Genomic DNA, 72,089 nt, shown 5'->3' on the forward strand with positions numbered 1-72,089 from the left:
TATGTTATATATTTTGCTTCATAATATTATTTGAACGACTTTTGCATGAGCATATTTTACTTTTTAGTCCACCCATACACATCGTACGTTACCTTGACTAATTGATTATTGAAATAAAATATTGATTATACTGTGTCTGCGGTTTTTAAATTAGTTTTGCATCCATCCATAAATAGTTAGATAACATGAATTTTACTATATATACTCTTCAAAAAAAGTAGGGGGTATTGAAATGCAAATACCTATGCAGGATGTGATATGATAAATAGTCATGGACACTTGACATGCTTTGAGAGTATGTTCACAGATGAAGAACTTATCGCCCTAACAGAACCACTGAGCTGCACATGCGACACGCAATAGCGCCAAACACGTGGGAGGGGTTCATTGTCAAATTTGACACATCAAGGAAGGGTTGATGACAACTGCCGCGTGCTGGTTTATCCTATCCGTGTTTGTTTTCCTATCGGTTCTTGCATAAGATTTACTGTTTAGCATATCTTTGCTTTAGTGTGTTACGTTTAATTTGCAATGAGGCGTCTTCAACATGATGAACGTCTACGTGCTATTGGCATGCTTCAAATGGGTTCTACACAGCGAGCAGTAGCCAACATGCTTAATGTATCACAGTCTGTGATCAGCAGACTGTGGAACCGGTACCAACAAACACACAATGTTGATGATAGCCTCGTTCAGGTCGTCCACAAGCCCAGGATCGATATATTCGTACACAGGTCCTGCGAAATCGAGGACAAACGGCCAAGCAGCTTTCTGTAAACTTGTATATACCAAGTTACAGGAATTCGAGTTACACCCCAAACGATTAGAAATCGGTTACATGCAGCCCATTTGCATGCGCGACGACCGCGTGTTGTGCCTCCATTAACTTGCCAGCACATGGCAAACAGGCGTCAATGGTGTAGGCAGCGTAGAAATTGGGGTAATCATCGATAGACGCGTGTAATGTTTTCAGAAGAGTCCAGATTTACTCTGGATTTCACCGATAGGCGTGCTCGCGTTTGGAGGTGTGTAAATGAACGTCATACGAACGTTAACGTCAGACAGCATGCCAGATTCGGGCGTGTGTCTGTTATGGTGTGGGGAGGAATCACCATGGCTGGCAGAACAGACTTGCATATTGTTCAAGGAAGGGTCACCGGGGTGTACTACCGTGACCACATTCTGGCACCGATAGTTCTGCCCTTTGCTCAACGTGCAGGTCGACGTTTCATCTTTCAAGATGATAATGCCCGTGCCCACCGCGCTCGTGTCGTGAATGACTACCCCCAACGTCACGATATTGTCCATATGCATTGACCAGCCAGGAGTCCTGATCTTTCCCCTATAGAGGATGTCTTGGATATGATCGGGAGACGTGTTCGTCGACGTCAACGTCAACCGACAACACTGCAAGAATTGGCCGTGACACTGCAAGAGGAGTGGGTCAGATTGCCCCAAACCGTGATTGGACGGTTGATTAGGAACATGCCACGACGAATTGCTGAATGGCTGAGGATTGTTTGAGCAATTACTCATTATTAAGACAAAGATCAAAAACGTCCATTTTCACTTTTGACAGTGTATCTCTTTTGCGAGTGAAATGGGGCCGTCAGATAAGCCGTCCATATGAACTGTTCATGTGTAGGCAATTGACCTGTTATTAACATACACTGGTTACCTCTAATAAAAACAGTAGTGCATTTCCGCAGTTTTGTATTGTTTCTGAATATCCCCTACCTTTTTTGAAGAGTATATAATGCAGCCCAATTCTTAAAGCTGCATTAAGATTTATATAAAAGAGCTAACCGTTCTTACTATAATAGTGTAAAAGAGTTAAAATTTTGAAAATTTCAGTCAAATTACTTTACACTGAGCGAAGTTATGTATGTTTGAAGTTTTGACAAGAAATAACCTAAATAAGCCCGATTGTCAAGTACCATTGCCACGATATTAAACGAAGTCTCGAATTTCAGTTCTTCAACAGGCAGTGTCCGTAAGTGGCATCCATATAAACCTTTGTTAAAGTCTAATCCACTCAATATCTTAGCCATCCGATGGTCTAGGACATTGTTTAAATGTCTAATTAATAACTTACATAACATTTGAAGCCAGAAAATGACCTGCAATAGACATTTTTATAGGTATAACTGAACACTAGTCCAATACCCCCCCCCCCCCCCGCGGGCACAGCTACATCAAATTATTTTAAAACAACCTTTTTTATGAGAAAAATGTCACGTTTGTGTGCTTTGTCCTATATTATTGATGGTGGGATGGGATGGGCATTCTATGCGCGAGATAATGATGTGATAGCACAATTAATGCTTTGCCTCAATGAAGTTGAATCACATGATCCTATTAATTCATAATAAAAATTGACGTGAAACGGGGTGTTGGATTATTATCTTTAAAAAGCTCGATGTGTATGTATGCCTACGTAATTTGGAGATGATGGTGGCATCACGCATTGTCAACTGTCCAATTCCCTTAACAGGAACCTGGCAAACCACCTCCTGCGAAAATTCCTGGATCCGCCCCTGAATATGTTCACTCGCCAAATATGCCCAGCGGTTTGGGCATAATATGAATTTAATTTTCAATTTTCTCGGGACTCACGGAAACGAAATTAATCCGCCTACTAACATAACGTAACGTCATCTTCGGAAGCACCAAAATAATGACGGGCCTATCATGGAGGGAAGGGTAGTGAATAACGATTCTTCGGGCGTTCATAGCTCTCCAACCGATCAAAGTCGCTCTCTTGTACTTTATTCGGATGATCATGAGGTGTGCGACGGTCTTTTGGACTCGGCGACGGGGCCCGATTCAACTATATATGTTCGAACCAGTACCCGAAAACTTACCAGGGGCAGCCGTCGTTAATAATGGCGAAGAGGTGCAGAGACCCATGAAACACAATAATGTGGACTGGTAAGAGTCATTGTGTTATCTACTACCCTAGCCCTTGTGTGGACACGTCGCACTAAAAACATGGTCGGCAACATAAATTGGTTTTTGGATGCATAATTTTATTCAAATGCGATCAAACTACATCGTCATATAAAGACTGAATAATAATTACTCAGAGTAAAAAAATATTTGAGGTATTAACAGTGACGAAATGAATTATAATGTAATTTTGAAACCATACAAATCTACAAATAGCTTAATTGTCATTTCCATGTAGAATCGTCTAAATCTAGATTACTAGAATGACCAACACGATATCATCAGTATTCCAAATACAAAGCTAGCACCTAGCGCAGAGCAAATTAGACACCTGTATCCAGCAAAATGTTCATAGGAAAGGGGAGGGGGGTCCACAAGAACCCTTGTGTCCGATAATGTAATACTTGTCAAATGATGAATGTTGGCACTGCCTCACTTTCGTTCTATTTGCAGCATTATACTCGACATTAAGTAGCTAACAGTGTATAAAATTCTCGCTAGACAATTATGAACCAGTTCCTCACAAACGTTAAGGAATATGGTCGTGGGGTCCCGAAATACCCCTTGTACACGCACACGGGCTAGTATAATCTTGAGCAAATAATTCATGCGCATATTATACCAGTAATACAACGCAAATCGACGGATTTAGTCTTGGGACTCGCTGTAATGTGTAAGTTTATATCAAATGGTATCATTTTAAAGCCATAATTTATCACTGAAATGATAACACCAAGTACGAAGTAAAATCACTATAAATGGACTGTTGAACTCAAGCTAATTTTTATTACTAGCACATATTTGGGAACGAGTTTATATTGAACCATTCAAAACCATTGAATTGCGATGTTATCATGAAGGTCCACCCACGAATATATTTCATCCGAAAGGAACAAACTGTATAGTGCAACAGGTTATCGGCTACAAAGCTTTTTAAAATCATCCGATTTAACTTCTGAAAATTCGACAAAAGTGTAAAAAATACATTGATATGGATAGACGCCTTACAAAGTGCTGAACGGTGCAAACAAGAATTGGAAAATGTACGGGATGCTAAGCGCCACGCGGTCTACAGCTAATACTATGGGAAGATATTTTAATACGGAACACATGGCCTTTAAGTTGATAGATTAATGCTGATTACAAACTCTACTAAAACTTATGTCTATAAATATAACCAGAAATGGCGCACAGAACTGCCCGTTTATTTGTTACACAACAAAACCAAGCAAGTTTTTATTGATCGTCGATATCAACATCATCGCTAACTCTGGTTTTCTTTGCAACTTGTTTTGATTGACATTCTTCAGTTTTAAGAGAGAGAAATGGGTTTAACGTCCACTCGACACAAACTAGGTCATTTCGGGACTAACATGGTTTAATTTTATTTCAATAATTCGCTTGCGCGTAGGGGTCTTTAGCAGTGGGAGGAAACCGGAAGACCCGGGGAAAACCCACGAGGTTGGACAGGCGACCTTGTCACGTACAACCGGGGATTCGAAACCACGCCAGTCGACTCAATGACAGACTTTATGATACAGCGCGCGCACGCTAACCATTCAGCCATCCAACCCCCCACAGTTTTAAGAAAGAACATATTTTGTCAACTTTTAACGACCATAGTGATCCTTTGGTTTGTTCCTTTTGTAGATCTACCACCAATTTCGATTTCACAAGTTATCGACAGGTCGGGGCATTGAGACTTTTTATTTTATCGTTTTTTAGGCCGAGAAAAGTGCTTGTGGTTTGGGTTGCATGCGCAAAACCAACCTGTTTATTTATTTTCGAGAATATTTGTCTCCGATTGTTTGGTGGAGCTGAATTCTTCAAGGTTTCACGCGGTTGGTGATACTTACCAATGGTAACATCAAAACTTTAGATCTAAGTAATTTATTTTGTACAACTGTGATATGGTATAATGGGTAGTATTTGGTAACCCATGGGATTACGCTTTGTTTCCTAATAAATGTTTCTAAACTTTATATTTTTATGTTGCATGCTTAGAAGGCCATTCTTAACTTTATGCTGCATGTTCAGTGTTTATTCTAAATTTTATACTATAGTGTTTAGGGTTTATTCTTAACTTTATGCTGCATGTTTAGGGATTATTCTAAACTTTATACTACTTGTTACGGGTTTAGGGTTTATTCTAAACTGTATGCTCCATGTTTAGGGATTAGTCTAAACTTTATACTGTGTGTTTAAGGTTTATTCTAAACTTTATAATGCGTGTTTAGGGTTTATTCCAAACTTTGTAATGCGTGTTTAGGGTTTATTCAAAACTTTATGCTGCATGTTTTGGGTTTATTCTAAATGTTTAGGGTTAGTCTATTTAGGGTTTATTCTAAACTTTATACTCACGTGTTTAGGTTTTATTCTAAATTTTATAATGCATAGCTGGGAAGATATTATAATAGAGAAAGATTAGCTTGAGGGAAGGAAGATGAGATCCCTAAAAATACACTTGGGGCCAGTTGTTCAAAACTCAGTTATTTTAATGATCCGTTAAATTTTAACGGATCGTTATCTATCGTTTGTTAACTGTCCGTTAAATTTCTGTTGCTGGAAAGTCATTTTCATTATCCGTTCGCTAACGGACTGATTAAAGTTAATCCAAGAGAAGACTGTTTGGTCATTGGCCGAAGTTTAAATTTCTAAATTCAATATATACATGTATAACAACTTAATATAAGTTAGTATTAACAAGAACTGAAGAAGTAAATGAAGTGAAATGGGGTTTAACGTCCTACTGTTCTGCTCCTAACCTGGGCTAATGAAGACGGGCATACGCCATACAGTGTGCTATGAGGGAAATTTTGCCTACTCTATATCGAATTCCAACTGCCAAGGGATCTTTTTCGTGCACGCCAATGTGTACACGGGACCTCGGTTTTTCGTCCCATCCGTACTACTAGACAGCTGTCCTTGCCAGGCCCTCCATCCTGCATCACTGAAAAGTGGAAACCACGCCGGAAAATCTGAATGATCTTTCTCGGCCAATGCAGGGATTGAACACCCGACCTCCAGGCTAGCGAGCCAACGTCTAACCCACTTAGCCACGTGATCCCCCAGAACTGAAGAAAGTGGGACAACTGTGCAGTCGGTTCACAAAAAGACAAAATGAAAACTGTAGAATTTCCTACAGAAATTAGTATTTTCCTATAGAAATTTTAGCAAACCCCCCAAATTCTGTAGAATACTATCGAGTTTCATCCTATAGAAAATGGGATAGCCTCCCACCGCCAACTCCCAGGAATGTTCTTTTGAATTCTATAGGACTTTTTGCTATAAGGGTATACTTCGACTGACAGCCGACTAATGCCATCGTTAAACCCATAACACCTTCGTTAATAATAACGGCAAGTTAGTGACCTATTAAAGTTATCAGGGCTTCCAGCAACAGACTTTCTCTCCGTTAAAGTTAACTCCAACCGGCCCCTGGTCTTTAGATCGAGCTTATACATGTATGTCTCCACAGCATAACCCAGTACTTGAGCTTTTTCCAATGCACAGCACTGAGTTCACTGTTGCAGATACTGGCGATGCAACGTGGGCTGTCGAGAATGTTTTTTGAAAGACGCCCGGAATATGACAATATTATGCCAATTATTATCAACAATCGACATTTGGTGCAGTGAATGGCGGGAATCAAGTAGAAAATGGATATGGTAAAACCGTGTAGAAGGCACATGGTTCGCGAAGCATAGCAGGAATAGAGAATTAACCCTAGATAATTCATTTAAACTTGTGCCATACAGTGCTTATTTGATTGCACAAGAATTAGTTCATAGAACAATATAAAAATATTTTCAAATCAGGTAGATCCCGTACAAAACCATAGCCCGAAAACTAAATGATATAAATGAAATGAACCAACATTTGGATCAGTTATCCCAGCTATAGAATATAGCTATTTTCAAGATTCGCATAAATTAATAAATAAATATCTTAAAACGCATTCAAGTAAAATAATGGAGGAATTTCATGTTTAAAAATGTATGAACTTCTGTATACCATTTGTGACACATTATAGGTTGACCGAAGCACAAAATAGTTTCCGGGCCGTGTAAATTTAAGATTATTACACAGCCAGCACGGAAACAATTCCGGTTTTCTGGGCTCGATGCCATTTAACTTTGCTTTATTTGTTTGCAAACTGAGTTTCCGGTAGAAAAGGTAGTACGTTGACCTCATTACCTATGGTGTTTTGATCCACGTGGGATCTTCTTTACGGCTACTGACTGTGTTAGAGTCAAGTCTCTGCAGGTAGAGTGGTTATGCTGTTCAGATTGGGGTGGATCCTTGATTTGATATAATGCAACCGACCCCAAGCATGACTATACAATGGACGTAATATAGAAATGGTAAGGAAGTAACCCAGAAAGGAAAAGCAGCACATATTGCCTCCCGTGACACACTTGCCCCTGTCTTTTTGTTAACATTAAGCCGGGTATCGTAAAACTAAACCTCTAATTTTGGCTATAAATAAATAAATTTATAGCCGCCACAGGCATGTTATTGTCATGTCGATCAATAGTATCAAGATGAACTTTAGAAATACAGACACCGGTCTTGTTGGTAAGGTGATAAGCTCGATACCTTGAAATACAGACCTCGCTCTTGGTGGTAAGGTGATAAGCCCGTTACCTTGATATAGTGAAGACATATTGTTTAAGTTTATTTAGTAAATTGGTCCCAGTTTATCATGTTCATGGGTGAAATAGATCGTTTGTTCAGATTCTTGTCTATTGGTTTTATAAATAGTTTATCCCGTGTTGGCTACAGTTTCATCTTCCGGTATCGTGCAACTTTGTCTACATTTCCATTATCCATGATTTTATTAAATACATTATTAAATCATTTATATTTTGGACATGAATTGTCATATCTATAACATAATATCTTTCTTTGCCGATCACTTTTCCCAATACTTTGGGCGATATTGACAAAACCCACTCTTGTCGGTTCTTATCGATGATTAGTATAGGCCCGGCGAGGAGGGATGAGAAAAAACAATACCGTATCAGAGAATTAAATTCCGTTTATGAATGAAAGTGTATAGGTGGATGTTTATGACGGTTATGAGATTAAATATAGACCCACCTTCGTTAATGTAATTGAATTCACCCTTAACAATCAAATGTAACTTTCTTTTTTTAGCCGCCTCATGACAGTTTTTGATCAACAATAACGAAAACCTGTCATATACTATTAAGACGAAGGTCGACTAAATGATCAGCGGAATCAGCTTCTATAAAATATGAAGGCTGGAACTAAATACAAGAGCAACTGGTCACGTTTCGCGTACGTTTATAGTTGAATACACAAATATCAATTTAATGACATCTTCCAAATACCATTATTACGAATAATATTTTATTAGACGGTTTTGAGCCAATCGCCTTTGTCCTCTGGAAGCTGCGATTATTGATCTCAGGCATTTTGAAATTTATTTTGGCGGCGTCATAGGTGAATTAGTCATTGTCAAATAATTTCAAGTCGTAGACTGGCACAATGTCACTAATTGTTGTTTTACGTTCTTCGACACAACAAAATGGAAGGTGTATTTTGATTTGTGAAGACGCGTGGCCCCATGGCGGATGCAAGTGATTTCCTTACGTCACACATCCGAATGTCCGAATATTTAATCAAAACCATTCAATTACATTACTATTATTCCTATTTGTTTACCTTTTTATACTTTTTTAAAATGCAATTTATTTATTTGTTTACTACTTTATTTCTTTGGTTGCTTATTTTATATCCCCTCGAGCATAATTAGGTTCTTTTTTAATAAATTTTTTGCATGTAGTAATTATGCTCTTTATTTTTGGTAAGTGCTGAAGGGATGGTGCCTATTTGGGTGTCCGTGGGACGACAGTGCTGTAAAATATTTACACCACTATGGTTATATTCTTAAAGACAAGCGTTAATAAATATGTGTGGTCAATAATTGCACGCTGTACATTTAGAAAACATCTTCGACAAATTTTAAATTAGAAATATTGATGGGGTCTTTCATCATCAGTCTACCACAGAATCAATTTCAATCATACCCAAAGTTTTTTTTTTCTTCTAGATAAAAAAAGGTCGTTCTTCATTGTATTGTAAAATTAGTTAGTATCGAACCGGTATAATGGCAAAGGGTTACAAATATAATTTTAGAAATCATAGACCTTATGAAGATATAAATATGGTTCCGTTAATATATGTCAATATTAGTTAAACAGGCAAAAGCTAAATCTGTCTATTGCGGGTCTTTCTTTAGGCCTGTAATGTTATTATAAATTATTAATTAATTTACCAAGACCATAACCAACTCTCAATGCCATCCGACGGCTGCGATATAAGTAGATTTAAATACGTTTTGTGGTCGATGCGGTTACCGTAAAAATGGATAATCGAGACTTTGTTTATTATCGTAACAACGGTAGTAATGGAGGCTAGGCTATAAAGTATCGCCGTTATCTAGGCTCAGAGTGAAGTAATTTGACTAAAATTTTCAGCGTATTCTCTTTTCATTAAACTATTGAAGCGAGAAATGTCAGCTCGTTATCTAATCTTACCTAATGCAACTTGTTTACAACCTCTATGGATTTATTGTTATTGTTTCAAATTCTATTTCAAGGGTGTAAGCAATGAAAATCCAAAAGTACTTTACACTCGGATGTGGTCTTTCGGGTTACCCATGATGCGATGGAGTTCCGTTGAAAGTTGTTCCAATAAACAAAGCTACAATTGTTAAGTTAAAGGGTTTACTGTAAGTAGTTAGAATTTAAGTTTGATTATTCCTAGAAGCAACTCCTGTTTTGGAAATCTTTTATAGTTGCCTTTGGGTGGCAAGATATTAATTCATATGTTTCAAAATCAATTTTACGTCCAAAATATCAGATAAAATATATTATACAGTATATAACATGACCCCTTTCGATTGCAAGACCGCATTGTAGGGACATTGACGGCCCCTATTGATTGTAAGACCGCATTACAAAAAGTGAAAACATAGATATGGCATAAGGAGGCCAAATTGGTTTGGTATCATTTTGTCTTTCTTTGTGGTTCTAGCATGCACATTTTTGAAAAGATATGGTTTCTTCAGTCATGCATAGGATCTTACAACCGGCATATCTTTCTTAAGTTTTGATATGAATTGTATGACATCACCTTGTATTTTATAAATCGTTTACCCAGTGTAGTAATAGCAGGAGTCTAAGGATCCATTACAGCAACTCGGCTGTTACCAAATTCGGCCCAACACCCACATCGCACACAGTGAACAATATAAAATAAATTGACCTGATTTTATAAATGGATGCCGGCATTTAAATTAGTTATCGGATATCATCTTGTTTATTATATCAATAAGCACTAGATTGTGTATGATCCTTTAAGATGACAGTTTGATAATTACCAGAGTGTTTACCCTCCACGTTATGATATAAAGGACAGACCAGCAAAATACCTCTTGCAGGCGGTAGATCGACAGAACGTTTTGCAACGTTGGTTCTTCTGTCACTAAAAACTCCCAACAAATCACGAAATGTCGGTATCATATGGTAAATTGGCTGCCGTCTGCTGGAGAAAGATTGCGAAACTGGGGCAGTTAAGAAGGGAATTACATATCTGCATCTCTAGTATCTTCAATTATACATCACACACATTATGTGCGTCATTTTGGGTTCACAGAATAATCGTCACTCCCCATGAGTAAAAACACTACAATAGGGACTTCTGCAAGATAACGAGAAACAGTTACAAATATGGAAGCAATTTTGGGGGACTATTTGCGTTCACGGATGTGAATTTTCTAATGATTACCTTATTAAGCGAAGTAAACAATGATTTGGATAAATTGTTATGAGTCTAACACATAAATAAAAACGGAAAAATTAACAAAAGGAGTGACGCCTATAAAGTATGGCGTGGTGATCTGGTAGCGCCAAAGGAGTATACGAGTATAATCATTGTTTATGACTAGTCAACAAATCAAACAAAATTTTCATTTACAAGTCGTTAATCTATGAATCGATTTTAATGATTTCAAACAGCCGCATCGTAAATAAAAGATCGCTATGGAAATGCACATCATTTCATACATCACTATCATTTGTATTTTGACAAATTAATATATATACATATATACACACTACTATTTTCAGGAATAAAAGGATAAAAATAGATCCGCATAGCAGTAATCTGTTACATTTAATTACTATATATTATTCTTTTGTGTGGAAACAAAGAGCTGAACCCAGACGTAAATGGGTGTGCATATGATATTTTTCTCGTCTATTTGCCATAACAAGGGAAGTAAAATAGTTATAATATTTAAACGATCATTAGGCTGGAATATTTTATGAAATGGTTATAATATTGACAAGATCATTAGTCGACCATTCAAATAAACAAAATAAATCTTTTATATTAGGATCTATGAATTTACACAACTGTGTATACAACTGTGTCCGCAGCTCTGTATGTTTAGATATAATTCTATATGTTTTACGATCCCACGTTGAAAGAAATGATCAGTATTCATTGCGTTGATATTTAGTTTAATGACACTCGTTTCTGAAACTTGTAACAATTGTTCAAACATGTACAACTTTTGTTAGTGTACTTTACAAATGTGTGTCCAAACGACGCCATTTTGGCGTTAATATTACACAAACATCATAAACACGTACCTTATACTCGCTATTTCATACACGGTCTAACTATTATGTGCCCTATATACAACATATTTGCTCAAAAGTCTATAGGATTTATTCAAACATGTACAGCAGACACATGTATCTTCTATACTCGCTATTACATACACGATCTAAGTAGTATATACCCAATGTACAACAAATCTGGTGAAAAATGTGTAGCTAGGAAGTGACCATCCTCGGTATCCCCAGTGTTTTCATTCCGTTCTACTCTACTATACCCTGGGTTAATCCATAGGGTTTCCACGATTTCAAATTATCTGCCCTGGCCTTGATTGTAGTTAAGCTCTACGAACCAATAAAGAAACAGTTTACAAACCAGTCGTTTCGCCTTCGATTTTATAAAGGTAATTAACTAAATTCATGTACATTTACTGAATGATTTGTGTAAATAATGTGTATATTTCTAATTCATTTATAATTAATTGTATTATCAACATATGTTTCGCTGATTTCAAATATGTATAACATCTATATGTTTGACTTTTGTTATTATTATTACTATTCGTTCTTTATCTGAAATATTTCATTCTGTTATGTTTATTATTATTGAACTTATACTTGGCAATTTTGTCCGGTCTTCATTAATTTCATATTATGTAAGTGTTCATTTAGAATAATTTGAACTTCTCTCATTTAGGCCAACTCCTAAACTTGTCCGATAAGAGTTACTTCCCTTTGCCAACTTCCTTTTCAATTAGCGATGCATGGGATTAGTCGATAAAAATAGCACAATCATCAAGGGCGAATAATTTGAAAACGTGTTTCCCCCATAGATTAACCCAGGGGTTAGTGAAGTAGATCGAAATGAAACCACTGGGGATATCGAGGATGGGAAGTGACAGGAACTTTAGATGTAGTGGGCGTTATAATTTCCTTCAACACTTTCTATATCTCTATTTCGAAATAATGTGACCAACGAATAAAAACTTAGTCACTGAAACCTTATAATTCAAAATAATAAGTATTAATACCCATGCGTTCTATAAACCCTGAAAAAAAACTACCGGTGTGGGATGTATTATATTTTGGCTTAAAAGTTACCTCCTATTATTTAATAATCGAATCAGAAATGGTGACAAGAACAATCCACAGGCACTTGAAGAGATTAAAATAAAACTTCTTACTACTGCTTGATTATATACTACAATAACATTAACAACAAAGTATCACCCGCCATATTGTTTTGACTCGTAAACACATTTCGTCTGCTACAATCTCACCATACTCATTTTATTTAATCATTATACAGCTTCCAATGTAATTAAATTGGTCATTTTACAGCGTTATTAAATACAAACCTGAAGCGCTATCACTTGGCAATCCTTAACGTCATCGGACCGGAAGTAACAGAAAATGAGGTCAATGGCGTCGCTTTGGGGAGGCCCTTATTTTTGATTGGTCAACGCGTGTTACTAAATTAAAATTGACTTTAATTGTAGATGAACGCGAATTAAGAATCTCAGAATGAAATCTGAATACTCTCATTGGTAAATGATCTGTCGGGCAGACAGGTTAAGTGATAAAAAATTAATATAATATCTTTTGGGGAAAATATATTTTGCCTTATAGTCGGCAAAATGAGGTGCCCGAAATACCCCCCCCCCCCCCCACACACACACACACCCCTCCTGCCCTTATCAGATTGCAACTCATTTTGTTTCTTAAAACACGAAGAACGCCCTTTTCATTTCTGAATATTGACATGACAGACTGCCAGTCCATTCTTTTCTGGTTTCGGCCGATATCTGCTATAAAAAAATTTTCGGGCATCGATCATTATTTGTTTCATCAATTTTTGAGAAACCGTTATTTTTTTGAATTGACTAATGAATTTAAAATATTTAAAAGCAGTGCAAAAACGGTGTCTAGTGCCACTGTGGCACTGCTTTATGCCCGCATTTTTTTGTTTGTATGCACAAATAGGCAGACAACACCACGATGGCGTCCCGTTACAACAATATTGTGGCCCGTTTCTGTAACTTCTAAAGGCTGACTTTGCTCTGGAGTTAATTCTGGGGACATTTTTCATTTTCACCTGACAAAGACGCGCGGTTGTGTTTTGGTAGAGCCAGGTATCACCCAGTCCCTAGGCAAATTGCGTATAAGGGATAGGTTAATGAAGGGACTGGTACAAACTGTTACTAACAAAAACAAAAGGGGATTCCTTTGCCCTCATTTTTTTTCCCTTCCTGTTCGACGAAGTTAAAAATTGCCAAGTTATAGCGCTTCAAGTTTGATTTGTAATTGGAGGGCTTAAAAGCCAAGTGATCTAGGTCCCGATTTCAAGTAAATTGAGTTAGTCCACCAGTTGTGTACCTACCGATATAGATTTTATCGTGGCAAAAGATCTAAGTCTTGTGTTAATATTTAAAGTAACATTTACTAATCAAAATATTTTCAAAACAGAAATACTATTATGACTTTTTGTAGATTAATCCATGTCTAATTGGATCATTCACAATGTTTGGCCCTCCGTCTTGCACCCACCAAAAATTAATCCAAACATATTTAAAGATGATATAATGACAATTTATTTCGACAAATTGATTCACTTCAAACTATACTATTTTGTACAGATCTTGGTTTGGTTAACACTTATATACACTTCAAAAAAAGTAGGGGATATTGAAATGCAAATACATTACCTATGCAGTAAATAGTCATGGACACTTGACATGCTTTGAGAGTATGTTCACGGATAAAGAACTTATCGCCCCAACAGAACCACTGAGCTGCACATGCGACACGCAATAGCGTCATACACGTGGGAGGGGTTCATTGTCAAATTTGACACTTCAAGGAAGGGTTGATGAAAACTACCGCGTGCTGGTTTATCCTATCCATGTTTGCTTTCCTATCGGTTCTTGCATAAGATTTACTGTTTAGCGTTGCTTTGCGTTCGTGTGTTACGTTTAATTTGCAATGAGACGTCTTCAACATGATGAACGTACGAAAGCCCAGCCGGCTCATTCCAAATTCATGCCATACCAATAAAATAGCAAATTGGCTGCCCCCTCAATTAAACAAATTAGAATTTAAATAAATTGTAATTTTACACAACTAATTAGTGCTAGTTTACCTATCTGATGCTTGGGCCGGATAAACACCCGTTCCAAATTACTAGATTCCAAATTCCAAATTCGACATGATCACGTGACATGTCAATCATCATGGCTGCTGCAGAGAAGATAAGTGTCGCCGATGCGGCGGATTTGACCTATACATTCAATATCCGTGGAACTTTTACACCGGAGGAACTGAGTAAGTGATCAAGTACTACTACTGATATGCAGCCGATCACCAAACTGTTCACATCTGCCGAAGCAAACATCGGATCAGATTTGGAATTTCGCATTAGGAATTTGGAATGAGCCTTCTGGGCTTTCGTATGAACGTCTACGTGCTATTGGCATGCTTCAAATGAGTTCTACACAGCGAGCAGTAGCCACCATGCTTAATGTCTCACAGTCTGTGATCAGCAGACTGTGGAACCGGTACCAACAAACACACAATGCTGATGATAGACCTCGTTCAGGTCGTCCTAGAGCCACTACACAAGCTCAGGATCGATACATTCGTACACAGGTTATGCGAAATCGAGGACAAACGGACAATCAGCTTTCTGTAAACTTGTACCAAGTTACAGGAACTCGAGTTACACTCCAGCACATGGCAAACAGGCGTCAATGGTGTAGGCAGCGTAGAAATTGGGGCAATCGTGTAATGTTCTCAGATGAGTCCAGATTTACTCTGAATTTCACCGATAGGCGTGCTCGCGTTTGGAGGCGTATAAATGAGCATCATGCTAACGTTAACGTCAGACAACATGACAGATTCGGGCGTGGGTCTGTTATGGTGTGGGGAGGAATCACCATGACTGGCAGAACGGACTTGCATATTGTTCAAAGAAGGGTCACTGGTGTGTACTACCGTGACCACATCCTGGCACCGATAGTTCTGCCCTTTGCTCAACGTGCAGGTCGACGTTTCATCTTTCAAGATGACAATGCCTGTGCCCACCGCGATCGTGTCGTGAATTACTACCCCCAGCATCACCATATTGTCCATATGCCTTAAATGGCCAGCCATGAGTCCTGACCTTTCCCCTATAGAGCATGTCTGGGACGTGTTCGTCAACGTCAACCCTGCAAGAATTGGCCGTGGCACTGCAAGAAGAGTGGGTCAGATTGCCCCAAATCGTGATTGGACGGTTGATTAGGAGCATGCCACGGCGAATTGCTGAATGTCTGAGGATTGGTGGAGCAACTACTCATTATTAAGACAAAAATCAAAAACGTCCATTTTCACTTTTGACAGTATCTCTTTGCGAGTGAAATGGGCCGGTCAGATAAGCCGCCCATATGAACTGTTTATGTTCATGTGTAGGCAATTGGCCTGTTATTAACATACACTGGTTACCTCTAATAAAAACAGCAGTGCATTTCCGCAGTTTTGTATTGTTTCTGTATATCCCTACTTTTTTGAAGAGTATATATTAAAATCTGTAATCGGCAAAGTGATCCAAGTGGATGTCAAATGGCTATCAAAGGGCCGTCAAATGTTACCATAGCAACGAATTCAATCATCAATCTGCTTCAGAGATACACTTTATGATAGTCTATCAACCATTCCATGATTTAAAAAATCAGTCTTATGGTTTAGCTTTGATTAAATGAAGTTTAAAATTAAATCTTTAAACTTCATTTACTCAAAACGACAAAGTCAGTATTTGGGTCATTTGGCTTTTCAGCTGTAAAATGACCAATTTAATAACATTGGAAGCTGTATAATGATAAAACAAAGTCTCGTTGGCAATAAAAACGACGGAAAGTGTTAGAACTAGTAAGTATTGTGAGATGATAGCAGACGAAATGTGTTCAACGAATCAAAACAATATGGCGGGTGATAGACTTTGTTGTAGTATATAGTCCAGCAGCAGTAAGAAGTCTATTTTAATCCCTTCATGTGCCTGTGGAACAATCTAAGATCTTGAACTAAATTTATGTTGAATTTTAGACCTAGATCCAATTAGAATTCCCGATAGCAATACGTGAATTCCAGTACATGGAGAATCCAAGCAATTTTTTTTTAATTTATACCACTCACTTCTTCAATTATTTCAAGTCCATGACGGACGTCAATTTGAGGGTTTTAGAATCCCTTGCAAATTATGGCACTGTGAAAGTTGAATCTCTGAAAGGAATATCAGTCTAAAAATGATCAAATTCAATTTATGCGCATTTCAGCGTGGATTGAACTGTGCTAAATTATATTTTGTCCGAAAAAAGCAAATGACAAGCCGCAACTTTAATAATTACAAATTAATTAAAGTAATGCGAAATGCAAACTCTCGAGTCCTTGGCAATGCAAAACAAATGTTTGCATTGACTTTTTAGAATGCCACATAGATTCACTTCCTGCTTACTACATTTGCCGAGTGAATAACAGTGAGAGTGGGTATTAACTCGTTTTTATGAAAATTAAATTGATGCGTAATCTTTTATAGTAATAACATTTATTGTCATTTCATATTTTTATTCTTTATAGCTAACGTGTTGTCATTAGCGATATCGTGAAATGGTAAAAGGAATGGATGAATGAACTTGGATTTAACTAGGGCTGGATTAGCCATTAAGTAAAATAAGGACGCGCTTAGGGCACCATGGAAAGGGAAGCACCGACTGTACCAAATAACGAAAAAACCCGAAAAAGCATGTTTTCAATTTTAACACTCCGCCAAACCATTCAACATGACGAAGAGCGAGTTGTTTGTATTAACATAATGGTCCCGAACAGGTGCTGAATTACCAAATTGAGCACACGGAGGCGACCAAAACGACGTCATAATGATGGTTGCTAGGTAGGCCTAGAAGTATCAAAGATCTAAATTTGTTCGACGTTCATGCTCAACATCTAAAGCGATAACTAAGTAGACATTTTTCGTTTTAATAATAGATTGTCTTAATTTAGAAATTCCATGAATAGAAGTTCGAAATTACATGAATAGAAGTTAGAAATTAGACGATTGCATGTTAGAATTTTGAATCTAATATACCGCCATAGACCTACATGTATACCACGCGCCGTATTGTTTTGACTCGGTGAAGACATTTCTCCGTCGATTATCTCACAATACTCACTACAAGTAACGCTCTCCTACCGTTTTATTGCAGACTACACTTTATTTAATTCTTATACAATCCCCAAATGTCGCTAAATTTCATAGCGTTATTATGTAAGAGCTAAATCTGACTATTTTGACTAAATATTTTTTATTTATTATTTAGACATTTATTCACATGACACGCCTATAATCAACTCTCTTGAAATACGACAGCCATTTAATAATTTAATTTAGAATAAAGAATAAATATTCAATATATTAATTTGAATTATCTATTTGGAGCTATTATATCAAGAACGGTCAGCTCTTTATCTAAATGTTACATAATGCATCTTTAAATTAATTTAAGAATATTTAAAGGACAAGGTTGTTCATAATCACGGTGTTTACGAAAAAGAATATCTCGTTGAAGTATCGATGACCTAATAACACTAAATACTCTGGTTACGCATAACCTCTTCCATATTTAAAATCTTAAAGTAGCCAATTTAGGTTAATGGGTGCTAATTTGTATTTTTCGGTTAGCAAATGACTATGCGATCTATACGTTTCCGTAGAGAAAATGAACATATTTACTAAGTTAGAGGCCCGACCGAGAGTGATTTTGCACGAGAAAACCACATAACACCATCAAATATGCGTGTGTAAAATATCTAATCTGCCAGGAGGATACCTGAATAGTAAGTTCTATGGAAATAAGGTGAAAGGACGAGTCTGTGTTGGTTTTTGTTGTGTGGATCCCCATGTCTGCCAAAATAGACCGGTTTGACATGGTGAATTTGTACGGTGATACCTGGATACCAAGAATCGGGATTGCAGCCGATCGGTGGCCCGGGCGTTTGGCTCCTGTGGGGACTTGGATGGTGTCCAAATTTCACATTTAATTACACATTATGAGAGAAAAGCGACACTGAATGGGAAAACATCGCTGACATCTGACCGTCGTGACCTTGAACAGCGACCTTTAAGTAGCCATCAAAACCCCGTTTGATTGTTGTTCTGGTACAGAAATCTTAAACTCAGATCGCTGTCAGAACCTCTAAGAAGGCGCTCAGTGTCTGAACCAGAACAAAAGCAACAACGAAATGGCGCAGAGTTGTCTAGAATTATTGGGCCAGCCGAAAAAAATAAAACATCAATTTTATATCCAGATCCCTCATCATTTATATATTCAAAATAACGACAGGTAATGTGCTGTCACAAATTTGATATAAACTGGCATCGGAAACCAATTTAGATTTTGACCTAAATTTTCAGTCTACAAATGAAATGAAATGGGGATTAACGTCCTACTTTTCTGCACCGACTTGGCTCCGTCACGCAGTGTGCTGGGATATAATTTAAATTAAAGTTATCAAACTAAAATGAGATCGCTACTTTGATTATTCACCCAATTCAATGTCCGTTTGAGATTGATGCAAGACCAAATGCAAGTTGTGTAGGACAAGTTGAGCTAGGGTAATATTGAATTATACAAAATGCGTAATACCAGGTTGATAGTATTTTCACCCCAATGAACTTGTGAATTCCTAATTTTACAACCAATGCATACAAAGCAAATGACAAGTAGCATGTTACTAGTCTCTAACCTTCAAAAAATCGATTTACGTTTTCTTCATGAACCAATCTCAACAGTGGCCCGTTAAATCCCACGTAAAATTTCACAGAAAAATCATGCGTAAGGTGGGGGATTGAGTTATACTAATATAGATTTATAACTCTTAAAATATCCCCTATTACCCTTTTCTATCTTTCATAATAAAAATGAAGAGTACCAAAAAACTTAAAGTTTGGAAAAACAAAACGATAAAACTGCTGCAAAATATGACGCCATAGGACCATGAACTTAAGGACAGGGTTCGAGTTTATGGTGTACTTATCCGACTGTGCCATCATCATATATTTTTTCGGCTGTCATTCTACTTTTTACACTAATACTTTTATTTAATTGAACTGACAAAACTTGGCTTGTTACTATACATCATGCAGATATCCCCTATCAGCTATTATAATGGATTTCGATAGATAGAAAAAACTGGTGAGTGTTTTCCTTACTTTATCCATCTGTTCATAATATACTATTCAAAAAAAGTAGGGGATATTTGATTTTTAAGTGTTATTAAAGTCACCTAATGAAACTGACGAAGAAACAAATGACAAAATGAAATGAAGTTCACATTCATCGATTTATTCCAAATGATCGTTAGACTAAGTAAGGCACAGACTGACCATTATAAGGGTAAAATGACACCCGGGGTCAAACAGCAAAGTTACCACAGCATCACAACCAAGTCAGTAACGGGTAAATCCTCCTCTGTTTGCCAAACAAGCACTGATCCGACGTGGCATACTCCTAATGAGACGTCTAAGGTCATTTTGGTCCAGATTGTCCCATTCCTGTTGCAACGCAGCAGCAAGTTCTTGGACATTGGCAGGACGTTGTTGACGTTGACGTAACCTCTGTCCAAGCATGTCCCAGACATGCTCGATGGGGGAGAGGTCGGGACTCAGTGCTGGCCAAGGTAATGTGGTGATGTTCTGTTGTTGGAGGTAACCTGTAACGATCCTGGCCCTGTGACATCTTGCGTTGTCATCCTGGAAGATGAAACGGCGGCCATGACGTCGTGCGAACGGCACAACATGGACTGCCAAGATGTTGTCCCGGTAGTACTGGCCTGTAACACGCCCTGCAACAACATGTAAAGCCGTTCTTCCAGCAACAGTGATGCCCCCCCCCCCCACACACCATAACAGAACCACCCCCAAATCGATCATGTCTGATGACGTTAACGTCTTGGAAGCGCTCGTTTCGACGACGCCACACCCTCCTACGTCTGTCCAAAAAATCAACAGTGAACCTTGACTCATCTGAAAACATCACATTGCTCCAGCGTCGATTATCCCAGTGTTGACGACCCCTACACCAACGACGTCTTGCCTGAATGTGATGATCTCTCAAACAAGGGATCACGCGAGGACGTCGGGCGAGAAGGTGACCCCTATGCAGTCGATTCTGAATCGTCTGGCCACTCACTCTCACACCAGTGTCTGTTTGAAGACGAGCGCTGATCTGATTTGCTGTGATGACACGATTTCTCAAGGCCAAGGTACCGATAAATCGATCCTGGGCTTGAGTTGTCGCCCTTGGTCGACCTGAGCGTGGTCTGTCCTGTACAGATTGTGTATCACGGTATCTGGACCATAGCCTGCTTATGACAGACTGAGAAACATTCATCGTCCGCGCCACAACCGCCTGTGTTGTGCCGATCTGTAGCATGCCAAGGGCACGTAACCTTTCATTTTGGGTAAGCCGACGCATATCAAAATTTGTTTTCTGGTCACTAAAACAATTAAACTGATGTTTCCACCCTGGAATTCAATGCCACAATGACTGTAACATTCAAAGTCAGAGTCGTGCAAATCTTGGGTTGGACCCCCATGATGATCCCAAGCATCACCTGCATTCCATGCGGTAGCTATTGGTGCGTTTGGGCGTCACATGTAACTGGAAATGTTTCTTCTGTTAGGTTCTATAGTGACTTTTTTCGTAGTCATTTGCATATTTTAGTATTATGCCCCCAAAATCAAATATCCCCTACTTTTTTTGAATAGTATATATGCATACAAACAGTCAGTGAAATGAAAAGTAGAACTGAATAACACCCGCACTACGTGTATAAGTACCACAACATTGTTTTAGCTATGTGTTATCTAGAAAAATTAACTATACCCTACGGTAGGGTGGCCCATGTACTCACAGAAATACAGTCCACCGCTGATAGTTCGAGACTACCACTGAAGCGTGCACATTCGCCGTGCCGAGACCAACTTTCTGACAGTATGATACTATAAATAGCCATGGCACGTGCAATTCTCTACAAATCTATCAACTATTACAGCCGTAAAAAATTTATTGTTGACGATTTTGAATAGCAGTAAAATTAAGCTTCTTGGTTATTACAGCAGATTTAGAAATTACGTTCGTTTCATTTTTTAAATCGCTTTATCATTAACTGTACCGTTAAGAGCGGCATCTTTTGGTTTAGTACAAATAATATCTCTGAAACACTCAGGTTAGGCAAGAACATGATACTAGCAGTAGTTTCATTTTACTTTTACAAGCTTCTTAAAACGATTGTTGAGCTACCTAACGTGCTTATTTCTAAATTCAATTTCTTGTTCTAGCTTTCTGTTATGTTTCGTAAAAAAGTAGTCTTGATTATCCCGACCTGTCAATCAGACGTAGAATGGTCGATAGACTGGTTAAGCGAGACTAATTTCAAAACAAGGGCACGTAACCTATCTTTTACTCAAAAGTGTCTGGATGTTATGGACGACTCTTGGAACCAGTTTTCAGTCTATTATTTATACGTGATTAATGGCCATAGCTTATTAAGTACAACATGATCGTTTATTTAGTGACTATAATTGTGTGGAACTGATTTGAGGCTTGGCATATATATAAGCATTGTGGCGTAATTGTCGAGATATATGGAGATATTTATTTATGGTGGGTCACCCTAGGCTACGTACACTTCACCACGTATAGCAAACACACGGGATACAGTCGTCGCTCAGTAATAAACAGTAATTGTTACTAAATGCCAATGATACAATTTACTTGTAACCAATTGTTGGGTCGATTTCACAAGATAACTTTTGGACAATAGGCATGGTATAAATACAACACTACAACAAAAGACTCTTAGGCATATGAACTCCCCATATGGTAAGTGATATTTGAAAGAGAAAGCATAAACTTGTTTGTAGTCACTACTTACAACTAACAGTAGCAATGTTCCCTCAGCAACGACTGCGAGTTTCACAACATCTGGCCGTTGCTTGTTTACTGTGTGTGTGTGTTGTATTTTACGTCCGCTTCCACCGAGGTGATATCGCACTTCACAATTCCCGAATTTATAGCTATGTTATCTACAGACACGTGAGGAATAACGTCCAATCAGAGGTTGTGACATCGCGACCTCCACGGAAACCTTGAAATTGAATGAACCTTGAACTTTGCAACTCGATTATCACAGGTAGACATTTTAGCTTGAAAGCGCGAGACTTGGTATTCGCGACGATCGAGGAATCTGATAGGCTCACAAGTTGGGCTTATACCCAATCGAAATTAGCGCCGCAATATGCAGGGTATTAGGTAAAAGCCTTGGTAAGATGTACGTAGTAAAAGCGAGATCAAGTCTTCTATTGAAGATGAATGCACATGCGTTTATCACTACTGCTATTTTATTATAATGTTTATTATGTTTAAGTATGTTTTTATACTATTCAAAAAAAAGTAGGGGATATTTGATTTTGGGGGCATAATACTAAAATATGCAAATGACTACGAAAAAAGTCACTATAGAACCTAACAGAAGAAACATTTCCAGTTACATGTGACGCCCAAACGCACCAATAGCTACCGCATGGAATGCAGGTGATGCTTGGGATCATCATGGGGGTCCAACCAAAGATTTGCACGACTCTGACTTTGAATGTTACAGTCATTGTGGCATTGAATTCCAGGGTGGAAACATCAGTTTAATTGTTTTAGTGACCAGAAAACAAATTTTGATATGCGTCGGCTTACCCAAAATGAAAGGTTACGTGCCCTTGGCATGCTACAGATCGGCACAACACAGGCGGTTGTGGCGCGGACGATGAATGTTTCTCAGTCTGTCATAAGCAGGCTATGGTCCAGATACCGTGATACACAATCTGTACAGGACAGACCACGCTCAGGTCGACCAAGGGCGACAACTCAAGCCCAGGATCGATTTATCCGTACCTTGGCCTTGAGAAATCGTGTCATCACAGCAAATCAGATCAGCGCTCGTCTTCAAACAGACACTGGTGTGAGAGTGAGTGGCCAGACGATTCGGAATCGACTGCATAGGGGTCACCTTCGCGCCCGACGTCCTCGCGTGATCCCTTGTTTGAGAGATCATCACATTCAGGCAAGACGTCGTTGGTGTAGGGGTCGTCAACACTGGGATAATCGACGCTGGAGCAATGTGATGTTTTCAGATGAGTCAAGGTTCACTGTTGATTTTTTGGACAGACGTAGGAGGGTGTGGCGTCGTCGAAACGAGCGCTTCCAAGACGTTAACGTCATCAGACATGATCGATTTGGGGGTGGTTCTGTTATGGTGTGGGGAGGCATCACTGTTGCTGGAAGAACGGCTTTACATGTTGTTGCAGGGCGTGTTACAGGCCAGTACTACCGGGACAACATCTTGGCAGTCCATGTTGTGCCGTTCGCACGACGTCATGGCCGCCGTTTCATCTTCCAGGATGACAACGCAAGATGTCACAGGGCCAGGATCGTTACAGGTTACCTCCAACAACAGAACATCACCACATTACCTTGGCCAGCACTGAGTCCCGACCTCTCCCCCATCGAGCATGTCTGGGACATGCTTGGACAGAGGTTACGTCAACGTCAACAACGTCCTGCCAATGTCCAAGAACTTGCTGCTGCGTTGCAACAGGAATGGGACAATCTGGACCAAAATGACCTTAGACGTCTCATTAGGAGTATGCCACGTCGGATCAATGCTTGTTTGGCAAACAGAGGAGGATTTACCCGTTACTGACTTGGTTGTGATGCTGTGGTAACTTTGCTGTTTGACCCCGGGTATCATTTTACCCTTATAATGGTCAGTCTGTGCCTTACTTAGTCTAACGATCATTTGGAATAAATCGATGAATGTGAACTTCATTTCATTTTGTCATTTGTTTCTTCGTCAGTTTCATTAGGTGACTTTAATAACACTTAAAAATCAAATATCCCCTACTTTTTTTGAATAGTATAGTATATCACTGATATGGCCTTGATTACCCCCGGCCTTGTTTTATACGGTACATACATGTATGCCTATCTCCAACAAAGTTCCGCGTGCCTGTATGGCACAATGGTTTAAATACAACAGCACAAAAAAACTGGTTGGGCATCTCCGTTCAAATGTGTAAAAATAAGTTGATATTGGCGGAATTATACAAGACTTGCTGAGCTTTTCCATGTCCGTATTTCAGATATGTTTCTGATTTTATAGACTATTCATTACAATGAGGTAACCTCCTTAACATTTCGTGGAATAAAATCAACGCGTCACGCGTGATTCTTTGTGACATAATAATTGAAGTTATATCAGATACGTTTAATATTTTACTGTCGTGAATAAAACTCAAACCTTGGAAAATTTTCCTAATAAAACGCCATTATTTTCCGATCACATTTAAAGGGATTGCCCTTCTGGATGTATGCGCATAAGGCAAAAAAGATTTGATAGATCAGTTATCAACCAATCAAATACTCGCTTATTAATCAGACAGTATAATGAAGACTATGTCACGTTAACGGTAATAAGATAATTTGTGGGCGGGGGCTCTATTTACCAACATGGGCGTCCCCCCCTTCCCCCACAAAAAACCCCACAGTATTGCAAAAAGTGGCCGAGAGGGGAAAATATGTTTTAGATATGCAAATCTAAAACATCATATCCAAACTTTAAATAATTTCATAAAACTTTTACAGAATCATGGATAAGTTAAATTGGCAATTAAAAGATACGCCCCTGTCGGTGATTAGTCGGTCCGCCAGTGGGGGATCTTCCTCTGACATATTTAATTAGGGTGTAACATGAGTTTGCCTTCGTTACAGATAATGTGATATCCTTTGATAATTATTAACCTCAGTAAGAAGAAGCAAATTTAAATGTTTTTATTTAGAAAAACCTTTTTCGTTCCGACATTACTTGTGAAAGGTTATTTTCAAAATAATTACGAATTGCCATATTTTGTGATATAAAATATCCTTTAAATGTCAACGCGTAAGTTGGGTTTTTTCTACTTTTTAAGGATATTATTAAAGACATTTTACCCATTAATAGAGGTTAATAAATTAAAACAGACAATAGTAATCTAAATTTACTATGTGAAGACACTAACGCGGTAAAACTGTTATGGCTTTATGTAGGAATTCCCGCGTTGCACATACACAGGTGATGCAAATGGCCTATCCACAGTGAATCGATACACAAGTCTGTGATCATCAATACTCATCAGTGACAAGAATACTCCTTGCGGGAGAATCGAAAGGTACACGCACTATACAGAGCGCCAAATGTGACGTTCGCATGCATTCGTTGAGCGGTATTCTTCTTATGATTTTATTTGAGAAGAGGCCACCCATACTAAACTTAGGCTGCCTGTCTACAATTAGCTCCGCTTGAGGACAGACACTAAGATAGTTGACCGACATTTTAAGTCCTAAATCGACGATTTTAGTCGAAAACACTAACTATACTTGGAGAATTTTGAGAAGTCTTTATTCCGCTTCCATGTAATAAAATTGAAAAGGTTCGGTTAGTCTGTGTGTGTATGGGAGACCTTTCAACAGATTAGAGCCGACTTACAAAACAGTATTTACATATTAATTGTTGGATATGGCGGCCACTCAGGGCAGAGATTTATTCTCGAAGTATGACAATCTGATTAAAATACAGATCTATATTTCGTTTCGTTTTTTTTATACTTTCGATGACCTAACTACATGAAGATCTGACCGGTTATAGTGAAAGGTCGCGTCAGGGGTCGTATGAAAGGCTTCTCACCTATGACTGTCACACATTTGATTAACTAATCAGCGTTGATGTTTCTAGTGGGATACTCACAATACCGTATACCATACGGTAATAGACCAATTCATTGGCTAATCCATTACATCAACCAGAACATGGATTACAAGTAAAGATAAGTAAAACGAAATTTGGACATATAAAAAAAAAACCAAATTGGATCTGTTTTATGGGGTTTTTTGGGGTTTTTTTGATGGGGGGGGGGGCGTTATTGTCTACGATATCACCTATGGTGGAAGTGGACGTAAAACTCTAGGAACGAACGAACGAACGGATCTGTTTTTTAATCAGATTAGAAGTATTAAGTAAATGGATCTCTGTGTGCAGAATGGTGGCCACCCTGTCAAACTTTGTCGTAGAATAAAAAGGAATCGAGCGTAACTGATCTCGGTATTTAGCGATTTTGATTGAATATGACCGGCCTTCCGAATCGGTGGTACTATGGATATTTTATTTCTCGACGAACAGCTAGTCGGATAAACAGGGCGGATTCAACTTTCTAACAATTAAAATGGCGACTGTAATTCTAGTTTTCAGTTCTGGCTTAAGAACGAAAGCAGATTTGAAATACTCGCCTTAACTTCTGTCACGAGCTTTACTAGTTTTAAAGATCGAAAAGTTTCGTCTCTACTCAATCAGCGATATATTATTAATTGTTAATAAAATTTAATTGACTGGTGATCAGTTATTTCAATATAAATCATGCGTGACGAAAACACTTTGTTTTTTGGGTTTTTTTTTTTAGCATGGCACGTATATCAGATAATTTTACCACGTTAGTCTCACTAATCTGGGCAGCCATGGTGGATTAGTGAGTAATTCGATGGCTTACTAACCAAGGGATCTAGGTTCGATCCCGGCATTGACCGATAAGTATTTTCCAGTGCGATTTAACTTTGACAGTGGTGTAAGATAGCCTGGCAATGCATAACGTCTATTCGTTCGCATGGTACGAAAACCGCAGTCCCGTGAACACGCTGGTGTACACGTAAAATAAATCTTGGCAGTTGGAATTCGATGAAGAGTAGGCAGAAACACCGCTGTCCCGGCAAAATGTCTTTTATAACACACTGCGTGGCGTATGTCCGTCTTCATTATCCCGATTGGTACAGAAAAATAGGACGCTAAACCTCATATTATTTCTTACTAGATCATTTACAGGATTTAATAACTGGAGCAAGAACCATCACTCTAGCTGTAATTAACGTAAATTTAGGCAGGTGTCTCCATTTCACTATACTTTAAACAGTACAACTTTATGAATTAAAAGTTAAATAAATCGCGTTTTTATATCAAATCTCAAACCGTTTGATCTGTAGAGCGATTACAATATTTCGATGACAAAGGTAAAAGCGCCGAGAATAATTGATACGCGACCCTTAATTTGAATGGGGATTATTTCGACTGGAGGAAGGTACCTATAGAAAGGTTCAAAATAAAAGTAGCGCATATCTGTACAACGCTTCCAAGACGTTGACAAGCAATGCAAGACCACATTCATATGTGGGTGGATAAAGATGATGTTAATCTTTCCCATAAGCTATTAATTTCTGCTTTGATATAACTTTTCCCATCAATGTTTGCATCATGAAATAGCATAATACTGGAAATTTCCAGAAATGATAGACATAGACATGCCCCATGGTAATTTAAAAACACACAATAAAAAAAATCATATTGCCTTTCGATTGAATGTGAGTAAATTAAGAATGACGTTTATTTTGACTAATAACCAGGAATGGTTCAAAATGCCCATCCTCTGAAAGCAAATGAATTAGTGAAAGTTTGTAACACAACCCGGGGCAAAGTTTTGTGGAATGAAATGATGTATTAAATAAATATTAGTTTAACTAAAGCAACTTAAATCTGAAATTGTTTGTAGGTTTTCTATCCATATTATTAGAGTCAAAACCATTTATTTTAAAAAAATACTGCTCTTTTTCTGTTGTTTTGTGTGTGTGTGTGTGTTTTTTCTAAATTTCTAGTATTTTCATTGAACTTAATCTGGAACAGTATTAGCAAATTTACATAATAGTCAAAGCAATGTGTAGTTTAGGACAAAAAAAAAAACACCACTCGTTTCACATTATGATTAGGTAAAACTCCCTTTTTTCTGGAAATCTGTTTAGAATTTCTAGAATATTCATTAAAACATGAAAAACATTCAATTTGAAACGATTTTAGTAGATTGTCAGTTAATATGATGTGATTTTAAGCGATTTAGTTTACGACACATCGCCCCTGGTTCCATAACACGGTTAATGACCCATAATATACACCAAGCATAGAGTAATATGGAGTAATTCAGTAATTGAATGAGCAAATGAAACATTACAAACGTAGGATCAGCATTCGGAAAGGCACAACCACACCTTGTCGTCATGTCAATGCGTGGGACAAGTTGCAACACACAACACCTAAACAGATACATGGTAACGATCGAATATACGTCGTTGGTGCTTCATATAAACCTCTATCTCGACACGCTACTATTGGCATTGATTCGACACTTACAGACCGAGTAGTTCTACGCAAGACCTTTAGGACTCGCCAGTAACAGAAAAGCTTTGATTCCAATTAATAGGAACTTTAAAAGTGATTAATTTACAACAAAGTCAGCAATAAAGGAAGATACTAATAACTATAGGTTTTGAAATAAAAGCTTTTTTTTATATTCTTGGAGAAATTACTATTCAAGGTAAGAAGTTTGATACTTTCATAACGCATTTCGTGTCTTCTGTGTAAGAAAGTTTTTTTTGTTTATGTTTTTGATTGTATTGTGTTTATAAATTTATCAATATTGCCACGGGATATAATTTGTTAAATTTCTTTTCAATATTTTTTACAATTACAAAAATAATATATAACTATATTAAAAACACCATACCTGTTTAAACGTTTTAAAACCAATGACAATTAATTAATATATATATAAAGACCATTAAAACCTTTTATTTCTATCATTTAATTACCATTGACGCCAGACTTCACTAGGAATTTAATTTTGATAAAGTATTCACCAGTTGTTGGTCAGCTGACCACTGCGCTCATTCTCGAATTGGGTATTGCTGAGTGTGAACAGATTTGTTTACTTTCACACTTTTAGTTTAAGTTTTTCCCGTTATGCAACCGCTGTTTTCCTAAGTTTTCTCTATAAAAACATTGTTCTACATGTTTTTTGGGCAGTATATCTTCTGTGTCTATTCAGAAAGCTATGAAAAAGACAGCATTGGTCCATGTTTGAGTCCGTTTATTGCCCGTTCTGAGGTAATAGTTCGTAAATTTATATTTTTAAACAAATATATTTAGCGTTTTGGGTTATTTATTTTGTGTAGACCAGCAAAGAAAAAGACTGTCAATGACGAGATCGTAATTTAATTATGAACTGCCACACAGATATTGATAATTATCGCTCGCTCATAAGATAATCAGTTAATAATTACTAATACGATAAACTTGATATTCTAGGTCATTAAGGACAAAATTGGTATTTATTAGAGAGGGTGGGGGTAACAGAAATTACCATCGACTTTCTAACCGAATATTCTTTTTGTAATGTGAATGATTCGAAATAAACCATCCGTAATTCTTCTCAGTTGTACGTAAAGGGTGTATGGCTCTATTCTTTGGAACCTTAAAATAGGCGATAATGGGTCTAAAAACACATGTTAATGTAATATATGAATGTATATAAAGTGATTTATTTTCAATTTTAAAAACATTTATTACAATTTCTTATCAATAATGTTCGTTGAAATACGTAAACAGTTATTATTTTGTCGTTTATGAATCAGCCATTACTAATTACTTCCGGATTGTCTTGTAGGAAATGGTTTTCTTTGTTCATTAGAAATGGCGCTCGAAACCAAAGAATACACGACTCCTGCACTTATTATAAAATGTTCATTGTGTCTAAAATATTGAATATAGGGATCCCATATTTTCACAGCAAGATAACATCAATACTGCTTAATGACTACTGGCTACTTTGTGTTGTTTCTGTTAAGTTCACTAGCATTGGGAGGTAACTTGGCTTGTACTTTTCTTGTGCGCATATGTACTATACAGAGTTCAAAATATCCGGAGGTCGGCATTTGTGACGATCGGGGAGAAGGTGGTGACAGATAGCGTATTTGGAAAATTTGAAAATTTACTGGTTACTTTTATGTACAGGTATACAACGCAAGGACCAAGTGAAGAGGACGCGTCATGGTTTTGAGTGCTTGCGCCCCCGCGAATTCTTGCGCCCCCTCTCAAATGGAAAAACATCACGTGGTTTCAATCAGAGTTTAAATGTTATAATCATAGATAACCATGATATCACGAATGTCGGAACTCTCTTACAATTTAGATAGAGAAAAAATCTCAAATATAATAGATGCTGGCTGAAATGAGCAATGTCCGTATATAAATCTAAAATTTATCGTTTGTAAGAGAACGAAGTATGTCTGAATATTCTAATCTGCATTACTAACTGCAGTAATTCGTCATGGATGTACAATATCTGTAAACCAAAATCATTTCTACAACAGTGATCATTTTCTATAACTTCCTTGAAATAAACTTTCTGCATACTTTAAAACTTATAAATATTGCAATTAAAGTAAAGGCCCGTGACTCCCCAGTCCGAACTGGCCAAACCAGAGTCCATTTTCTAAGATACCGGTGTGCGTTCTTTCGGACTCTCTGTGCTGTCTATAAGGTCATTTATTAAAATCGGGACTGAAAGAGATTAGTGCTTAGTGCTATCCAAACTAACATGTTCTAATTTTCATCTATTATGTTAAATAAATGGGTGGGTGGGGTGTAATGTCGCAATGTAAAAAACTCAAGATTTCCCCTCCCATCCGAACTAAATTTATCTTGTCAGGCCCACATTCTTTACAGGAATAAAACATTTCTCTTTAAGAAGTAAAATAATAATGGGACATCAAATTTAAAACCATTCAAATCATTACATTTATCGATAGTTGAATTTGATGAAATTGGATGAATCACTATTATTCTTTAGAATTCTCTTTAAGTCTCAGAAAAGCAGAAGCATTAGTCGCGTTTTTTGACATTCTGTGTTAATCTAAGAAATCTTTGCAATTTATTCGTTGAAATCTAATGTTTTTATGTCTTTTGGTTTGGCAGCAGCTTAAGATCAATTTTATCAAAAAGATAAGATCGAGTTTTATATGTTTATAAGCTTCATATTATTTCTAATCACAGCCAGCCATCTGAACAGCACAAACGCGCATCAATGATCATGAATGAATTTCTTTATTCTTAAATTAATAGATATTTTAAACTGATTACTTTAATCTGGCAAAGACTAAGGTTCACTTCAATTTAATATTTGATAAAAAGCTTGACGTAGTTTTCCTATTTTAGGGTTTTAGATGAAGATGGTGAATTGTTTCTATCGTTGATTAGTAGATAAGGTCACTGGAAAGCTCAAATTCAACATTATTATACGCCAACATTTTCAAGTGGACGTATCTTGTCGCCCCTGACCGTTCGTTCACATTTTGTTTGTGAACACTCTACAGGTCACAGTATTTCTTTTTTATCCGATTTTGACTACACTTAAAATATATGTTTATATTCCAAAGATATCGTTTCCTTTCGATATTGTCATGTATCAGACTCCTGATTGTACAAAAACAAAATCATGTTTTTAGCTTGTGGACCCTTTAGTTGTCCCAGTTTTTATCCGATTTTGATGAAACTTACAATGTATGTTTATAACTCAAAGATTTGGGTTCCTTTCGATATTCGCGCACATTGAACCCCAACTTCTTGGATTATGGCCCCTGATTGAACGAATAATCACGTTTTTAGCTTGTAGATCCTCTAGAGGCCACAATTTTTATCCGATTTTAAAAACAATTCAAATACATCACCATTACACCCTAATGACGGTTTAGTTCGAATTTTCATGTGGACGTATATTGTCGTCGTCGATGTCCTTTCGGATACAATTTGTTTGTGGACATTCTACAGGTCACAATTTTGTCCGATTTTGACGAAACTTGAAATATGGGTTTATCTCCCATTGCATATCGGGCGTAACTTCCTGAATTATTGCACCTGGTTGTACGAAATATCGCATTTTCGCTTGTGGATCCCCAAGAGGTCACAGTTTTTATCCGATTTTAAAAACCGTTCAAATATATCACAGTTACACCTTAGTGATGGTTAAGTTCGAAGTTCGTGAAATCGGACTGAAACTGCCTGACAAAATGGCCGCTCCACGTACGCAAATAGTGTAAAAGTATGTAATACCAAAGTTGTGGGACCTCTAGAAGACAGAATTTATATCCGATTTTGAAGAAGCTTAAAATATATTTATATATTCCAAAGATCTGGGTTCCGTCGATACTTGTGCGCATCGGACCGTAACTTCCTGGATTAAAACAACTGATTGTACGAAAAATTGCTTTATTTTTAGCTAGTTCTCGGTCCATCTGTTGCAAAATGTGGGCGTAAATTGCATGGCAACCGCTTGTTTTCTGTGAAGTAGTATATAGTGACATTAACTTAATCCCTTTCTTCCATTGTCAATTGCTTTTTAAATGATTAATTCCACAAATTATAAGATTACTATACCCAGAAAATAACAGTTGTTCCCTTGGCATACCTGTTAGCTCGAGTGGATGTAAGAAGAAGTACGTTAATCCCCATTCCATTTTACTTCATGGCTTATCGGTTGTGGAATTAATGTTCTCTGGCTGAGTTTTGTAAATGGTTTGTAGAGCGGTGCTTTTTTTGCATTATCTGTTAGCAATTTACATGAATAAACCCTAAGTTAGACTCTACCGGTTGAAATGTCTTTAAATTAAAATGTTCGAATATTGAACCAAAGATAATTTTTAAAATGCTCTTGATCAGGTAAAGTTTATTCTGGATTATCAAGATGAGGATATTAAAATCACCTTGGCCGACCTATAAGAATTTGCTACTGAATATGAATTCATCTTAATTTATGTAACTTATTTTGGTTTCCTTCTTTTTATATTTGGAGATGCAACATTCTTCATCCAGTAGAGATGTATGAAGGAAAGACGTCGATTGAATTAAGTCTGTTATAACTGGTATAGTTAAAATATAGCATGTTAAATATTATTATCAGTTTGGGAATAAGATCGTGTATCACGGTAATACTGCACGAAATACAACGAGTGTTGTTTTTGTATTCAATAATACATATTATGCAAGATCAATATCAAACAAGATTATGCTTAAGAGTTTATAGCTAAATAAAAGTAATTCGGAGGTGCAAATCGTGGCGAATCTATGATTTCAACTTCCGGTTTCTGGAATATCAACTGGCAAAATAGACCCCAATTCAACAAAATCTACGAGTTTTATTTGGTTTCCCCGAGTTAAAAAAAAATTATAATGTATTTTAATTATAAGTGACTCGGGCTTGGTGCAGGCTGATAAGTTTTGCAGAAAGGGGGAAAATAGACTAGAATTGGTGGTGATTTTTATTTGTCTCAGTTAAGCAAAGATAAATATTCGGTTATAGCTTTTTAAGAGCTAATATTGCCCCTGCCCATTGTGCCGTTAACAAGGTTATAGTTGCACATTTGTTTTTGTTATGGAAACGTATCAAAATACTTTATCAAAAGTCGCTTTTTGGGTTATTTTGTTTTAAAGACCACCAAGGGTAGAATACGTGTATTTAATTCAAATACTATAATGAACTGTGGTTGCAATCCACAATTGCATTTAAATAACTGGTGAAGGTAGCAACCATCCCTTTCAAGATATTGTGACCAACAGACCGTTTTATCCAAAGTTTTGGAGACTTCGTTCCAGAAAATCAATCTCAATTACATTTTCAAAATATCAAACATCATTCAAGATGTGAACTCAATACTCTAAGTAGTTTCAATGAAAAACTGACCCCTTGTTCCAGACACAGTCATCATCGTTGTTAATTCATGACCGGCGAAGGTTTGAGGCAACCAAGCAGTTTTATGTTCATTCATTGCTTCATCTAGTCTGGTTCAGTTTTGTGATAGCTTCTAGCAAGTTCAACTAATGATATTGCACTTGCTTAACGATAGTAGCTTGTAAGTTTAGTCTCTACTATTGACAGTGTGACCATATTTTACTGGGCTAATCAGTTCGACTAGCCCCCATATATAGATCAAATTAATATTGGTTTATAATACATCTTTACCATCAAGTACAAACTATACACGGTACTATATTCACATTCTGGTTTAAGACTAAGAGCCGATTTACGGCTATAGCAAAGTAACTTTACGCCCGCGTAATCATACATCTATTTCAGGTACAGTATGTTGTGTTATTTCCAAATACACTAACATATATTTTGCTTCTGATATTGTGTTATTCCTGTAAAGATAATGTAATAAATAGACATTAATAATATAAAATACTGAAGTAACTGTGCTGTTTTGATGACGTTGTCCATCTGAAAGCTGTATTATACGCCTTACTTTACAGAAAATCATGGGAAAGCCTAGTTATGAAATTACCATTAATTTATGGATTTACAAGATACATCGTTATGAACCTAACAAATTCTTGGGGATTATCCTACATATCGCATTCTCTTAAATTGGGAGCTTAGTTGGGACATTTTAGATAAATATGATAAAACGACGTAATTTTTGTGTCCCGTAGATATATATAATGAAAGTGGTGCGATTAAAGTATACCGTAATTCCAAGTATTTCTTCAATAATTACAAATATTTCTTAAAAATAAGAAATATTTATTCAAAAATAAGAAATATTTATTCAAAAATAACAAATATTTATTCAAAAATTACAAATATTTATTCACAAAACTTTCAAAATTCAACATCAAAAATATTGCTTATTGGAGCAAAGTGTGGTTCTGTTTCGTGTTGGAGTAATGAATGCGAATAAAATTACTACCATTTTTAATTTAAATTAAGGGTAGACGTTTAGCACCAGTTGGCTTTTCAGCATTATTATTCAGTCTTATTGAATCAGATAGTGACATCAATTATCCCTGCTGCACGTCATCACTTTCTTCTGTCACCTTGGCTGATCTATTATACTCCCTCAAGCAAATAATAGATCAGTTTCTATGTTGACGACACAACAGCCTATTCCCTTGTTCTAGGACTATACAGGATTATGGCAATCCAGAATCTGGGTTGCATTTATCAAAGATAAAATATTGATGATGAAGGATAAACATGATGTACAGTTTGTAGAAATGTAAATAGAAAAACGGTCTCAATCGAGTTATTTTATACTAATTTATATTAAAATAATTAAATACAAAATGCTTTTAGAACCACTGTTCTTTTGTCTTGGGTTTGCCTATTACTTTTACAATCAGGTTTATATATAGTGTTAAAACATTTTAGATGGAAAACCAGCTTGGATGCATTTCATACGGCGTTTCCAAACGCTTGATATTTTTTCGAAATTACTTGATAGAGATAGTTTGATATGAATTTTAAAGTGAACAAAGACAAGTGTGTAACACATAAGAGATTCTATTGATAATAAAAAAGACATAACAGAATCTACACTGGATTATCGAGAGGAAAATGCTCTTAACTAGGAGGCCATTCGATAATCAGACTTTGGGAGATATAAAAGTGTTGAGTGGTCGGTCTTGAGTTAATGATATCCTACTGAGAAGTCCATTTTAATCAATTTTTTTCTAAGTATTCCATACAGTGGGTCTTTGGATCCATAAATTTACTATACATTATAAAGAAATGGGTGTGGCATAGGAAGCATAGATGATGGTCATTGTTATTATTGTTTATAATACAAATTTACTGCGTTACTTCTTTTTTTTTCTCAAAAGATACTTTCCGACGAAAATGTTTATAAAGTAGTTATTTCCAATTAAAGTGTTGCAATTGTGGTATATATGGAAAGCAGAGACACCCAATCCTACTAAGGGGGGGGGGGGAATGGTTAGCACGTTCGCGCTGTATCATAACTGGCGTGGTTTCGAATCCCCAGTTGTACGTGACAAGTAGTAGGGTCGCCTGTCCAACCTCGTGGGTTTTCTCCGGGTCTTCCGGCTTCCACTGTTAAAGCGAATTATTGCAATAAAAATTAAACCATATGTTAGTCCCGAAATGACCTAGTTGGTGTCGAGTGGACGTTAAAAAACCCATCTCTCTCTCTCTCTCTCTCTCTCTCTCTCTCTCTCTCCAATCCTACTACAGAAAAATACTGGATTCCCTGAAAACACCCTTATTCCGCACACAGGATAAAAAAATATAAGAGTATCACAAACTAGCATGTTGTCGACTTGTTGTCTACTCTAGGGATATCGCGCTCACAGAAAAAGCTTGGATATGTGTTGATCAAATGATTAGCGGTTGAGAGAACACTGATAGACTTAAACGTACAAGAGACTTTGCGATTACACAGTGGAAAAAGAGGTGGGCACGGGATAATCCCAGTATTCAATTAGGCTTCAATATGCATGGGGAATGGGCATCGTTTAAAGAAAATACAAGCTGGCATCCAAGAAACATAAAAAACAAGGATGCTTAAAATAGATTTCAACGGCCTGTTAGATATTTAGTTTGAATATGTTTTAGTCCAAATATTATATCAGACAGTTTATACACATGAAGGTATCTTTAAAAGAAATAAGTTCTTAAGCCATCGTGTTATTTTTCTTCTAATTAAACGTATATCAACCGTGGTTCAAAAATTCAAAACGTATAGCTTTTTATCAAAAGTAACACAGTTTATTGAACCGATGTATCGGTCGCCATCCAGATTATACATTCAACTATATGGTTCAATCAGGTTTGCTGTAAAAGAGGATTAAAGAACAGTTGTTATATGTTATAATAGCATAGACGACACTGTGCCATATCTTGTTAATGCGTTCGCCTTTCTAAGGATTAAAATGTCCTTTCTTTGTGTGCATTCTTACTTATCTGAGACTTGTGAAGTAAACACAATATTATAAACTACTTTATAATCTTCAAGTTGGTGGAATGACAGATCCTATGAAACCTATACGTTTGTGTAACCAACAACTGCTTGGTCTGTCTGCACCGGAGCAGGGCCCGCGATAGGTCCCTCCGGACCCTGGGACACGCATCTCGGTGGGGGGGGGGGCTGTCGGGTGATTGGAGGTCACTTTGCTAAAACACAAAAAAGTGGAAATCAGACACCAAAATATCAAAAGGAATTTTTTTTCATCACATAAACTATTCGTTTATTTTTTTTTTCAATATCCCAAATCTGGGCCCCTGACTTGTGGTGGTATCGCCGGACGCCGAATCACGCTGTCATTGTCATTGGTCGGAAAAAAGTCCGCAATTGACAAAATTATCGAAAAACATCGAGATTTGTAGAGCCTAACGAAACGAAGACGAAAGTAAGTTTCGCTTTCAGATTCGTTTTTAATGATCGGATACCAGTCAGCCTACCTAGAACGATTGATGACCGCGTGCATGATCATTGGCGGCATTCACCATCACTGTAGCATTCTAGGCCCCGATTACCTAACAGTGACAATACCCTAACGGTGACGATTGCCCCAAACGGAACGAGGGCCCGGGGCCCCACGGCGCGAAGGCCCGGGCAGGTGGCTTATAGGTTTTAATTCACGGAATTTTCCAAAAAATCCGATTCTAATCCTACTCACGCCACTATGCACACACACATTCAGAAAAGTCATCGGTTGTCTTCTACTTTACGATCAAGTAACAGGGTTTTTTTTATTATTGATTTATCCCAACATTGTTTTTAAGACATTACTCGGAATACCTTCGGGCCCTTCTAGGCTACGGACAAGTGTCCCAGCTGCTCCCACCCCTCTTACGGGCCCAATACAAGATTACGAATGGTGTCTTAGTTGAAACCAGAGAAGTGGCAAAGGCTGTTTGGCATTGGTTTACTATACAAAAAAGGGGATGATGTTGCAGATTACCTGATACGTCGAGCTTCCTATTAATTAAAAAAAAATAACTGCATGGGATTACGAATGGAGTCTTATGTTGCTAAGATTAGATGAAACCAGAGTAGAGCTAATCATGTTTGCTATTGGACGGGCTATAATTTTCGTAAAACTATAAAATGTCTCAGAGATTACACAACACTTATTAATTAAAAAAGAACCAACAAGCTAGTGTTCTAAATTAATGTTCTAAACAATATGATATGGCTTTTAAAAGAATTGCTAATTCTGAATGTTCAGAGTTAAAATTCCACACTTTAATGTATCTGTCGTTTCAAATAGATGGACCATCGTCAAAGATCTGTCAAATACTTGCTAAATGAAATAGGAATGTCAAATCTTATAGAGATGGAAAATATTTTTTTAAACATGAGTTTGCCACATTTTGTGAATATCAGGATTAGAATATTGTCACGAACAAATCATTGCGGTTAGGCAGGCCTCATTTTAACATTATATGGATAACTGACAGTTATTTTATCAAGAGAGCACAGGGAATAAAAATAGAGAATGTGTGGTGCTTTCTACTTTACGAGATTTAAACCAGTTAGTTCTGTCTTATCATTGGCGAAATAAGAATGGACCAGATATGTTTCCATCCCGATCATTCAAGACTACAAGGCTACAATGCATATCAGCTAGGACAAAAGTGCGCACAGTGTGTATATAGAACGGGAGCCCAGGGGTTAACCTAGCTGAAAAGTGTACCAATTTTCTCCTATATAGTATCAATGTATGTACATGTATATCTGGTATCATCAGAATGTAAGTCAGTCGGGTTTCTGGTGGTGGGTGTGGTATTCCATGCCCAAAATGCCATGCCCCCCAACTAAATTAGCTCAAAAGTGTACCACATGAAAATCGCACAGCAATGTACCGTACATCTTCAGGTATTACAAAAACACTCTGACGTACATTTTTAGTGGTGGGGTACCCATGACAGAGCTATGTAATTGCCAGACATTTGTAGTGATGTAGTATCACTGACAAGAGTTATCTAATTTCCAGACCAAAGCTAGGCTAGATTAGCTCACATTTGTACCACCTAAAACAGCTTTGGAGTTGTTCAGGACCACCACTGCCAGACAGTTTGTGCTGTGGGTTGCCCCTAACAGACACGCCCAATATAACACGACCCCCAACTAGGATAGATTAGTCTGTTTTAGGTGGTACAGATTTCAGCTAATCTAGCCTAGCTTTGGTATAAATATTAGATAACTTTTGTGAGGGATACTCCACCACTACAAATGTCTGGCAATTACATAGCTCTGTCAGGGGTACCCCACCACTAGACATGTCTGGCAGAGTGTTTTTGTAATACCTGAAGATGTACGGTACACTGCTGTACGATTTTCATTTGGTACACTTTTGAGCTAATCTAGCCTAGTTGGGGGTCATGGCATGGCGTGGAATACCACACCCACCATCAGAAACCCGGCAGACTTACATTCTGATGATACCAGATACGCATACATTGATACCATATAGAAGAAAATTGGTACACTTTTCAGCTAGGTTGACCCCCTGGGCTCCTGGTCTAATACGTCTTACTGTTTGATAAGAGGTAACTGCCGTTGCTAATTAGTGGGCTATTCGCTGTGGTAGTACTAGAGAAGACAATTTTAGATGAGACAATGAAAACTAGACTAGATTATAGTAAATTTATCAAAACCAAATATAATTTTATACACAAGACCGTTTACTATTTAATGGTGAACAAAGACTGTGATTACTCATAATACCTTTCAACACACATATTATGCCATTCCCACACACTGTTTAATAATCACGAAGGGGGGGGGGGATGGATGGTCGAATGGTCACCGTTTGCGCGCTGTATCATAAAGTCTGTCATTGAGTCAACTGGCGTGGTTTCGATTCCCCGGTTGTATGTTACAAAGAGTAGAGTCGCCTGTCCAACCTCGTGGGTTTTCTCCACGTCTTCCGGTTTCCTCCCACTGCTAAAGACCCCTACGCGAAAGCGATTTATTGAAATAAAATTGAACCATATGTTAGTCCCGAAATGACCTAGTTTGTGTCGAGTGGACGTTAAACCCCATTTCTCTTTCCCTCTCTCTTATTTAAAACAAAATCCGTTGATGTCAACAGAACGTTAGGTTTTTTTTTTATCAAACTTTTCCTATACTGTATAATATGTATTTATACTAAAGAGACTGACTGATTGGTCAGTAATGGGTCAATGTAAAGTGGACATCGTATAGTAAATTACGCCATCAATTAAAGTTAGACAACTCTCGATGGCCACTTCAAGTGACAATGAGAATGCTATACAGTACACGATGACCAATATCACATCTTCTCATGACCAGAACAAGGCCTCTTATATCAATCAATCCGCCTTACTGTCGCTTAAGAGAGTTTTTGTTAGTTCGCGCAAGGCTGAAAATAACCTGTAGTATTATCATAGTTATAATAGTGAGACCGTTGACTGATGTGTCACTCTTGTATTAGTACTGTTTAATTAGCTAGATACTGATACTAAAAATTGATAGGTTTATTTTAGTAATTTACGTATCGTGGCCGGACTTCCATATTTTTCATTCTACTCGTGCGTTACTTAGCCACGATTATACAGCACCGATGACCAACACGCAAGTTCATCTGAATAGTTAATGAAGCAACGATAGCTAACCGGAAAAAACCTTCCCAAATGGTTATTTACGAAAGAATATCAAATGATTCAGGCAATGTATGCGGGACTCAAGTATTATAGATGTCATTCTTAGAAAAGGCTTCAAATACAGAATTACAACGAAGAGTTTTTGTTGGCTTACAAATTACATTTCAGAGTAAAGCCAGGAACCGAGAATGACGTCATCGCCGATATATTGGAATTATGATGTCATATCAAAATTCGACGACCGTCAAGGAACAAGGAACACGCTATTCCAAATTCCAAATCGATCCTACTTGAATTGGCGAAGCTTGGGCTTTTGTTCTAAGAACAAGAACTGCAAGATGAGTAGCGCTTTGGGCCCAATTCCTGGTCCAAAATTATTTCCGATTTACCGTCAGTTTACCATTCCGTTATATAGAGGTTGTTCAGATTAGATTGCATGTACAAATTTGAGACACATCTGTCATGCCATTTCTAAGAGACGGTTGTTTTAAAACTTCGTATACACTATATACGGAGCTGTTTTTAAAAGTTCAGCGGATTCTTGTAAACAATTCTTTGTTCTTTGATCGCTAAGTGAGACTAGGGTTATATTAATATTTATATTTTTTTTATTATTATTATTTTATTTATTTTCTTTTGCAACTCTCTATTTCATGCGCACATAGGTAATGCTAAATGCATACCAATACGAATTGTGGTTTAGATCATAAGGTATGTCGCTGAATCAAGTGACTTGGTTTCGATTCCAAGCGTAGGTGCTAAGGGTCGCTTGCCCAACATCGTTGATTTTCTCCTGGTCCCATGGTTTCTTCCCACTGATAAAAAAAACCTACCCGAAAGCAATTTGTTGAAGTAAAATTGTACCATGCCATTGTCCCGAAGTTTGTGTCGAGTAGACGTAACCCTACCCTCTCATTTGTTAGCGGTTATACTTATGACTTCAGGAAATGGGTGGCATCTGCATCTGTGATATCTAGATCTAGCGGCTTTTACGTCAAGGACTTGACCTGCTGTGGTTAGGGTTATTGGTCATTCCTGGTGGTATTCCAGGATTTTTTTTGTTTTTTTGTTTTATTATAAAATGTGTCATGCATTGAGGCTTCAGGCGAAGTAGTTACTTCTTACTATGGACCAGCACAGTGCCGCATAATATTGGTATTACCGGAAATGTAGAAAATTTTAAAAGGCTTCGTTTTAACGTTTGCGACAGGAGCAGCATTGAAGTGTAATTTAAGAGTAAACGTAAAACTTGACTTTCAATAATAAGAGTGGCTTAAAGAAGTGAGTCCGTGTTTTGGGTTTTTTTTAATTCGATTGGCGCTAGCTGTTTCTATGACTCCTACGCCGTAAAACCATTTCCAAGTTAGACATGGACTTCGGCTGGAAGTATACTTGTAACACGACATGGAAAGAAATCGTAGATCCCTTTTAAATGTAAATTCTACCACCCACTGCCGTCAATATTTTATTTCATTCGGCAGTATTAACGGTCTAGCTATCACCAACCAACGCCATGCTTTGAACAAATGACCCTATTTATTGATAGCACACTTCGCATGTTGCTCCATTTGACTCGACAGGAAATTACTCTGAAGTGCCTAAAACTGTGTGACGGTTTGTCAGCAGGCGTTGCATTTCATTAAATACATTTGAATAACAGGAAAGATAACTCCAGTAACCGATCACGATCCGATTTCCGGTTTAAATACCGAGAAGTTAATGTCGCGTGTGACCCTTCCTTTTATCGTCCATATTGATATTTAAAAGGAGGAGGTGATTGGATAAAGATAAAATAATTGTTGCTTCGTTAATAAATTTATTAATGACATTAAACAATCAGAGATTATTTTTATATTTTATATTAAACGTTTAAAACACCGTTGAACTGTTTCTCAATGTTGATACAAACCAGGAGTTAATGTTATAAAGCTCCGTGATGAAAGGCTAGGTTTAATTTTCATTTATTTTCAATTACCATTTGATATGGAATTTTTATATGTAATTTCAAATTGAACACATTTTCAGATTACCTAATTGTTGTATAGTTATCCCTCAGAACTTTCTGACTGAAGATGTACCCCCACCGCCTCTGCTACGGTACTGGAACTTAAACAATTTAATCTTTTTCTATTTCAAGTACACTGAATGAATCTTGGCTACGATTTAAGTTAATAGAAGCTAAGGGCAGTTGTCACCGTATCGATTACTCAACTTAGATCTTCCGCTGGTTCGAGCGATTCACTGTTTTATTTCCATAATCCCTTAATCGAGTTATCGCTACGGCTATTGCTTATTCAAATATGATTTCAGCAGCTCACAGCTGACTTGGCAAACATATTTAACATTTTTTTTCGTTAGTTTTTCGTGGTTTTAATCAATTTAACCTTCCGTGAAGAGCGTAAGAGATTATTGTAGGCCGGACAGGCTATATGCCGTAGGTGGTAAATTGGTAAAGTTAATAGAAATATGCCATAAGGTTTCTCAGATTGTGCAACACTGACCAAATTATACCCTTTAAATCGTTGCAGACAGACTCGCCTACAAATTATCGCAAGTTCCAATCAAAAGAACGTACAAAGATGCGGTGTTGCCTATCATGCTCGTTTGAAAAAATTGCTTTGGCGTGATTGGACTTCAACATTTTTGGTATCTTCATACAGGACTGCGTTGAAAATTGGCAGTAGTTTGGTCCCGTCTATGAATTAATTTGCGATCCCCAGTTTGCTTTTACGGCAAAACACACTGTTCTATAAGCATTCACGGGGCAGAGTATTCCTGTGTCACATCATGCAATCTAGTATACAACAGTATAGTAATAAGTAAGGTAAATCATACCATAATTTCTTGGAAATATCCAATTAGTTTCAACGGACGAAGAATGCTATTTTGGGTGAGCCGAAAATCATGTGATCAAGAGAGAGAGAGCGGGAGAGAGAGAGAGATGGGGTTTAACATCCACTCGACACACACCAGGTCATTTCGGGACTCACATTATGGTTCAAATTTATTTCAATAATTCGCTTGTGCGTAGGGGTCTTTAGCAGTGGGAGGAAACCAGAGGACCGTAAGAAAACCCACGCCAGTTGACTCAATGACAGATCTTTTGATACAGCGCTCACGTGCTAACCATTAGGCCATCCAAACAGCCTCATATGATCAATATTTGTATATATACATAATATCAAACTAATATTTGGACATTTTTTGACATCATCAAAGGTGATCCTGGTCCTTTATTTGCTTTTAATATTTGGTTACACTGAGGGTACAGTATTTCTATCGTGATTTTTTTTTTTACCAAGGACTAAATTTCGTTCTAACCAACGTGTACAACCAATGAAAATCACACGGAAACGCAAACAGCTATATAGTGAATGGATATAATATTACCGTCTGTAAAAGACAAAATGTGGACACTACGACTTCTCATCAACTTGGCATTCCCGGCTAAGCATATAAGAAGGTATTTGACTAGACGTGGAATTAAGATAAAAACTTATAACATTAGTTTGTACCAGATAAGAAGATCAAATAGCTACAGATATTAAATACATAGTTCATATGGAGAAAAAATATAACATCTTTTACATTGATCACTATTATCACTTCTCTAATAAAGATATGCTTAATACATTACCGCCATTATCCCTTTGTATACCGCTCCATAGGTGAAAAGTGCGGTCGCATTTGTACAATCCTTGGCCTTTTATGAAAGGAAACAGATTAAAACTTCATTCTGATACTCCATTTGATTGACACCGATTATTTTGTTACATTTTTTCGAATTCGGACAGAAGGATATAGCCATTAACCACGTAGGTAACTCTACTGTTTTGTCAAAAGGAATTTGATCAAACCTGGCAATTGTTATTAACAACTGATCAAGGCCGCAATTGGAAAGTATATTCACAGATCTTTATTAGTGAATTTATTACGGTGAACATTTGTTTTCGTTTGTGGTAATCTGTGTAAATATCTGACAAAACCACAGGCTTTGAAAATTTAATTACAATTTCTTTATTGACCTTTGCAGTTTTGACAAGATGTGGCATAGATTGTGTATTACCGTAACATTTAAATTAAACCATTAAATGGTAATCGTCTTTTAATCCGTTTAAATCTCGGCCATCCGAGTTGATTATAGGCTTGTCATGTGAATAAATATCTCATTATCGATGGTGCAAGAAGAACTGTCCTGCTACGATTAACACTGAAAACAATACCACCACCCGATCCCGATGATTCAGATGATATCCTAGTGTCTAAGAAATGAAATGGGGTTTAACACCATGCAGTGTGCTATGAGAGAAATTTAGCCCAGACAGCGGCGTTACGGCCTACTCTGATATCGAATTCCAACTGCCAAGGGATCTTTTACGTGTACGTCAATGTGTACACGGGGCCTCGGATTTTCGTCCCATCCGAACGACTAGACAGTTGTCCTTGTCAGGCCCTACGCTGACAAGAGGAAACCAAGCTAGAAAAGCCCGATGAACTTCTTCGGCCGCTTAGTATCTAAGAGTGAACAGGTGAGTGTAGAAACTATGTGGCGGGGAGCTGTTGGCTTGTTTGGGTTCTCCGGCTAGTCATAAAATCCCAAGCATCAACTAATCCCGAAGTTGTGAAATGAAATGGGGTTCAACGTCCTACTTTTCTGTACCAACCGGGTAATGCATTTTTAACTAATCAATAATACTTTTTTTAACTAATCAATAAGAACAAGTGAAATCACACTTAGAAACGGTTCTCCAGTTATATTTAGATAAAAAATTAAAAAGTTATAATCATAGCCTTTTCTGTTTTAGTAACATCTCCATGTTATTTCTTTGTGTCAAAAGACACCGATCAATCAATAATATTGGCGGTTCACTTAGCTTTTTAATTAAGGTGCTCTTCAATAAACATTAAATAAAGGAACCGATAAGTCACGGTTAGGAAACCAGCCCACGCACATAGACTATATATCCAGTTAATCGTTTGTAGAGATTTGGCATTGATTAATTGATTGAACGGTGTATATTTGAAGATTGGTGGAATAATATTTGGTATATAAAGCAATAAAAGTATTCAATAGGATATGGTCGGTTTGTTTAATAAGCATAGGATCATCAACAGCGATAAATATAGATCATAAATATTTTTATTCATCTTCCGATTTCTCCTTCAGAAATTATTTTAAGCTGAATTGTTAATTCCTATATGTCATAGCTTAACTTAACAATTCGATAATTATTAATAACATTGCGATGTTTTTTTAAACGTTTAAAATTAGTTTGTGTCTGGGTTCATTAACAGTTCAGATTAACTTAAAATAATTACTAATTCTAAAATTACTGCATTTGAATTTTCTTTTTTAAAAAAAAGTGCAATGAAAATTGGAAGCCAAAAGTTGGGTTAGATACCATGTTAAGGTATCCTCCTCCAACTGTTGAACGGCATGTCTGTGGCGATAAAAAGCGTTGTGTGAACATGGGATCTGTTAGGCTTCATGGATTTTAATAACATTTGGACTATTATGTGAATGTGACACTACGCTGTCGCCTATGCTGTGATATAATGTGACACTAGTATCCTAGTCACTCTTGAACTTCGACATGGAATTCACTATTTAGCCTTCACTTGACATCAATATGAATACTTCTCGTTGAACTGAGCCCCAATTTCTGAAACGATTATGTCTTCCTGCGAACACACAGTACTGTCTAAAGGCATATGGTGTGTAAAGAACCGGAAGCCCACTCAGCTCTTTTGAAGACTGACCTCCGAGATTGGCCAGGCACTCTTCTTACTTGATTGGTCATTTGAAGGGTTAGGGAGTAATGATGGGTGCCACAACTTTAACCAAATAGGGTTACCAGACATCTTACCGGGCACCTAATTAACTCAAAATTCTACCTGCTGGTCGAATTAACACATCATGTCAAGTACACAACTACTTTAATTGTGCCCAAGAATAATGGGTCTATCCCATTTGAGTTAACTATTCGTATTTATCTAATAGACTTAATTAACCTACTGATCATCTCTGAATTTACATTACATCCACCACCAGCAACTCGTTAAATTGAAATAACTCGTTCGTGTTGTTTTTTTTTTATTTGGGGTGTATTCTATGCAACTAGCTATTTGACTTATCTGTCATATTTGATATCTTTATTTCAGAATTTCACATAATATACAAACAACCAGTCATGGGCGTCTCAATGTTTCGTTTATGATTTGTTATGTTCCGAAATATTCGGGACAGATCAACAGACGACATTGTGAGGCAGGATGAGAATAGGGGTAAGATAACACCGGCTGGGTGATAATATCATGCCTTTAGTTCTCGCATCTCAAATTAAGTGTGTGATTGGTTTGTAAGGTCATTTTCTGGCCAACCCATACTAATTTTGGAAAGGGTAGTAATTTGAATGTATAATTTATAAATTTTTGTCAATACTAGGACGACCGGGGACTAATCTCATAGACAATATCAAGTTTGTGTACTATTGGTAGATCTTGTAACCGTTATGTTCAACGGTTACATCCAGCCAAGTCAGTAATGGTTTCTGAAATCCAAACGCACTTTATCACACATTACCAATTTTAATTTGTAATTTCATATTCATCTAGAAATCTATGTTTCTCGTTTGTATGATATTAGGAAGAACCTTAAATACATCTATATCGTATATGCTAATATAATATAGTAATAACTAGCATCAACAAGCGTATGATTAATTACACCTTCTGTGGTAAGCGGGGTATAAATAAATCCCTTTATTAGGCTAGTTTATGACATTAGCCTTCCAGTTAGTTGGAGATTATATAGTTTAATTAGAGCAGCCATATTTTATATTTTATGGTAACCAATTATCAAGGATTTATGGGTTTATGTGTTATGTAATCCCTTGGAGGCGAATAGCTGAGCTAACTATAAATCATCTAGTTAGATTAACCGGCGAATTATTTCACTTTTCTTGGTGACTTGTTTGGATTTAATAGATTTTTTGTACGTGATTATCCACCTAGGATTTATTACATATTCGTATTTACTTGGAATATAATGATTGAAGTATATGTAGTGTTTCAAAACACCGTAATTTTACACCGTCTTCTTAATTGTATAAAACCCAATTTCATTTCATTACTTAATTATATAAGGGGTTGGGTGGTCGAGTGGTTTAAGGTGAACACCTTAGATGCTGTGTTGCAAACATATACAATTCAGCAGCAGCAAGAATCTCAAAAGATCGCCTGAATGCAAACTAAACAATATAAGCCTTTAAAAGTTGGGTGGCCTGAGGAACTGGTATTTAATAGAATTCAAACTTCTAGAGAAGAACTCATCTTCTATATTGGACGTATTAATAGCTATATTTTCCTCCTGTTACATTCCAAAGCCATTTTACATGTTTGTCCTCAGTCCCCGGATTTCTTTTTTTTTTTTCACCATAATTTAACTACGTTGTTATGTATTTGAACTTCAGAAAGAAAAACTGTGTTCTTGTTTATATTCGTGACGCTACATATAGTATATTTTGGCTACTGGTTTTGCAAGACGCCCAGTTTCTTTTGCTAAAGCCAATGACAACATCGTAGGTTTGCTATGATCTGTTGAGTATACATTTAGAATAATGTTCGTCATACAATGAATACTTGAACAACCTATAAGTTCTTAATTTGTTAATATTAATTAGCTCCTTATCATTCAATAGCTTTTAGTACAAGAATCTACAAACTAGCTTATTTTAATGAATATTTTTAAGATAACCAATCCGTTTTACGTATACTGAATAAATTAGGAATTAGAATGTGTAATATTATTAAAGGACTTTCCGAATTTAAAATACCACGTTATAACCTTACAAACAAGATTTGGGTGGTTATAAACATGCTAGGTGTATTGGTCGTGTATAGGTTAAGCACAGGCTTTAAACAAGTAATCTCTGCTGTCAGTTATTGAAAACAAATACCGGACTACTTTTAAACACCCTTAGCTTATGGTTGTCAGTCATCCCTTTCGTGCAATTTTCTACTTAAAGGTTCGCGCACTGCGAGATGCTATTGTAGTGTCGCAAACATAAACAAGAACAAATGTTTTATTTCTAATAATGTTTTTCAAAATTATGTCGAAAATTATGTGGACAGACAAGTAAAATGACTTTGAAATTTGCATATTGTTATACACATCAAAATACTTTTAACGAAGTTCCAGTTGATGTCCATACAAAGCTCAGATTTCAGTAGTATGAAATCAGTTTAATTCTGTTAAACAATGCCATTACGTTACATATAAAAATTGTATTCGTGGATTTCATATCCCGGATCCAAAAGACCAAGTTTATCTTCATGTCCGTTGTGTATAATAATAACATAAAACGAAATGTCTTTGGGGTACAATAAAACCAATATTGCCGCTTATAATCAAATTATTAGGGCATACATGTTGATAAAAATTATTATCGATCTGAATATAATTAACGAACGTTCAGTTTTATGTCATTGTTTACAGAGGGATGCAGTACGTTATGTTATTTTCTCCAGACTAATTTAAAATGATTCGCCAGTCTTGATACTGTCTGTCATCATGATTGGTTACATACCAAGCCAATCAGTGTTGGGTTACGAAGACCCTAATCTTCCTTGAATGTACTCCATCCTAAAGGAAAGCGGCGCCACTTATATCTTTTTTACTTAATTCAAATTATTTTTCAACTGGAAATTACTGTACGAGCTTATATGTTAACCGCTTATCTTGTTTGAGCCGTGGAATCGGGCATGAAAGCTGCTCGGTGCTTCAGCAGTAAATTTATACCATTTAGTGATGGTAATGGCCGTGCACACAGAGGTGCAAAATGTTTTGTTTGTTTTTTTTTTAAATTTGTATAATCCATAATTCTAGCAGATTCATCTGGTTTTCGTCCGTAAACGCCACTTTTCACAGGTTTCCAGTTGACGAAGACTATTGTTTATTAGCTGATCGACATACCTTAATATCATAGGTTTCCATTGCGTTTCGCTTAATAATACAAGAATGGGATTCTTTTTGGCACCAACAATGGAATTGGTTGCTTTACTGCAATGGGTCTCGATTTTCAATGATTACGACTGTCGTACACTAGGTAGGAAATGCTTAGGCTTATTTACCAGAAGATATAATTCCAAAACTGACTTATTTTGTAAATTCATAAAGCTAACAATTTCAATAGCCTGATTCTGTAGTTATGGCTGATGTAAAAGTAATATAGATTGCATTTCATTGTTCATTTGTTCTCATTGTATTTAGTACGGAAATATGTTAGTGGGATAATGGACGAAACAAGATGGCTTGTCAGTTAATAATACGTTTTTCATAAAAGACAATCCATCAGTAACGATAATCCTTTTTTGTGGCGTTATATACGTGACACTCTCGTGTGTCACTTGTTTCAATTGATCTTTTGTCTTCGGGTTTTTATTCTGGTGATTATTGTACGAGTGTCTGGATATAAAAGAAAGGATTCCAGTTATTAATTGGATGATCCCAGGGGAGATTACTCGTGTTTTACTCTAATGAGACGGATAACGATTAGCGAAAACAACAGATAACACATTTTTTCTGTATTGTTTCACACTTCCATGTTATTGACAGGAAACATAATGCTGACTGAGAGTAGGTTAATGGTCAACAGATTAAAACGTAAACAAAATCCTTATACGTTTTTAAAATTATTAATAATATGAATGAATGTAAAACCGACAGTCATCAGTTAATGGTTTACGGTTTGAAAAGCTTTTACTATTATTGCTTGCAAAACATTCAAAATATGGCACAATATGAAAGCTTTACATAGTTAATAAAAACATGAAAGCTTCAAACATTTTGAAAAAGAGATTACAATATCTTTAACAAATGTATTGGTCACGAAATACTCCAAATAATATATACATTGAAATCACTTTCCTTTATTTCATTGATACACTAAACGAACTTCCAGATTAAACCAAATGATTTCATACATTTCAATCAACTGAGTCGTTATCTTCTATATCGGGGAAATAAGTGTCTAAAAATATGGAGTTTTGTATCATCACAGACATCATAACGCATTACTTCAGAATAGTAGATTAAAACTGTTTTGCTAAATGTAGGAGGCTTGATTCTTTTAAAGGATGTACGTGGGCGAGATAATATTTATTGGATAAGAGAGCAAAGCCAATATACCTTATAAAATCTCAGAACCTGAACGTCAACGACAAAGTTTCTCAGATTGCTGTTTAGATTTTGGTTATTTTAGAATATACAGGTTTTGAATTTTAGTTAGTATTTGGTTCGTGGCTGCTCTGTCACACATCCTATGCTTTGTGAGCCAGACCAGAAAATATTCAACTCATTGCATTACCTGTCAATTCTTGTATTTATATTTCAGGTGCGGCTTGCTGATGTCAGCTATGTATCAAGATTTATCTCTACTCATGGTAGTTGTGGTAGCTATATTCACAGTCCAAATAGTTTCAGCAGATGCGAACTCTATATTTAAGGTAAGATATTTTAATATTAGATAAAACCTCTATAGATATTATTGGATAAGAACTCTATATTTAAGGTAAGATATTTTAATATCAGTAGACAGGAGATAAGAATTCTATATTTAAGGTAAGATTTTTCAATAACAGCGGCTGACATCTCTTTATTTAAGGTAAGATATTTTAATATCAGCAGCTGATAACTCTATATTTAAAGGAACTAAATCGCTATTCTTTGGCACCTAGAAATGGTCACAAACGCGTATAATAATGTATTATGAAGTATATTAACGCATATAATAATGTATTATGAATGCACATGTATATTAACTGATTTACATTCAATCATTTCTGTTTTTACTGAAATTTATAATCCGTGCTAGTCGGCCACACAAAGTTCACTTATCCCTACAGTCGGAGGTAGCGGGAAATGGTCGGATGGAAGGTAGTCCGAATCCCGAATAGCGTACTGACTCGTTATTCGGGATTCGACAATAAAACAGGTGAGTGCCGGAGAGGACTGCCCAGTGCACGCCAACAAACCAGTCAACACCCTATTCGCTCGACAAACAGTCGTCTCCTTGCTAGTCGGTCATCCAACGTGCACTTACTGTCCCGTGCAACCCAACAAACTAGTCAGCACAGTACTCGCTTGAGAGTACTGTCGGTCGGAGGTAGCGAGGAAATGGTCGGATGGAATGTAGACCGGTCTGTTTTAGTGGCGAATCCCGAATAAAGCACTGGCTCGTTATTCGTTATTGGCGAATCCCGAATAACGTGTCGACTTCACGTTGCCTCGGCGAGATAGACGAACAGTCCGAATTAAATGGCAGTCTTGGCGTCTGGTTATTCTAGTCTATACCGGTAGTATTCTTCTGTGGGGTATGTTTAGTCTCGTTCATAGAGTCATGTCATTACAAATGGCACTCGAAAAATTTCTGGTACGCGATTCGTGGGTACATTTTTAAATTTTCATTTTGTCTTAAATATTGGATATCATAAGCGCATCTTTTCACGGTAAGATCACAACATCAATGTTGATTTAAATTGACCAGTAAGTCGTTTTTGCAATGTCGAAGACTGTGGATGACACTTGAGTTAGCGACTTGGCCTCCTTAAGGTAATATATTATAATATCAGCAGCTAAGAACTCTATATTTAAGGTAATATATTTTAATATCAGCAGCTGAGAACTCTATTTTGAAGGTAAGATATTTTAATATCAGCAAATGAGAACTCTATATTTAAGACCCATTTAAGATGCAATATGTAAGATTTAGAAATGAATATATTGGAAATTTCATTCAAATTACTTTAATCTGAGCGAAGTTATGAATGTTTGAAGCTTTGTTAAGAAATAGTCTAAATAGTTCCTATGATTGTCAAGTACCATTGTCACTGTAATAAACGAAGTTTTGATTTGCATCCCTTCACTCGACAGTCTCCGTGAATGATGTACATACATTTAACGAAGATGTGGCAGACATTGCCTAATCCACCTAATAGTTTAGCCATCCGATGGTCTCGAGTATTGATTATGGTCTTGACATGTCAATAAATGTCTAAATATTGATTTATTTAATATTTGAAGCCATAAAAATACCTGCAATTGGCAGATTTAGCCCTTAATTAATGCATCTTTAGTAGGACTATCCGTAGATAATAACTCCAGCATTGAACACGAACTTGGTTTATGGTAAAATATACATATATTAGCATGTGTGGGCATAACAGAATATCAATTTAGTGGAAGTATTTGTTACGGTTGTTATACATATTGCATAAATACAACCAACGTATATTTGATGACTTACAGCTAGTTCCAGTCTGAATTTTACCAAAACGAATGTGTTTTGATTCTACCAATAGCCTCTCGAAGTCTTTGTATAGATTCTTTTGGACGATAAAATTAAAATTATTTCTTTGTCGAATTGTTTTTTTTTCTTTTTTCTTTTTTTTTTTTTTTAGTTTAGTCACAATTATATGCCATGTATTTTTTGTAAATTTGCAGGATGTCAATACGGCTGAGAAAAGATTTGTAGCATTAGATGATGATGATAGTAATAATGAAATGCCTTATAATCAACAATATTGGTACTATCCCCATACATCACATAACTTTCTACAGACCCTTCTCAGATATCTGGCCATTAATGAGCAGTCGTATCGTAACACAGTAAAAAGACAAAGAACGTTTGGTTTTATGGGGAGTCGGGGTAAACGGGGAGATGTCGAGGATATCAATGAATATCTCAGACAACTACATGAAGCGGTATACAGAAGACGATATGGACCATTGGCACAACGCTCTATGTTTGATAGCCAAAAGGGTGGGTACATTCAGATATCAGTTGCTCTGAAAGGTCTTGAATACAAAAGTACGAAAGAAATTTGTTACCGAACTGCGTGAACTCAAAAAGTAGTATAAGTTGTTCCAGAAAGAGCAAATGGTCCCTCTTGTGTGTTCAAATCTAAAGAAAGTGACGTAAACTTTACGCAAAATTTACGTTAGATTTACATCAGAAAATGACGTAAACTTTACGTTAGATTTACATCAGACAATTTGACGTAAATATAACGTAAAAATGATGTAAAGTTTACGTTAGATTAACGTCATTTCCTGACGTAAAATTATCGTTAAAAAGATGAGCAAAATGATGGTAAACTGATTGACTATTTTTACGTAAATGTAACGTAAATTTAACATCATATTGTTATGTTGGCTACGGGTAAATGATAATCTTGTGCACAGAGCTTTGAATACAATCGTACAACAAAACTTAAATGTTGGGTTGTGTTGTTTTCGCACTGTTTCTTTAGTAGTTTATTGCAAATGCATATAATCTGCCTTATGATGCAGAGTTTTGCTTAGTGGACCACCCTTAATATGAAGCTCGCGTGGTTCCTGTTGGAGACATTGAGTGTAATATGTTGAAAGTATATCCCCCTTCTGAAAATATAATACTATAAATGGAGAATGGAAGCTGTCTGGGCAAAATTACCCTCATAGCACCTAGTATGTCGTATGCCCGTTAGTGTATTACGCAGTGTATTATCTAGTTAAATTGGTCTAGACCAAACTAGATCGTAGCTATGTAGTGTATTATCTGGTTAAGTTGGTGTAGACCAATCCAAGTACAACACCGTAATTGCGACGTGTATCAGGGGCGGATCCAGGATTTTCAGAAAGGGGGGTTACGGGTGTGTCCCCCCCCTCCCCGGATCCGCGCTTGTGTGTTATCTAGTCAAGTTTGTGTAGACCAGACCAGATGGAACGCCATAGTTTCGTATAGTAAATCATTTTGGCCATGTCTGTAAATGAATCTACATGCAACTTCGCCCAGTATCAACTCATTATATCATAATTAAAATTGCATACATATATTTCAGATGACCTGTTAAAGATTAAACGACAGCCACACCGTGGCTTTCATGGCATGCGGGGATAAATGGTAAGTTGTTAAGCATTGTAAACCGTTCATAGAAAACAATAATGTGACTTCTATTGAAGACAATAGATATAATAGAAGCTTTAAAGTAGCTAAGTCTCTAATTCAGTATCATCCAAAGTCTTCGACATTGAAAACACGAATTATTTGTCAATTTAAATCAACATTGATATTGTGATCTTACTGGCAAAAGATATCCAATATTTAAGACAAAATAAAATTTTTACGATTGGGACATTTGCAACAAGGGATTCGAAAAACACAGCTAGACATATTCCACAAGTCATGTCAAACGGTGACGCCATATCTGGAGAGCACGCACAATAAATACTATCAGTGTAGACTGGAATTCAAGACGCTAGAGATGGCCATTCGATTGAGACTTCTGGCGTATTTCGCCGAACATAACTGATTAAAAATTAGAGTAGAAACAGAAACAATTGAATGTAAATTAGTTTATATACATTCATATTACATTATTATATGCGTTGCGACCCATCTGTGTCAGTTTCTAAGTCCCAAATACTAGCGACCTAGCTCAATTAAAGTGACATATTTCGGATATAAATTGTTGGTGATAAGTTTCAGATTATATATACAGCACTGTGTCGATGCACTGTGCCGCGGGTAGCAGTCTTTAATAGTAAAATTGCTGTCGATTGAGTAGTTAAGAAATGATTTGATAGGATTCGATTTCTTCAAAGGGCGCAAATTTCAACTATACTATTCAAAAAAAGTAGGGGATATTTGATTTTTAAGTGTTATTAAAGTCACCTAATGAAACTGACGAAGAAACAAATGACAAAATGAAATGAAGTTCACATTCATCGATTTATTCCAAATGATCGTTAGACTAAGTAAGGCACAGACTGACCATTATAAGGGTAAAATGATATCCTCTGTTTGCCAAACAAGCATTGATCCGACGTGGCATACTCCTAATGAGACGTCTAAGGTCATTTTGGTCCAGATTGTCCCATTCCTGTTGCAACGCAGCAGCAAGTTCTTGGATATTGGCAGGACGTTGTTGACGTTGACGTAACCTCTGTCCAAGCATGTCCCAGACATGCTCGATGGGGGAGAGGTCGGGACTCAGTGCTGGCCAAGGTAATGTGGTGATGTTCTGTTGTTGGAGGTAACCTGTAACGATCCTGGCCCTGTGACATCTTGCGTTGTCATCCTGGAAGATGAAACGGCGGCCATGACGTCGTGCGAACGGCACAACATGGACTGCCAAGATGTTGTCCCGGTAGTACTGGCCTGTAACACGCCCTGCAACAACATGTAAAGCCGTTCTTCCAGCAATAGTGATGCCTCCCCACACCATAACAGAACCACCCCCAAATCGATCATGTCTGATGACGTTAACGTCTTGGAAGCGCTCGTTTCGACGACGCCACACCCTCCTACGTCTGTCCAAAAAATCAACAGTGAACCTTGACTCATCTGAAAACATCACATTGCTCCAGCGTCGATTATCCCAGTGTTGACGATCCCTACACCAACGACGTCTTGCCTGAATGTGATGATCTCTCAAACAAGGGATCACGCGAGGACGTCGGGCGCGAAGGTGACCCCTATGCAGTCGATTCCGAATCGTCTGGCCACTCACTCTCACACCAGTGTCTGTTTGAAGACGAGCGCTGATCTGATTGGCTGTGATGACACGATTTCTCAAGGCCAAGGTACGGATAAATCGATCCTGGGCTTGAGTTGTCGCCCTTGGTCGACCTGAGCGTGGTCTGTCCTGTACAGATTGTGTATCACGGTATCTGGACCATAGCCTGCTTATGACAGACTGAGAAACATTCATCGTCCGCGCCACAACCGCCTGTGTTGTGCTGATCTGTAGCATGCCAAGGGCACGTAACCTTTCATTTTGGGTAAGCCGACGCATATCAAAATTTGTTTTCTGGTCACAAAAACAATTAAACTGATGTTTCCACCCTGGAATTCAATGCCACAATGACTGTAACATTCAAAGTCAGAGTCGTGCAAATCTTGGGTTGGACCCCCATGATGATCCCAAGCATCACCTGCATTCCATGCGGTAGCTATTGGTGCGTTTGGGCGTCACATGTAACTGGAACTGTTTCTTCTGTTAGGTTCTATAGTGACTTTTTTCGTAGTCATTTGCATATTTTAGTATTATGCCCCCAAAATCAAATATCCCCTACTTTTTTTGAATAGTATATATATACGACTGTATACAAAGGCAGTTTCGAAACATGTTTCTAATGTCCATATCGTATTGTGAGTCTCTCTTTCTTAAGACTAGTCCAATCTCCCGTGACATAAATATGTAAGCAACACCCCATAGTACCTTCCATTATGATGTCTTTGATTGTATATAACATTCTATCGATCTTTTACTGAAATTTATACTTTTGTGTATTTTTCAGGTACCTGTAGCAAGTCATCAAATAGTGGGTCCAACAAAACAGACAATATAAACTATCTCATGCACCGAGCGATAACAGATCTTAACATTCCTTTCATATGTGTAAATTATTCTTCAATATACAGACAAGTGCTAACCTTTATGTTTTGTAATGGTATCATTCTGACCTTTGGTTGAATTTCGCCAACAATAATTGTCAGCTGTGTGACCTTCCCGGAGGTCATACAATAATTTTCAACAGATTGAAGAAATTTCAATCCAGCTCATTAAGAGGTTGTGTTTAAAAAATTCAAGATTTCTTAAGAGGCTTGAATTCTGTTTCATAGCCTACGTAAATTTTCGTTTATCTGTTGGCTTTACGGATTTATTTTTCTGTCTATCTGTGTGAGCGGTAATATAGACGAGAAACGAATCAAAATATGTCGTGGATTTTATGAACATGGTCGAATTTTATTACTTAGTTCTGCTTTTTCAAATTTTGATTAGAGAAAGCCGTCACCAGTGCATCGCGGTTCTGTTTTTGGTGACGCTTCATAGTAGGATTAACTTCTAAGACTATAAAGCTAAGATATGACTATACACACAGTTGACACCGATACCAAAGATGTATTTTCACTTGGACAGTCGGCGTTAGACTCTGTCTCACCACTAAGGTGAGACGAGAATTGCAAAGAACCATGCAGAAAATGGCGTCGATTTTTGCAAATTAAAGTATGAAAATATGGGATGGGAGTGGGGAAGAAGATTTGGCTTTATTTGTTATATTTTTCTGTTGGATTTTTGTGGTTCTTTTGTCTAGTAAAGAAGAACTTTTGTTGTTGATCAGGTTTTCAATGTCCATTTGTTTTTTAAACAATGATCCTATTTTATAATCCAATCTAATTCATGTTGACATAAAAATTCCACCTTTTATGGTTTTTGTCTGTGTAGTGTTTATCAACCAACTGTTTATAGATGTAAAGACAAATTATCTATAGAAATGCCCTTTAGTTGCTGCCTCGGTAAACATACAGATACTGTATTAATAAATACTAACAGTAATTGCTAAAATGCAGTAATACACATAAATTAACACGAATCCCGCAGAACAAAAGAACGTACAAGACAAAAGCGGCGCTGTAAGTCCCAGGTCAGTAGCGAAACATGTTGGGTTTTTTTGTAGAAACACAACCGGCTTTATCCGAAACGTACACAATCAACCAATAGAAACTGTCGACCCCTAAAGGTGTCAGTCAGAATTCGGTCTTCTAGAATTGATCGGGTAATTCGGAGAGGGGTGGGGGTAAAATGAAAGCCATTCGAAATTTCGTATTTAGTAGTCACATGTTGTGGAGGGTCATTTATCGCAACTTTAGTATCCATCAATTCACCAACTGTTGAGTTCATGTTACAGATGTTTCCAAATACCAAAAAGTAAGCGAGAAAGATATGGTGGATAAAGTGGATTTTTGATATTTTATTTATCAAATATGTCAAATGTACTGGGTAATAAAGTTGTTAATCTAATTCATTTACTTTTAAGCGACTACTGGTGGTATAATGATGCCAATGGATTTTGTGAAATTATGTTGTAAAGTTTGAATGTAGGACAGACTGCATGCTTAAGTATGACTCACAGTCATTGCAATTCGTATAGCAAAGCTCTGTCTACATGCGAACAAAGTAATACCAATCACAGTGTTGTGCAGAAAAGGATTAACTAAATTTTTATGTACTGTGTATCTTTGGTTTTAGAAATAAAATTTCAATTAAATACTATAAATGTATCTCATTATAAGTAATTCAACCTACTGACTGCCAAAAGGGCTGAGCACTCCAAGCATTTTTTGTCAGCGATATTCTATCTTCGTGCACAATACAGCCCGACATTTTCATCGGGTGTGTGCTTATGGAAGATGTTTTTAGTTTTCGTTGAACTAATTGCATTGGTAACAGCGGTGTCGGATTTACCTAGAAGCTAGACAGGCGCACTATAGGGCATCAAGATCTGCGACCAAGGTGTTTGATATTTTGGACAATGTCATAAGCCTTTCTTACACGCACTGTAGTCTTAAACAACCGTCATCACCATTGGCGTTGCTCAATTGTTTTTAATCCTGGCTTTCATATTCCTCTAGCCGTGAGGGTGGGGGATTGGGAGGTGCCTCATAAATGGAATAGCCTATATGCAGAAGCGTGTTGGGTTGGTAGGCAGCCGCCTACCCATTTTGATAAATGCAAGAAAATAAAGTAACCAGAAATGTTTCATAACGCTCGAATCCGATGAGATTTCCAACCAGGATATAGGGGGCGGGGTAGCTGTGCCCTCCCTTTTGAAAAAGTGCTTTCTCTTCTGAAATAGTGCCCTACCTTCTGAAATAGTGCCTACCTTCTGAAATAGTGCCCTCCATTTTGAAAAAGTACCCTCGAAATTCCAGTAACCTCAAATACTCATGGAAATGCACGCGTTATTGTCATCATATTCCCATTGTCCTAATGGCGAAATCTGTGGATAAACAAATGAAATTGGGTTCGCGGTATATAAGGCAACATATTTTAAATCCATTAGTCAATTTTAAAAAAATAACGGTTTCTGAAAAATTGATGAAACAAATAATGATCGATGCCCGAAAAATCTATTATAGCAGATATCGGCCGAAACCTGTGACGTCCGGTTTCTGGCATAGGTATCACAAACAAAAGAATGGACTGGCAGTCTATGTCATAGTATATAATCAGTATTCAGAAATGAAAAGGATGTTCCCCCAAAATATTATATTAATTTTGTTATCACTTTATCTGCCCGAGAGATCAGTTAAATTTTCCTAAGTATGTTAGATGTCAATGAGAGTATTCATCTGTCATTCCGAGATTCTTAATTCGCCTCGACCAATCAAAAAAAGGGCTTCCCCAACGTTACGTCATTGACCTCATAACGCTGCAAAATTACCACTTTAATTATATTGAAAGCTGTATAATGATCAAATTAAGTCTCGTTGGCAATAAAAACGTCGGAAAGTGTTAGAACTAGTGAGTATTGTGAGATGATAGCAGTCAAAATGTGTTCAACGAGTCAAAACAATATGGCGGGTGATACAGTTTTATTTTAGAGAAGAGAAAGGGAGAACAGAGGAGAGAAGAGAGAGAGAGAGAGAGAGAGAGAGAGAGAGAGAGTTTAACGTCCACTCGACACAAACTAGGTCATTTCGGGACTAACGTATGGTTCAATTTAATTTCAATAATTGGCTTGAGCGTAGGGGTCTTTAGAAGTGGGAGAAAACCGGAGGACCCGGGGAAAACCCATCAGGTTGGACAGGTGACCCTACTCCTTGTCACGTGCAACCGGGAAATCGAAACCACAACAGCTGACTCAATGATAGACCTTATGATACAGCGCACACGTGCTGACCATTCCGCCATCCAACCTCCCGTTGATAATAGAGTTGGTCCATGGTTGGTCTAATGTTTCAATTTCATTTGTACAAATGTAGCATCTATCATTATCTACTCTTTTTATTTTCTGAAGAAACTTTTTTGTGGGAAAAATTCTATGAAGGAATTTTAATTGGAATTCTTGGAGATTTGTATCTTATATACAAGTTTTAAGAATACTATACAATCATGTAATATTTATTCCAAACATCTTTATCAATAGCTCGACAAAGTTTTGCTTCCCGCCAATTCTCATTCATGTCTAATTCTCTTTTATCATTTTCTATTATATTATATTTTCTATATATTATGTACATTTGCAACCACTTTGTTTAGAAGGTAGAGTCTCCAGACAACACTAGTGTTACCCGAAACAAATTCAAACATGGCTTCCAGTTATCCAGCTTCATAGAATATTAGTCTGGATGGATTGTCAACATTTGAATCCAGTCTTTTCAATTACCATGAACAAAGTTTAAGGAAGGTAACTAACCCTAAAACAAAATGTCGACGCCCATGAAATTGATTCAAGAATTGTCATTTCAGAAAATCCATTTACCTTGCCAGTTCAATATCCAGCACTCTTTAATCTTCTTTATTGTAAAATTCCTCTCTTCGTGGACAATATCCAGGTTTTTAAATTAATCCTAATTCGTCGTCATGATTCATGTTTGTTTTTAATAATGCACGAATTATGGGATTTGTTTCGGAAAGGGGCGCAGCTCTTACTTGACTTGGAAAATTTACAAGATAATCAACCACATGGACAATGGAACTTTTTATCAATTGTTGACACCATACCCTGGACCTCCATACTTTGAAGACTAGGTGTTTCTGGCTGACCGAAACTACCTGCTTCGATAATTTCTGAGCTTATTTCTAAAGAACTGACTCCAACAAATATTAGATTTTGTGTGTTTTGTATAAATATTTTGTATAAATATTGAAGGACTTTTAATATTGAATAATGCTATTAGACGAAAAAATAACATTTTATGAAAATTAGATAACACCTTACTTTTTAGTTTTGACATCGATAAAGAGTTTACCAGGGGATAGAGTTAGTGTCCTATTGGAGCCCATATGTTCAAAAACAGGATTAGGGAAACAATAGAGTGACACAAGTGTTGGATTCACTTCACTCGAGTAATTAATAACCAAGATAACATTACAAATTTGGTTGAGGTCAAACCAGTGAGTCAGTGTTAATTTTAGGGGTAAAAAACTAAGTAAAAATCATGGTTTTAAGTCCTTGTCTCAGATGCATTATATTAATCTCCACTAATAATGTACTTAGGGGTAGATAGAACAAACCAATTATGGAAAATGACCATGAGTTTGAATTTTAAAATTTAATATATTTTCTAAGTATAACCTTATTTTCTGACTTGAATATCAGACCAGAACATCAGATTAAGGGGCTCAGGTTAACTCTTTTACTGGCATAAACTCTAACAATAGCACTAACATTTTGTTCTGACCTCACCCAATATCTAGTCGTCGTATGGGACGAAAAACGAGGTCCATTGACAGTTGATATTCGATGTAAGTTTTACGAAATTTTCTACGTTTTTGCGTCAATGATAATTCTCCAACGGTGTATGAATAGATTATTGATCTATGAAATAATTGGCCCATATCTTTCCAAAAGAGAATTCAGAAGTAAAGCCATCTAGTTTTGTTATTTTTCATCGATTTCATTGTATTGCATAGTTCATTGTAAGATATTGAACCTTCTGTAGATTTGTTAGTCTGTTAATATTTACATTTCCAAGGCAATTTTGAAAATTTAAGGATAACGTATTCTAAATCTGTATTTGCATACAAATTTGAGTGCATTGTTCTACTTCTAGAAGGATATTTTCTTGGTAGCATATAGTAATTAATTTCTCAATATTTTATTTGTATTATTTCTTTTTTCTGGTTTACAGAAATAAGCAGTGCTTCTCTTTTTCACCATATGTCCAATCCATCTTGCTATCGAATGGGTTATACCATTATACCATCAATTTTAATTTTTCTATGTTCTTCAAGTTCATTCTGTAGTAATTCCTGTATTTTATTGACGTTTGTACTCATTTTTATTTTCAATGAAATGGACCTTCTCGGTGACACCGTGGACTTTATAATATGTTTTTATTAGAATTAGAGATCTGGATTTAATAAATTTCACAAATAAATTAAGCGGTAAGCTGATGTTTAACCTTTCGCCTACAACTTCATTTGATCATTTTGATATAAACCTCAACCAAACCCTAAATTCATGATAGATAAGATCGATTTGTTATAGGGGTATAGATATAAATCAGTAAAGGCTCGCGACTCCCCCTAAAGAATTCGACTCTAAGCGTCAATATAAGCAACAATATCGTACCGGGCGGTATTTAAATCAAATAACAACTCTCTAAAGATATTAGCGAGATTTAGTTCGTCTAAGAGATTTCCTTAATAAAACTACAAAATACTACTTGAAAATTCAAAAACAGTATCTTTAAATAATTACATATTTTTAGACATAAAAGATAGGTCACCAGACAACGAAACACACATCCGCGTGCGCGCCGTAGACTAAGGTCTGTCATTGAGTTGACTGTCCAACATCGTGGGTTTTCTCCGGGTCCTCCGGTTTCCTCCCACTGCGAAAGACCCCTACGCCCAAGCGAATTATTGAAATAAAATTGAACCATATGTTATTCTCGAAATGACCTGGTTTGTGTCGAATGGACGTTACCCCCCCCCTCCCTTTTTCTCCCTTTCTCTCTCTTTTTCGTTTTACTAATTCATATAATGCATATAAATTTCATACGGTTCACCAGAGTTAAACAAAGGTCAGAAGTTATTGACGGAAATTGCTGATATCCAATGGACTTCTTCGTTTCACTAATTTAAATGATGAATATAAATTTCATACAGATCGAATGATAAAAACTTTTGTCGTTCGAGCGTTCACAGGGTTCAACAAAGTAAAACATTGGCCATAACTGAAATTCAATAGCCTTCTTCGTTTCACTAATTTAAATGATGCATATAAAGAGAGACATTGGGATTAACGTTGTGTCGAAACAAGCTAGGTAATTTCGGGATTAACATGGTACAATTTTATTTCAATAATTCGCTTGCGCGTAGGGATCTTCACAAAGCCCAGCTTAGGCATGGGCCTGGGGGCCCAGGGCCCCGTAGTTTATGGGGGCCCCGCGGTTCATGGCAAAAGAAGGAAAAAAATCAAATTCCAGATGGAAGTTTCACGGTAATAATCTAGCGGCGCGAGGGCGGAGACTGAGCTATCCCTCAACCTTCTCTGTGATTGGTCGAAAGAGCAGCTTTCCCATATTCCCTCACTGCAGTCACGGTCACGCACACGACAAACAACACGGGTTACTTACATAATTTTCGTCGCGTTAGTAGCACCACGATTCTAGTCAGGCCCAGGGCCCCGCTCCGGTTAAGCTGGGCTTTGGATCTTTAGCAGCGACCAGAGAAAATACACAAGGTTAACAAGCCACCCGCGTTTTGTTCCAACGAAACATACCCCCACATCAGCTAAATCTTCGGACCAGTCGACAAGGGTTGTCGCATATTCTTATCTTGTAGGTAATTATAGGACAATTTAATACAGATTGGGTGATAACATTTGTCGTTTGAACGTTCACAAAATTGTACAAAGTGGAACCAGTGATTACGTTTCTAGTGTAAGGAAAGATTTGTAATATAAGAATCTTCAATGAAAAAAATGGAATTAAACAGTTAGAAGGTTTAATGGATCCATATGATTTAAAGCGTCGACACATGGATCCAAAATTTTCACAGTCTACAACAGAATACAATACAGAACAGCTGTATTCATCCGCAAAAACAAATAGTACCTAAAATTCATGTACATTATAAAGGTTTAAACGTCAAATGAATAGAGACGTCTTTAATATATACTAAATATTCGTATCATCCCAAATCGACAATAAAACAGTGAGAAAAAGGAAAATCTAAGTAATGGCAATCTAATTAACATAAAATTTACGACATAATGGATTCTTCAATGTTTTGATGGTGATCATGAAGAAAATAGGCCTACATCTGTTCTCAGGAATCCGATAAGATTTTCAAAAAAAAGATCAGTAGAATTATAGATTGTTATTCCACAAAGTCGAAAGGTATGTCAAGTTAAGTGAGTTTATTGCCGTACTTTGAGCTCCAAACCCGATAGAAATGAAGGCGGAAGTGGCCATAATAGTTTTAGAGATCACTACGTGATGGCGCTCCTGCGTCGCGACAAACGGGGCCGATTTGTCAAGGTTGAAACTAGCAGACTTCTTGGTTTTACTAATAATACAGATTGGAAGATCAATTTTATTAAAGGAAATTTTTGAAATTCGATCTAGGCCTGCAGCCAAAATTTCTAGCTTGCGTAGAAAAACAATTCCGCTACAAGGTCCTCCCTACTAAACAAACTATACATTTTTGGAAAGCTTATAACACTAGAAACACAAATCCAGAGGGTTCCAAGCAAAATGTTTGCAATAACTCGAATTAGGGCCAGATGAAAATTGTGATAAGTGTCAAGTAAATGCTATATTTATACTTACAATTGTAAAGTTGACATAAAATTAAATATTGGCGAAAGCACTCAATGCCTTCATCCTCGGCAAAAGAATATGGCATTGGTTAAATTTGGATTTAAACCAATTTGCAGAAAACATAATGGACATGGGAACATACAGAATTTTGGAAATCAATTAACGGTAATAGAGTGTAATCTCTTTTTCTGTCAAATGTCTGCAATTGATAACTGTATTTCAGGTGCGTGTTGGCTGCTGATGCTGTATGACGCACAAGACCATGTATGGGCACACAAGCCCAATGTTTATATAGTTAATGTGGTCCCAGGGGCCTGTAAAAAAAGTTAAATGGAGTTTAATGCCTAACTGTTTAGTATCAACCGGGATAATGAAGATATACATACGCCATACATTATGCTATAGGAGGAATTCGGTCCAAACAGCGACGTTAGTCTACTCTTCATTTCAGATAACTAGACGCTGCCCCTCACCTCCTTCCTGCGCCACTAACAATGGGGAACAACGCTGGAAAGTTTGGGGAACTATCTAGGTCAACACGGGGATCAAACCCCGGGAGTCCTGATTAGTGAGTCACGGTCAAGGCGAAACCACGCCGGACCACGATCAAACACTGGACCACCCCGGTAAATTAGCCAGCCCCTTACTGAGTCACTGATAACACCTGCATGGAAAACAGGAATACTAGCTGTACACGTACAATGCCCACAAACCCCACCGAACTAAAATGTATGGCGTATGCTCATCTTCATCATACGGGTTAGTGCACAACAGTAGGACATTAAACTCATTTTATTTTATTTTCTTTTTATTACAATGTTGTCACTCCCATTACAGTATTATTTAGTTTTAGTCATATCTATTTCAGTGAAAATACGAAATATCTGAACAAGCCAACAGTGAGACTGATGTCCCACGCCGAAATCCCAAAATAAATAGATGACACATATTAATTAATCGCACATTTATTTTTTTTTTTTCAAAAGTATAGAGCAACCAAACTAGACACTTAGTTTCATCACTCTCTATCATATAGAATCAAGATTATCTTGTCCCAAAGCATCGACCAATGAAATTGATTAGCTCTGCTAATCATTGAACTCAGTCAAGACATTCACCAAATGAACATCTACATCAAGTTTAGACATTCTACCTCAATTAAAAGCAGTGTTGTTATGTTCCAAAGTCTTGGCCAATCAAATTGCTTATTGCTCCTTAGCCTAAGAACCTATATTCACTTCATTATAACCAAAGTTATCGTATCCAAAAGCATCAACCAATCAGATAGCTTATCTCTGCTTACCGTAAGCAGACAATGTTCATCATCGAACTCCATCAAGGCATTCACCTAATGAACGCCTACACCAAGTTTGAACATTCTACCTCAATTAGAAGGAGAGTTATTGTGTTCCAAAGTCTCGACCAATTAAATTGTTTATCGCTCTGCTTACCCTCACTTAATTAGAACTATCGTGTCCCAAAGCATCAACCAATCAAATTGCTTATCTCTGCTTACCCTAAGCAGAAAATGCCCATCTTCGAACTCCATCAAGCCATTGACCTAATAAATACCTACACCAAGTTTGAACATTCTAGCTCAATTAGAGAGTTATTGTGTCCCAAAAAGTGTGATGGACGGACAGACCAGGGCCGTAACTAGCTCAGGGCAGCGAGGGGGACGGTAAGTGTTCTCAGGGGTGCTGTATACACGTAATTGACGGGCAGTGTATATTTTTCACAGGGGGTGCGAAACTTTTTGCAGGGGGGGGGGGGGTTGGCCTGAGACAGACAGACGGACCAACCCATTTTAATAGTGTCATATTGTGGTATATTCTATATCATTGTGGTCTGAAACCTTATGTTTAAGCAGACACAAGTTGTCTCCCTTATGTTGTAGTTCTTCTGCCTTTTAAAGTAATAAAGATAGAGATTGGAATTCTAACATGGAGAATGGTTGATTTTTATTTCCACCCACATATAAATGTGTAACACCCCTGGATCCAAGGATCCGAATACAACATGGTGGAGATGCAAAACATCCTAAACTTATTGTGCTTCATATTTTGTATGTTTTTCACCAAACTATGGATTTAATCAGATTTTTGTGACAGTTTAAGAGTACCATGTGCTTTTCATATCTGTGCCATGTGCTTTCCATGTGCTTTCTTAGAATGGACTAAGCAATACTGCTTGACTTTACTGTATATCTTGAACTCTACTGATATTAGTCAACTGATGGAACTTTAATCAATCTAGTATCATTCTAATTTTGAGAATTTTCATTGTGCAGAGAATTACATTTACAATTTACTAAATGAATCACAGATGAGATCAGATTGAGATAGCCCTACATTGCCTACAATTATCCAAAGTCTGAATTTATTTTGGAGAGCCTAGTCTTGAAGACAGAATAATTTAAACCATGTTTATGTTCAACTTACATCATCATTACCTAATTTTCAATTCATACTATGATTTCGATCCAGTTTCCAGTTTTATGTGACTGTGAATGTAGTAATATTATTTAGTATTCTTGAGCAGGCAGTGTGGTGTAGATAATCCCAGAGAAGACCAATTATTGTAGATGTAGTATAGGCCTACCGACTTTTAATTCTAGCCTTAGACAGTCCAGTGACAATTATAACATAACATGCCAGTTTTTAGCTTCATACTGAATAGTATTTAATAGTAATAGTAACATTTTGAAATCTACAGTCTACAGTGATTTGATGCATATGCAGTTGCAGTGACATTTGTGCGATATTTTCCTATATAAATCATTTGTTAAATTATCGACATTCATTGAATATTATTGACTTGTGTTTTTTTTACCTGCTTGGTTATCGTTGTTAGGATATTGTATGATTGTATTGTATGATTGTGTTGGGTGAATGTGTTATTGTGTACAGTACTTGAATTTCCATTTTGTTAATTTGATATATTGTTTAGTAATTAGTTTTCTAACATTTTGTAAGCTTGATACATGTATATATATTGTTTCATAATTAATTTGTGGCATTTCATAAGTTCATTTTGTACAACTTTGAAATGGCTCAAGGTAAGCCCTTTAATGCTGATAAATTTGATGGGTCTATCCTAAGTAGGGATCTTGCTACAGCACATTATTTGACTTTCGTGGATTATTTAGAACATCATAATCATGATCAGAACCCTGTCAATGTTGCAGGAATTAATGTGATGGTTGGTCTCTTCAGGCAAACATTAAAAAGCAAAGCACGTCTATGGATAGAAGGTAAAGTGTTCCGAAGCTTGGCAGATCTCCGCACTCAGTTTATTGAGAGATTTTCTGATAATCGGACGCCCTTTGGTTTGCATAAGGATTACGCTTCATTTTGTTATGACGAAACTAAACCGCCCTCTGAAAATTTAGAGGAACTTCAGAGATTAGGAAGACAGTTGGACATAGCTGATGCACAACTGCGATACAAGTTTGTTTCCATTTTGCCATCATTATGTCAACAAGCTGTGGCAATGTCAATTAATGACAGGACTTCTATTTCTGACATAGCTCTCAAAGCTCAGTATTACTTTGACATTCACAAGAGTGACAGTAAAACTAAGGAAGTAACCTTTTTCACGGCAGAAAATGACAAGGATACTGAGATAGCACACTTAAAACAAGATTTAGCTGATCTTAAGCTAGAGCTGGAACGCCCATCACGACAATTTGCTTCAGGTTTTTCTTCTCCTCGGAGACGGTCATCTTCTCATCATTCTTCTTCCAATGATAATCGACGCATCGATCACTCAATCAGTCCTAAGGCACGCCATACCAATGAATTTCGACCTCATAGCCCTAGACAAAATCGAAATTCTCATTTCTCAAGACATAACAACAGATCATATTATAACAGTCGATTTTCTTCAAGTCGTCAAGATTTTTCTCCAAATCACCGAGAATTTTCTCCAAGACGTCAAGATTTTTTTCAAAGTCATAGGAATCGTCAAATTGTCTGTGACTACTGTGGAAAGCCTAACCATACTTGGCGCTCTTGTTTCGTCCGCCAAAGGCACATAGCTGACAAACATAATCAGGATTTTTAATACAGGGAATTTGTTCCATTGCTCCGAATAAATTCCCGATGTCATCATCACAGACCAAACCTTTAAACATACAATTGTCAAAACGTAATTATTGTAAAGGTAATTTCCCTGATGGACATTCTGCTTTACTTTTGTTTGATAGTGGTGCTACTCGATCACTAATCTCATCATTTACTATTGAGTCATCTTCATATCTCAGTAGTTTACCACTTCATAAATTAGAACAATCCCTAAAATTTAGAATGGCTAATGGTCAACTAATAGTTTGTTCTCATTCGCTACAACTTGAGATAGTTATTCAAGGTCATACTTTAGTTTTTGAAGTGTACATTGCTTCCAATCTTGTTGGAATTGATTTGATCGTTGGTCAAGAGACATTGGCAAAGTTGGATGCCAACCTTAGTTTTAATAACAATGTTTTGCAGTGTCGATCTACCAACATTTCATTCTCAACATCTAATTCAGTCTATGTCAAACCCAATCAGCAACGTTATGTTACTGTTCATGGTAAAATTCCAGGTATTTTTCGCAATCGCGAGGTTTTAATGACATGTAATAGTAAGATTAAAAGTGCTTGTCCTTCAACATTTCTTATCAAGCTAAAAAGAAATAGTGCTGTGATTCCAATATGTAATACAACTTCCAAGACATTACATATTCCATCATCTAGACCTATATCCCATGTTTCACTACATGACATTTTCGTTTGTGACTCTATTAATATATCTACAGAATATGAGTCTAATTACACCAGTCATTCATCAGACTCTGTATTTCGCTCTACAATTGACCTTACCAAAAGTCTTCTTACAGCCAACCAGAAAGACAATTTCTACCAGCTTTTGACTAAACATAAAGAAGCATTCAGCTTGAATGGCGAAATCGGAAAATGTCCCAATATCCAAGTTGATATTGACGTCACTGATGACAAACCTTTTTATATTAGGCCTTACCCTAAAACCGAAAAAGAAAAACGTATAGTTGATCAAGAGTTACAGAAATTAGTGAAGTTAGGAATACTTGCAGTTGGTAGTCAAGCCTACACATCACCTGTCTTGATTCTTCCAAAGAAGGGAACCAATGAAAAGCGAGTCGTTGTAGATTTCAGATATTTAAATTCGCGGATTAAGCGCTTAAATCATCCGTTTCCACTGTTGACAGACACTCTGAAGAGAATTGGTAACGCTTCACCTGCTGTTCTTAGTTGTTTAGATCTTAAGTCGGCCTTCTTTTCCCTTCCTTTATCGCCTAAAGCTCAACAGTACACAGGCATATCTTCATACTCTGGTGGAAAACATTACTATTTTAAGAGACTAACACAAGGATTATGTATATCTCCAGCGGTTTTTCAATCAACAGTTGATAATGTTTTAGCAACTATTCCAAGTAGTTACGATTTCTGTATCGCACACCATGATGATATAATTGTTTTTAGTCATGATACTGATTCTCATACACGACATTTAAATCTTCTTTTTAAGGCCCTTATTCAACATGGTTTAAAAATTTGTCCTCGTAAATGTGCATTTTTTCGTCAGGAAGTTACATATATGGGTCATAAAATACAACTTGGTTCAGACGGCCTAGTGACTATTCAGCCTTTGTCAGATAGGTGTAAAGCCATTCAGAATCTTCCCAGGCCTAGGTCAACCAGAGATGTACGACGTTTTGTGGGCGCTGTCAATTATTTGTCAAACTTCTTGCCCAGTTTGCAATCCATATTGCAACCTCTACATAAGATATCCAATAAACGTTCGGTTTTCAATTGGTCAGAAGCTCAAGAAACAGCCTTCACTAAAGTAAAATCTTTGTTAGTAAAGCCACCCGTTCTATATATGCCTTCTGGCACCGGACGCTTAACCCTTTACAGCGATCCATCTCGCTTTGCAACAGGATCTTACCTTACTCAAGTCATTCAAGGTCAAGAACGACTGTTAGGATATTACTCAAAACGCTTACCAAAAGCTTGTGAAAGATATTCCGTTACTGAATTAGAGTTATTCGGATTACTCATAAATATTTCCAATTTCCAGTATTTATTACGTGGAGTAGAATTTGATGCATATGTAGATCATGCAGCCATCATTCATCTATTTGATTCAAAACGTGCACCTTGTACAAATCGACTTCAGAAACTTTTAGTAAAACTCTCCCATTTTTCCTTCAAGATCGGTTACAAAAAGGGAAAGGAGCTAGTTCTCGCAGATTTTTTGTCTCGTAATCCCCTTGAGGATGATTCAGAGATAGATTCAGTAGTTCCTACAGCATTTACTTTAACAGAAAGACCTATAACTCGTCAGTGGGCAAAACAACAGAACATACCCATTCCGGATCTTAATTCCTCAAAACAAAAGTTATCTTCTTCATCTATGCTTACCAATCCTCCAGTTTCAGCAAATCAACAATCTCTTCATAATTTTCCCAGTGATTTTGAAGATAGATCCAATGATAGACAAGCCGTCTCTACATCAAAGTCTGGCAACAAGTCTCATACTATTCAACAATCAACTCAGCAAGAGTCTACTCCCTTGTCTTCTGTTTATGCACCACCTTCTACTTTTCCCAATGAACCTCGACTTGTTGACCGAATCCTTGACTCAGAGACACCCAATGTTGAAATACCTATTGAATTGTGCATGCCTCCTAGCCCAGTTGTTCATAATTCTGCACAGGTTGTTAAATCTCATT

General features: G+C 37.0%; 1 long non-coding RNA gene across 3 annotated transcripts; it reads left to right on the forward strand.

Moving 5' to 3' along the window:
* Positions 1–28,825: 28,825 nt before the first annotated feature.
* Positions 28,826–59,116, forward strand: LOC130013049 (uncharacterized). 3 transcript variants are annotated; one of them, XR_008788334.1, is made up of 5 exons: positions 28,826–29,127; positions 51,408–51,519; positions 53,516–53,834; positions 54,895–54,956; positions 57,356–59,116. It is a non-coding gene; the product is annotated as an uncharacterized LOC130013049 (long non-coding RNA). The 3 variants fall into 3 exon arrangements; XR_008788335.1 differs by lacking the exon at positions 28,826–29,127 and adding an exon at positions 51,250–51,284; XR_008788336.1 differs by lacking the exon at positions 28,826–29,127 and adding an exon at positions 51,279–51,297.
* Positions 59,117–72,089: the final 12,973 nt, after the last annotated feature.

Source organism: Patella vulgata, chromosome 5, assembly GCF_932274485.2.
Source record: "Patella vulgata chromosome 5, xgPatVulg1.2, whole genome shotgun sequence".
Taxonomy (NCBI): Eukaryota; Metazoa; Mollusca; class Gastropoda; family Patellidae; genus Patella; species Patella vulgata.